This window comes from Bactrocera neohumeralis, chromosome 6 (assembly GCF_024586455.1).
Source record: "Bactrocera neohumeralis isolate Rockhampton chromosome 6, APGP_CSIRO_Bneo_wtdbg2-racon-allhic-juicebox.fasta_v2, whole genome shotgun sequence".
Lineage (NCBI taxonomy): Eukaryota > Metazoa > Arthropoda > Insecta > Diptera > Tephritidae > Bactrocera > Bactrocera neohumeralis.
In genome coordinates, this window is record NC_065923.1 from 39491450 (window position 1) to 39563538 (window position 72089).

At 33.9% G+C, this 72089-nt stretch overlaps 2 long non-coding RNA genes across 4 annotated transcripts; one reads left to right on the forward strand and one right to left on the reverse strand.

Annotated features, from left to right (window-relative positions):
- The first annotated feature begins 8862 nt into the window (after positions 1–8862).
- LOC126763594 (uncharacterized) lies at positions 8863–19090 on the forward strand. 3 transcript variants are annotated; one of them, XR_007667633.1, is made up of 2 exons: positions 8863–9141; positions 18756–19090. It is a non-coding gene; the product is annotated as an uncharacterized LOC126763594 (long non-coding RNA). The 3 variants fall into 3 exon arrangements; XR_007667634.1 differs by having other exon boundaries at positions 8863–9087; XR_007667632.1 differs by having other exon boundaries at positions 8863–8959.
- Positions 19091–25197: 6107 nt separating this feature from the next.
- On the reverse strand, positions 25198–27417 carry LOC126763595 (uncharacterized). Its single transcript, XR_007667635.1, has 5 exons — positions 26961–27417; positions 26836–26902; positions 26568–26755; positions 26358–26501; positions 25198–26300 (listed from the first exon to the last, which is right to left on the reverse strand). It is a non-coding gene; the product is annotated as an uncharacterized LOC126763595 (long non-coding RNA).
- Positions 27418–72089: the final 44672 nt, after the last annotated feature.

Below are 72089 nucleotides of genomic sequence, written 5' to 3' on the forward strand. Positions count from 1 at the left end.
CAGTCATTAGAAGCTTCATGCAATTAAATTTCGTTAAAATAACGGACTCACAAACGTTTTCAGAACGGTTTAGTTGGCGAACTATTTACTGTATTGCGATTTATCTTTTAGTATGTATGTTTTGTGTTGTGGATAAATACTGAAAATAAACTTTTAAGTTTCAGCACCAAATATATTGGTTGCAGTATAAAAGAACATGTGAGTTGCTTCTGAGATACAGGTACCTATGATAAACTTTAGCTCTTCGGTGTATTTGACTTTGTACTTAATAACTACCGCAAAAATTACAGAAAATAAACGTGGGTATGCATGGAACTTATCAAGCTCGACTTTAATTTCTAACAAAAGCGGTAAAAATCATTATATATCACCTGCCAACTATAAATAGTAACATTATAATGAAATGAGGTACTAATGGTGCACAATTCCAGTTTAAAACTCTAGTGAGTGAAATTTTGATTTCCGTCGCCGTAAATTTAACAGCAGGTACTTTTAAGTTAGTATTAAGTGACCTTCACTGTGAAACTAAAATCTCAGTAAAATCATTTTATGAAGCAGTTTATTGCTTTATCACATCAATTATTTTGAAAAATGACGAAAATGATTAAATAACAATTAAACTCTTTCGGAAATTTAGGAGTGCAACAAGAGATTTATGCATAAAAACATTAAAGCTCGCACTATGACCAAATGATGAAGAAGTTTCCTCTTTTAATGTGGAGAAACAGCCTATTCACAAAAATGAACGATGATTTTAATTAGAATGAACGAGAAAGCTTTTAAAGACCGCCCAATACAAAAAGGTATCAGGCATTTTCACTAAAGCAACCTCAGAAAGCACGCAATTTTAAAGAACGTCTGAAAGGAAGAAAAAGAAATAGCTAAAGGTTTTCTTGAAGCTTAAGAACTTAACGTTATTTTTTTTGCTTTGTGTTCTCAAATATTTAAATATTTTAAATATTTGTTAATACTTTGTTAATATTATATAATAACCTGACTTATTATTTCTTTAAGAACTTTTATAATTACTTAAAACTAAATTTCTTTTATTAGGTTGTCTGCTGATTAGATAAGGTCAAAATTGATAACATGAAAAAATCAAATGAGTGTAACACAGTTTGATATTAATATCGGAATTCTGCTTGTCACGATTGTCTCATGTCTCCAATTGTCACAATCGTAATTTAGTGGCTCATGTCACTCATGTCTCACATTTTGGTATGAGACCCCTGACTAACAGAGTCACTAACTTACGATTGTGATAATTAGAGACATGAAGAATACCGATATATAGTAAGTATTAATGTTATTAATGAGCCAATTTTTCATTTTTCTCATCATTAATCTGTTATAAAGTGACACAGTGTCTAATAACTGTGAGTAAAATACTTTTCGTAGATGCGAAATTTTCAGATCGATATCTCAAAAACTGAGGAAATACTTCGCTTGTATTCAGACGAACATCGCTTGATCGAATCAGCTCGTCGCGCTGCATATGCTCGTATTTATACTTTATAGAGTCTCCGAAAATTCGTGTTGGATGTTCCAACATTGCGGCGAACTTAATATATGTAGCATTAAGGGTGTTGATATGGACACCACGTGATTATTAATTGGTCTCGGTATATATATTCTCGAATTTTACTTATCCCACAACTTAAAGAGTGTCTTATTCTAAAGATTAACAACATTCGTTTACTGCATCCTTCTAAACTTCGAAGAAAAAGTTATATTTTTTATTTACATAGACATTGAATATTAATTTTTTTGAAGCGATTTCCGCATTTATTGTTTTCGATGTGCATTTATGTCACGAGAGGAAACACAGAACGGTTGTTCATAGCTATATTTGCCTCACTCTCCCTTTTGGTTAACGCAAAAGACAAGAACAATTTATGCATAAATATGCGTTAGTTCCTTTCTTCTCCTCTTGCTTCGGAATGTATTTCACCCTTTTCCAAAGGTTCAACACTCAGCCCTCGAAGGAATAATTTATTAGCGTAAGCGCCTTTGTGGCTATTTGAAATTATTTGTTGACCTATTTTACTATTGGCTGATTTTCTATGCACTTCTTCTTCTTCTTACTGTTTGCAAAGGCTATGAATTTAGGTTAAGCATCATTTGTGAACCAATTATAGGCATTGATCGTTTGACTTCGTCGTTCCGGAATTGGCTGAACATTTCGGTATCGGTAATTAAGGTGAGTGGGTGATTGGCCTTCCGCATCTGGTATTGCCTTTATGAAGGCAGGAACGGCAAGGCAAGGAAATAACTCGAAATATTTCAGCGGTCAATTTTATAATATAAATTAGCCTCTTCTTGATACATAACAGCAAATTTGATATAATCAACAGCATAATATTTCATCAAACATTATCTTAGATTTTAATAAAAATCCTTATTATTTCCCAAACGAGCTTGTGAAAACCTTTCTAAGAAGGAATGAAGTCATCTATACATATTTCTTTTAAAGATATTCTTTCGTCTAAAATTGAAAAATACATTTGGTTAGTATTAACTTATACCGCTCACCTTTTAATTAACTTTGTATGGAGGTCTTTAGGCGGTTGCCAGGCAATGTTAAATGGCTACTCATTCACCATTTCCCCCCAAAAGATTAAGTAAACTTTTCCAAAGTTTGAAAGCAGAGAGCAGCCCGCTGCAGTCGTCACAGTTAACTCACATCATCAACAAAACTGGTCAAGAGCGATGTAAATACATTTTTTTATGATAAAATAAATACACGTGACCAGGTACTAACATTGGAGCAATACGATAATGCTATGCAGAATCGTTTAGGAACAGAAGTTAGGGACTAAAGCATAAAAATATTAAATAGTTAAAAAGAAACACGATGGTAATAAATATATCGTGTGCGTAAATTAACATGCAAATATTACTTGTACCCTGATTTTGTTATAGATTTTTTAGTATGAAAAGTCATTTGCCTAAAAATACAGCTCAGCTTTGAGTTCGTTCTCTAATCGTTGTTTAATAGTTGTTTTACCACCGTCAAGGTAGTCGATGAAAATTTACTGTGCTCAGTGTGATTTCCAAAAATACTGGTTAAAACTTGAATGACCATCTTTATGTTTTTGGGGCCTTGGAAAAGTCGAACGACTCTCACGGGGCAGCAACCACTATGTGTACAGCCGACTGGATTCAGTTGTGTAAATATTATTCATTCATTATGTCACGAATCAGGGCAGAAACTTTGTAAAAAGATTATTTTTCTTTCTCTTAAACTTCACTTTATTCCATTGTAAGCAAACATAATAGAAGCTTGCCACACCAGACTCATACACGTAATAGGTACGCTATGCAATGAAAATTATTAATATTTATTCAAATTATTTCGACACTTTTTTACTGTTTTATAAGTAACTAGCTGACCCCGCAAGCGTTGTCCTGCGTGAAATTATGCGTTTTGAAATGAAAAGAAAGTTGAATTTATATTGTGTTGAAAATCATTTAATTGCGATATTTCTACATTTTTTTCAATGTATCGCTGCTTGATAAACAACATTTTTTGGTTTCTGTTCTGATGCGTAAATGTACAGAGAAGATGGTTTTCCAACTCGTGAACATGCCACGTATTTCTGACCTTGTGAAAAACATAGCATTTCCCGATTTATGCCACACTCTTCTGGCGACTATCCTTGTGTCCTGTTGAGAGTCATCGCAAATGCAATTTTCCCTGAAAACTGAATACGTTTGAACCGAAATGGTTATCCCCTTGTATTTTATAATTGCGTCATAATCCGTCAGGTTCCATTACACAGTTTCGGCGCATGAAGATTGTGAAACATAATAACGACCGATCCTACTTTGAAACCAAGCCTCTCCAAAGAATTTAGAAATTAAACTGGATAATTCACGGCTTCGTTTTCATGGTCAGTACGATAGATCGATTTGTATGAGCGCAAACCTCCGGGAATTTAACTTTGAATCTTCCAGTTTAAGTCATTAACATCGGTATTTTAAGCAGCTAAAATTGCTCGTGCACTCAATTAATCACAGTTACGATAATTTGGCCAATGTTCGGATAAACATTCGTGATGAGTTCATCTTTCGTTGAAGTGAATTGACAATTAATTGATATCAAACCACTAGAAGTATCAACCGATATTTGCCCATTTCCTATTCTTAGCGAATACAATGTAAAATGTCATCGGCAACATCATTTTTTTTTTACGTATCCCGTAATTGACGCTAATTTGAAGGCTGATATGTCAAAATGATCTTCGCGAAAAGCATGCGAGCTTTAGTGGCATGTGAAGTAGCTATCAAATTGCCCATCGTTTGTTTCCAGTGATTATCATGTTGCAGCAATTGCAATTGCTGGCATGCTTCTCAAACAGTTGCACACACTTAACCATCACAATACGCAGTAAACCGCGAGACGCACAACAGTCGGAAACCTTTCATGAATTCCAAAAGTAAATATCCCAAAAATTGCTTTATTGCAGTTCACTTATCGACCGATTTGATACCTGTTAATCTGATCTCGTTCAAGGCCTATAATCGCCACGTTGCTTTCTTTGGTAACGTATTAGCCAACGTATTTGATCGATTTCAGCAAACTGCAATACTTAACATTGACATGAGTTTTGAATGTGAATTAGGCAACAGTGGCGAATATGGTACTATCCATATGTTGTCAACTTCGATATTCACGCCTCTAAATTGAATGCTAAATGTTTTGCTTTTGTCGTCTTGTGAGCGACGCCGATAGAGTGAATCATCCATCATCAGTTCACGTCGATAATGTTTCATGCATTTATTGTCAGACATACAAACCGAAGTGGGCTTGTGGTGTCCGCAAGATCCATGGACCATATTGGTTTTCATTAGTTGGTATTAAACTGGATCTTTCTCTGGATCAGGAATTTCCGCAGAAATGATTTCGTCAATTTGATCTGGTGTAAGCACCATCCACCATCCAAAAAAGAATGTTCGCGTGCAGCAAACCTCTTTTTGCAACTCAACAGAGTACATCCAGCATCTAACAGCACCATATACATATACCATAGGTTGCTTCAGGATAAAGTCCATCAAACATCGTAAGTGTTGTTTGAAAAGTCATGCTGTGACACCGTGACGATCGCTTTGCTGTTTGACCGCGATCCATAATTCCATACGTATGTCATCACAACCTGGGAGTACTCGTTCATGTGTCTTGGGCTGCCATATGTTGATGGCAAAAAGAACGCCGATCGATATTAGCGCGACCTCTTCGTGGCTTCCTAAAAAATTTCAATCTGTACTTGATCATTTTGTGTGAAACACACAAAAAGTTTTCACTGCATAATTTTCAATAATTTTTCTTTTGAATAGCCGAAATAAAAAAGCAAGCGACAGTAAATGAATGATTCAAATCAAAATAATGAAAAACAAAACAAACGAAAACTGAAAGAAATTTCTATGGAAAAATTACTTTTTTGAATAGTCCAATTTTCCGACTTTTCCTAATAAAAAGAATAAGGTATTTTTATTTCTAAAACTTTCCCGATCCACAACGAGCAACCTCTGAAAATTTCCTCAAGATTGGTGCAGCCGTTCTCTTAGCGTTACCAACAAACAAATATTCATTCGTTTGTATGGGAAAAACAAATGGGCTATTTTTAGGGGTTTTCCGGCAATTATTCCAATTTTCCTCGCCGCAAGAACCATCTTTGAACTTCAATGAACATTTAAAGAAAAGAATTGGCAAAATTGGTCGAGGAGTTGTTGAGTTATGCGCTTAGCAACACATTTTGCGATTCATTTTTATATACGTACATATGTATGTATAAGATGTATGAAAACAATTGCTGTTATATATCGTCACCTGAAATGCAAAATAACGTATCATCAAAAAATTCGAAATTGAATGTCTTATTGATTACGCTTCACTACTTCAAACTACATACATAATATTACATATATTGAACATGTTCTGGTTCTCCGATCAAATATAAACTAGTTTTAACCAATATTAAAATTTTGTTTCACTCATGTTCCATTTTATTTCGTGTTTCATTCATGCCACTGTAAATTTCCGAAAATGTTGTTACGTTATTTTGCATTTCAGGTGACGATATGTATATTAAACTTAAAATATCATACACACTCTCAACAATCAAATTGTCATAAATAATCTCCATCCAATTATCGTTGAACAAATATGATCGTCTTTATTATGAAGCAAGCAAGTATGACCTTTTATTCAAGAGCTATTTGATATAACTAACATTTGCAAACACCTACACAAGATGATCCAAATATCTCCCGATGGCCACCATTCTCAGACAAAACAATATATATGTATTATCCACCTCGACTTATTTTATCATATTAACAGTTCGGCTGCTAAATTTGGTAAAAATGTGGGTAGAATGGTGTTTTTTAAATTTCACGCTTTTATTGAGTTGATAATGGAAAGCGACTGGTCTCATCAGTGCCAGGAATTCAAATATAGATGTCATGAAAATACTCGAAAGAGATAATTTTCGAAAAATAAACACCAAAGAAATTTCTTTCGAACGATAATAAATATTTGCCATTTAATTTGAAGTTTCTGTGTTTTTTCTTTAAAAAAGTAGGGTACCTCGAAAAGGATCACCCTAAACCTTACTTTTATATTGAAAGCATGAAATCTCTCAAGCCACCACTTTAAAACGCCTGTTGATTAGGTTCGAATCGTTTACACGAATCATTCAGCAATTAAAGTGTTCACAGCTGACAGCGACCATTAAAAGCATGGAATCAAGGGAAACATCAAATATAATTGGAATTTCGCGTGGCTTGTCAAAAAGCACAGTTAAAAGGGAAACCTATTATGATGGACAGCCTTGAAAAATTTGTCACCGTTTGCACAAATTGAAGAGGTAAACAAGAAGTGCAACAATAAATGAATAACGGTCCCTTCACACACTGTGATCAAATCGTAAAAAGATGGCAATAAGTCCTAAAAATCGATATTTATTTTACGGCTTGCGAAGAGATAAATACAATAGAAATAATTGCAATTCGACAGAAAATTGCTTACATGAAAGTGCATTGTTCAATTTCTCATTTTTTTTATTAAATCAACCTGCATCTTATATTGGTCTCTATCTACTCTTAACAATTGGCGGAATCGGTGTTGTCAAAATATTATTGCGCCGAATGTCTGACTTAGGTATTGTGCTGTAAACTTCTCAACGACATTCCATAACAACAGATATTTGCTAGCCAATTCTCCATCCACTGCGTCATAATCACTTTCGATTTCTAGAAGAAAGTTGTTATTAACTGAAATTCCACTTAAAAAAATGTCTTACCTTCAATGTCCATAATTTCTTGAGGAACTTCATCAATTAAAGCGTCAGCTAATTTTTCCTAAAACTTTTTTGGGCATGTTTTCCAATTTATGCGAACATTTTGTTTAAAAATAATGTTTTTCTCACCGATCAGCTGTGGTTGCAAAGAAACCATAGAAAAAGACGTTCATTGTTGATGGTAAATATTGTCAATTGCGTAATTTTGCAAACTTAGATGCACAAGACTCTGAATTGCCCTATTGTTCTACAATAATGCGAAAACTACGTAGCGATAAAGCGCGCAACTGCTTGTGCCCGCCTCTTGATTCGACTATTCAAGCAATGAGATTAGTTGCTTCGTATAGAGTTTTAAATTCGATGTGATAAAATTGTGAATATTTTGAAGTGTAATGGCTTGATTGGAATCATTCGAGATGAAGGATAATCCTGGAAGTATGTACACTGTTTGCAAGCGCTAACATTAATTGCAAGAGCTCTTTTGATGTTCAAAATTGCAATATAAATATTGCTACTTTTTAATATAACAGAAGAATAATTTCAATCATAATAAGGAGTTACAAAAAACCTCCGCTTGAATCCAATTTATACCAAAATATATTTGCGAATGTGTAGTTACATATGTATGTATATGTATATGTTACAATTAAATTCCGACATTTTCCAAAGGCTGATCTAATTTCATTTTTGTCACAACGCGTCAAACAATGCTGATAAAAAATAACATAACAGCTTTACACGATTCACTCGTGATCTGTCGAAAACAGGCTTTTGAAAAAATTACTACTACTTGGATCACCCGTTATTAGATAAGTGAGAGCTAAATGAAGTATTGATCCCATTTTCGACACTCATATGTATATAACATTGTCAGGGAAAGATTATCCCTGAATTTCTCACACATTGACCGAAATTTGTTGTAAAAGGTCAACTATAAGTACTGGGGTCATAATATTCAGTACATAGTGGCGTTTTTCTTATTTGGAAAGTTTTTTTTGCGATATGGTAGCACACTCTACAGACATTATTCATGCAAAGTTTTGTCGCGTTATGTGAATTGTACCGACAGAGACTCACCCGAATTTCGACTCGTATATGCATATGTATGTAATTATAACCTCCTAAATCTTTATCGCTTTAGTTGGGTGAAACTATTATACTCTGTAGCCACATATTGCAAGAGTATTATGAAACTATGTACATATATACGTAGAGATAGAGTAACATTTTAGAGGTATTAAACTCTAAGTTTGTATTTTTAACTTGATTTTTCTGTTTTGTAGTAAGAAGGCACTGGCATTACTATTTCCACGAATTCACGTTTTCTTTTGGATGTTAAAATCATCGTGGGAAACTTAACATAGCCTGTTCAGGGTATAAAAACAAGCGTGGAGAAACAATGCATGGAGTTGCGTGCTGAATTTACATTTTCTCTGTTAACTACAAGAGTAAGAGAGTTCCTAGAGAGAACTTCAATGCAATATACTGTTATAATAAATTTCGTGAGTCCTGTTGCTCGTGCAAGTTTGTCTTTTCACGAAACATTTCACTCTCGACAGTTGTGGTGAAAAGAACATTGCGCGCGTAGAATAAGAAAAACTTATTATAAAGATAATAACGGAAAACACAAACAAGGAGATGTGACCTAGTGTTTGAATGTGAGCATGTATATGCTAAGGAGTGTTGTATTAATTTTGTGGGTATATGCATGATACAATGGAATGCCAAAAGATGATCTACAGATGTATGTATGTGGTATACACAAACCTGCCGTCGAGTGTCTAGTGTGAATGAATAGTTTCTCTTTTGCATCTAATAAGGTGTTAATTTAATTGTTAAAGTAAGAAAATATTGCTAAAATACGAGAACATGGCATGCAGATCTTTTGTAAAGGAAATAAAAAATATTTTACTAACTGGTTGAACGTCAAAAATATATTTGATACATACATATAAAACAGACGAACAGTTATTGTTGAATACATATAATGAATTCCTAACCACAAACTGGACGAAAAGTCTTTTCAATAGGACAATTTGCATTTCTGATTGGAGTTTTGAAGTGATTGCTGCAACTTTCTTGGGTTGTTTCCCAAGTGATTTTTTTCCACAAAAAATAAAAATAAATTAAAGCAAGAGGAGATGCCAAAGTTGAGTTATGAATATTTATGACTTGCAAGAACTTAATTTTAAATGCTCAGTGAGGCTCAGACTGTGTTTGCAAATACATACTAGTTTTGATTACCTCAACTGATTTTAAAATTTCTGTCACTTTAACACTTCGCTATTGTAACTATTGAAATATAAATTATATTTTTGAAATTCGAAAATATTGAAATATAAATACTGACTAAATAAAAAACGTCTTGTAATATCATGTAGGCTATGTTTCAATTGGCTTAAGAGCTGCTGGTGAATTTTATGAAAATCGTTTAGTAGTGACCTCTAAGGGCTTTACAATAAAAATCACAAGCGGTACTAAAAAAAATATTTACTAAAGTTATTATATCCTAAACAAGGTATATTAAGTTTGCCACGAAGATTGTAACACCCAGAAGGAAACGTCGGAGACCCTTTAAATTAAGTGGCGGGCTGAGTTGATGTGACCATGTCACGTTCGACGTCTGTATATTCGCGCACTAGTAACTCCTCAGTTTTAATAAATTGGTTTAATTCCTTCTTCATATTAATAAGTTATTTTCTGTGTACATATTTATGTCATTATATTACTATTAGCTTTGCTCTAAAGTTCTCCCAAAAATTTTCACAAATTTATGAAAGTCTTATTTGGAAAATTTTTTTAAAATTCTGAAACGCCCACTCGAGTAACCGCCAAGTCAATGCTTTGGCGCACATAACAGCAGACATGAGTACTTTTGTAGCATTTAGTTGACTATTCATGTTCATTGTTCGCATTTCGAAAAGACCTATTAATTAGAAAAAAAAGGCTCGGTAAGAGCAGCAAAAGCGAGATATAATATTAAAATGTGGTTTGGAATGTGTTTGCAATAATTACAAACATATGTATATACATGTATATTTAAAGTTTAAAGTGTGGCAAGTTGAAAGTATATTTAAGCAAACACATATGAGTTCACATACGTAATCGCTACATCACAAAAACATCACTTTTCAAACCGGGGAAATATAAATAATTGCTTTGCTTATGTTCCACGCTTGAATTAATCATCACACGATTTAAATGTCAATGTACCGCATTTTTGTGTACTCTGGGTATATACTGTATGAAGCAGTATTCTACATATGCCAGTTATAACTGGAACAACAAGGCTCTGCTGTTGACGTGCAGCATTAGGTTAGAATACGGTGTATAATTCACTCCTGCAGAGGTCTCTGCTTTCAAACAAAATATGAGTACATACATATGTAAGTATGTATGTATATGAAGGCATTAGCATAATTTGTTTATCCTCCGCAAGCCAATTAATATTTTTATAATTTACTTAAGCGTTGGTGTTTGTGATACTGGCTCTTTTCATGCCGGTATGTTAAACAAAGCACGGCACTTCTTAAAAGTTTATATAAGACACCCTAACTTCCATATGGACATATAAGTATTTGGGTAAAAATTTAATGGACTCCTAATTTGCAACGACTTTTTCTTTCCATTACTGCAGAATAGATATATTTGCTGTCATTCATAAAACTGGGTGTGTTATACGTAAATTTATATAGTATCTTTGTTAAATCTTACTCTACTCTCACTCCTGTAACCTTTCATGTTAGATTTTTGGATTAGAAAATTTTCTGCATCGTGCTGAAGGTCCGATTTCGACATACGAGTATTTGTCCACTTTTTGTAGTTGTTACAAATACCAGCTGAACCGGTATGAAGTGAGCGTTAACGGGGCATCTCGACAGGATAAAATCTATGTCTTACTAGTTGTCAAATCTATTGCTATTGCCATTGCCAAATCTGTATGTGGGCATTTGTTATCATAACATAATCATTTGCGCAAAGGTGTAGGGGAAGTAGGTTCGAGCTGATGTAGCGCATGCTTTGAGATCTTGAAAAATTTATTTTATCATTTGCGAAATGCCGTCGGATAGGTAGCTGATGTAGCGCAAGTTTTGAGCTCCTGAACTCCTTAAATTTTTTATGTGGAAAACAAAAAAAGGATAAAGATCCTTTTTTTTACAAATGCATTTCTGGGAAAAATAAGAATTCATATTTTTGGACTACTATATAATAATTGTGGCATAAATTTTATATACCAATTAAAATAATAAATTTAAAATGAGCAATGATATTTTGATTTTTGCTAGTATAAGTTTGTTAAATTTAAGATTTCGCTTATTCCCAACCCAATTTGCATAATTTTTCTGTAAATTAACAATATTAAACTAAATATTAATTTTTTGAAAATATGTTGCATCTTCTTTCATAGAAATGAAAACTGCGCTGTCAAACTGCTGAAGTGACATCTTATAGCTTACGATATATGGCATACTAATTACTTTGCCATATATTGTAAACTATAAGCAATGTGGAGTCTCCACAGGCAATAGGCACGGCAATACAGTTAGTAAGACATATATTTTATCCTGTCGAGATGCCCCGTAAGATACAAACGTGTTTTTAGTGAAGATTTGTGGTGAACCAGCCGTAATTTGTTTTCATGTTTGGTTGGCATAACATTTGCCACGCTTGTGAAATCTTGCTTCAAAGACACGAAAAAAATCAGTTTTACATCAACTTGTCACTGGCGATGAAAAATAAATTTATTTTATGAATCCTGAACGGAGAAAATCATGGGTTAATCCGTAAAATCATCAATGGGTCACGCATTGACTGAGCAGCACTTCGATTCCTACACAAAAGTCGAAAATGGGTGTATATTTGGTTTGTTTAAAAAAAAAGACGAACAGTTCTATTGGCATGGCATCCACATATCCAGAGATTCAGTCAAAATATGTAAAAAGCAATGGCCAATTCAAAATTCAATAAAAACTTATTTTGTACCTGTACCTGGAATAGCTACAGTCGACCGCCATCATAATTACATTATTTATAATAACAAATTTAAATTATATGCATACATACGCTCGTTTAAAAAGGTGCAGTTTTCTGTCAACGGCAAACATAATTAGCTTTTGATGTATTCTTATTTTACTATGCTATACGAGCTAATATAATTATCTTAGTATATCATTACAGCCTACGGGATCGGTTTACATATTACAAGATAAGAGTACATACAACAACGGAGAGAAAGAGTTCAGTTTAAAGAAAGTCTTGAAAGGAAAAATTCTATTTTAGCAAATGAGCAAAAACAAATTCCCTATATTGTCAAAAATGTGCTCAATAATGAACAAAATGCCTAAATAAAATTACTCAATCCATATATAAGAAATAAATTCGCAAAAAATGCTGTTTTTTACTTTAAAAACCTTACCTCCCTAAATGTTCATACAATTTAATTACTTTAATTTAAAGTTCCCTCAACGTTCTAAACATTTAAGAAAAATTTAAGTAAAACATTTTTTTTTACAAAATACACTTCTTCACTCAATGCACTTGTTAAAAATTAACTTAATCCTAATACTAATGTCTAGTATATTTCCGTTAACTGATTTTCGTTGCGAAAAAATATTGTTTCACACACACACAACACAAACACAAATATATCAAGAAACATGCTCTTGCGATCTTCTTGAATTGCCATCCTTGGCGTATACGTAATATTTTATTAAATCAACAAGAACCTTGCCCAAGAAGATCACTTAAATTACAGGTTTGTACCATATTGCACGCTTTTAACTACAAATCCTTTTATTTTAAGATTGCATTTCATAGCTCGAGTTTTACATCAACACTACTCACCTTTTAAGAAATATCAACCTGAAAACTTAAACGCAAACTTAATTTATTCAATAAAATTTCGCTAATATTTAAAAGAAATAACTTTACGTTTATAAAAGACCACAATGGATGTAATTTACTTATTGAATCAGTTACTTACCGATTTCTATTACTACCGAAGTACATTTTACGTCGGAAAGATAATAACAAACGCCCGTTGACGGTCATATTAGAGTAATTAGGCAAATATACTCACTTTATGACCGCTTTATTTCGGTGATTGCGTTATTGTCATTTTAGCCAATTCGCGGAACCTATTAACTTTCACCTTATTAGTTGAAGCTTTTCATTTCTATTCTCCTGTTTGCTATGATATTACAAATTAGGTTAGTTCACAATTTTAACGAGTTAAAAGACACTGGAACCTAGCTAAATGCCTTCGAAATAGTCGCTCGTAATCTGTAGACAACAATATAAGTTGAAGGAATGAGAAAATTTTCTTTATTCAATAATTTAACATGAGCTGCTACTACTTGAACAAAATTAACTTTCTGAAACTGCACGTAAAGCAACTAAACCTGTGCTTGCCTCTATTTGAGTAAACGTATTATGTAAATAATTGTACCACTGAAGACTGGCGAGGTCCGGATCCATTTGATCTAGATCATATTAATGTATTGAGAAAGCATTAGCTTCGGCTGCACCGAAGCTTTAATAACCTTAAGAGGGGAATTTCTTATAGTATATAGATAGGGTAAAAAAAAATGTTTGTCATAGTTTATATGACAGCTATCTGTTATATTAGTTCCCTTTAAACAATTTTTTTGGAGAAATTACCGTTGGCTTAAACAAATTTCAGAAAGATATCTCGTCAAATAAAAAATGTTGCGTGATGATCCAAGACTTTTATTTGATTGTTCAGTTATATGCTATAGTGTTTTGGTATCAGTGATTCCGCTTAGCTGTTTTTTGGAGACGACAACGTGTGCAAATTTTCTGACCAAATTTTCAAAAAATTGATATTAGCACACTTACCACACAGACTGACAGACGAACACACAGACGGGCATGGCTAAATTGATTCAGCTCATCATGACAATCATTTCTATATGTATTTTAAAGGGTCGCCAATGATTTCTTCTGGTCGTAACTAACTTCGTGACAAACTTAATATACACTGTTTAGGGTATATAAACGGATATAAATCTTTAAAAAGGACGAAAAGGGTAAAAATGGAGATAAAGTTTTACAAATTTAGCACTTTATATGCGATGAAAGAGAGTTTAAATGCAAGAACTCTGATTTGTACGAACTGTTTGTTGACTTTGTGATTGTTTATTGGATTATAAAATATTTGTATTGGTTTTCTAACCAAAATAATTTCAAATTACAGTGCGAGGTCGATATTTAAAACGGGGTTTTGCGTGTATGTAAAGCTTAGTGTGCGATGCATTATATACAAATTTACTATAAAAAGTTGTTAGTTAGTTGAATATAAATTGCGCTCAATTGCCAATGACGTAGTACATATATACAAATTACAATTATTACATTTGCACTTCTTCTGTCACATATGTTATGAATATGCAAAGCATGAAATTGAGTACTGTGAGAGGCTTAAGGCAACGAGAAAATAGTTGTGATGAAATAATACATTATATAAAAGATAGATATATAGAATATATATAAGTATATATAGGGTTGATTTACAGGAACCCAAAAAATAAGCTGGAAAACGAATCACTCTGAAGAACTTTGTCTATGGGTCTAAAACCGATTTCGAGGCAGTGAATTTTAAGGCGACGTTTATCTCTTAGGGATAATAAAATTTTTTTATCAGTTTCTGAGATATCCGAATGAAATTTAATATACAACTGGATTTCTATAATCTATTGATCATTTGTCGGAATCGGTCAGATCGAACAACTAGAACATGTATTTTGCTTTTAATTAAAAAACTAAGAGCTTGTAATTTTGTAGAATATGTATATGTACGTATATTGGCACGTATTTTAAAATGACAATGAAAATAAAACAAATCGGACAACTATAACATATGTTAGATGAAGAAATTAAAGTAATGCCAATGAATTATCCATACACCTCACGTACTTCCTCAATCTACCCGCAGGCAATATGTAAATCCACCACAGACTAGTTGATGCAACTGGTAGTCAAATGCTTACACAAGCAGCTGTTCTTTTGTTTGAGTAATTTATCACTTCAGCTCCCATTTTTTCACTTTCGCTTTGGCTTTGCGAAATCATTTCCGTCACGTGTCGCTGCTATTTCTGTTCACAGTTGGCCATTTTGTCGCACCTAGCACTGTGACAGGGAAAATACAAATTACATTTATTCGCCACTCTTAAAGCGGAGTATTTAGCTTGCCTTATGCCTATACAAGTTATAACTTAATATATGAATATATTTTAGAAATAGTACGCGTATGACTTGATACTCTGTGAAGGCTGGTATTGCAATTGAGCGAAATCGGGCCATTGCGAAGCCCAAGAATTGCCGTTGAGGGAAAAATTTTCAAATGTTATAATTAGACCATAAAGTAAGAAAAAACGGTATTGATCCCCAATTTTAATAACATAATGATATCCGGTACTCTAATAGATCATCTCAATATCAATGTTCGCTCTTTTGGTGGAGTTTGGAGCCAGTGTATGTAACAATAAAACTAAATGAGGCTATGTATAATATGTATGATGGGTATAATTTTAATTCATTCAGTACACCTATTGAGTCGGTTAAAAATTCACATCGTCTATGTAGGTAAGATCAGATAAAGGGCATAAGAATAAAGGCGAATCTAATAAGCATATTATATCTAAATACTGCAATACTGAAATTACAGAAATTTTAGTTTCATTCATTAAGTTAGTGGCTAGAAATTTTAATATGTGTCCATCAAAAGCTTACACTCTATTGAAGCTGCCTTTATTTGGTTTTTGTCGATTAATGGTTTCAAGTTTTGAAGACTAAATTAACTAATTAATAAGTTAGCGAATTAATAACATTTCTGAAAAAATTACATATATAATTCTGTGCATTTTTAGTTAAATTTAAGTCGAAACTTTATATCCGTGCATTACTCTCACGTAGTCAAAAGTTATTACAGTAAACTATGCTAACGTTATTAAATAATTACAAGTTCTAAATTAAATAGGACAAAAAAGTAGAAATGTGATTAAAACACAGAGCAAATAATTACGTGGGTTTGTCTATGTTAATGCAGTTTATTTAGATACAAAAAATATCATTATGCAAACGTTCGCCTGTTTTTGTTGCATTTATGTTCAAATATATATGTATGTCATTAAATAATAAATAAGTGTTTACGAAGGAACCAGCATAACAATTATTGTGTACAAAAGGAGCATATAGAAATAATTTTCATAATTAAAAAAATTAGTTAAAATTACATTTAGTAATACTCGTATATAGACTATAGAGACCTGCACTTGACCACCGTAGTGTAGTTTGCATATTACCTTTAGCTATACTCGTATAAGCATGAGTATCGATGCGCTCCTCCTGCAAGGAAATTTGGATGCAGATTGCCACGCGCTCTAGAAGCAGATGCTCTGTTGCGAGGTCTATCATCTGTTTGAAGCTCTTGATATTTTACCCCACCGGTAGCAAGTATTTCGTGATCTCTTTCTCTCTTTCTGCACTTACTTATTACCAAAACAATTTCCTTATGCGTACGTGACTGGGAGTGGCTGCTGCAAGCAAGCTTATCAGCCATTTCATTCCTAATTATACCTTTGTGTCGTAGCGCCCAATTTAAGTGGACTCGGTTAAAGCTATATAAGTGGTTAAGACGTTCTACAATTGTAACAATTGACTTAATTTGATAGAACGTTGAGTGCCACTTGACTATCGCTGAATATCAAAACGCTCATTCTGGTAGTTTGTTGGTTGACCATATCACACTTATTATATCTATTGCAAAAACTTCTGTGTGAAAAATTCTCGGAAAACTGACCATGGGCACTGAGACCTTGGTGCCTGCAATGCCTAAATCAATGCCTCTGTGATTTTCGATCCCTCTGTGTACTAGTGAATAGTATTTTCTCTGAGTAATAAGTAAAGTATGTAGTCGGTTCATCTTATTTTACAAATCTGGATGATTCAAAATTTCGTAGGAAAATTTTTCCTTTTGGTAATGCTGTCCATTGGGAAGAGGGCTAGTGGGATTTGCTTAACAAATGCCGTTAGGTGCAGAGTGATTTCTTTAGAAGTTTGATCGATCACAATGTAGAGCGGTGAGAGTTCTATAACAACTCCTAGCGATACTGTCAGGCACGTATACATTGCGCCAATGGCATATACACGTCATACTCTGAATTTCGAACTTAATTCACTATTTATTATATTTTCCATAACTTTAAGCAAGAAGGGTCAGATACTAATTAGCTTAACTGAATTTGCCATCCTACCCGACTCGAAAATTTTCGGCAGCTATCTCTCATCAGTCCAAAAATATGGGATACTAGTAAGTCCCCTCCCTGTTGAAGAAATGCATAGGAAATACCATCCATTCCAGGCGCATTGTGTTTATTGAAAGTATCCCGCGCGCATCGGATTAAGTTAGTAGTGAATCAGTTTTTTGCAACAACCCAATTCGAGTGGGTTACCATATGCGTAGCCACTGGTGGAGTATGGTCGAGAAAGTATCCCAGTTAGTATTCCTAGGGATAGAGAATTTACAGTGCAAGCCTAATGATCTTGTAATCTGATAAATAGGGCATTCTTGATACCATCCACTGTGAGATCAGTTCTTTCACAAGTTCGTTACTTAGGGTAATTCGAAGATCCTTCTTTCTCGTGGTCATTACGAAATATGAGGTATACCATATCGTTTTCTACACTTAGTTTGCTACTCAAAAGAAACCCGAAAGGAGACTGCATTATAATTAGTGTTGCCCTATTCCGTATGGTGGTCATGATTCCCTTCCAGCAGTGTGATACTTATCCTCCAAGACCAGTAGAATCATAATTAACTGTGCACATTTTCAAAATGACAGAAATAAATAACAATTTCATAAACAAGCATATGTATATGATTCTTAACTTTATCATGTCATCAACGATAACAAGACCACTTTTAAAAGATAGGCCTCTAAATTTATAGCCTTGCCAATAAATTAGGGAAATGCCCACGCCAAGTATATAAAATCATAATATAGTGATGACAAGCGGCATAGAGTAAATGTTGCACAAAATAAGCCTTTTAAAACAATGAAATCGCTTCAAGCAATGGGAATAGTAAAATATTTTGGTACTAGCTAAATATAGAGCATCCCTAATCAAAACTAATTATTTGACGGCAGATATTAGAAGAATTTAAAGTTACAAATGCACTTCAATAGGCCTTGGCTTGTACTGTAATTATCAATTTCAAAGATTACGGAACAAACGCGAAAATGGCTTATTTCAAATCTAAAATTTGTATATGTAGACCTACTTCACAACTATTCATGATAATTATTAAATCCTCTATTCCAACCAAAATGTTGAAATGTCGTATATCAACTAAATTATTATCATTTCATTTCATATTATATACACACATAGCCTTTCTACTTAAAGTATATGAATAAATTGTATTTTTTTCAGACAACTTCAGTTTCAACAGGTGACTAAATACGTGACCGGTAATTTATGATTTTGTCTGCATTCGAAGATCCACTGCTATAGGACTTGAGAAGTTTCGGAGTTGTAAAAGTGCGTCGTCAGTAAAGCACTATTTTGGAAAACCTGAACCTGTCAATGGACATACATACTATATTTGAAGATTTTATTCAACAAAAATATTGTTCTCTGAAGTAAATAAAAAGTAAATAAGAAATGGGTGCAATTCTATATTCTTCAGCTTAGTTATGATATAATTTTCTGAAAAATGAAGGAAATAAACAAGGAAGTGAATAAATATTGATTGTAGTGGTATAGTTTATGCATTTATTGCTGAAACATTTTGATCCAACGAAGTAACAGTGAGGGTTTGATTAAATATTAAAAGATCTATTATAGTACAAACCTTAGCTCCTAAGTTATAAATTTTTAGATAGACCAAGCGTTGGGCATCTCTCCGACGTTGGTGGCGAATTTTGCGAAAAGATTTGGTTGGGTGTGGCTTATAAGCCGGCAGCGTCATTCAGCCGTACTTGCTCCGTGATGATCGAGACCGGCACGTTACAGTAAGTATGAATCGCTACCGCCAATGATAACCAAATATTTTTGGCCCGAATTAAATGACATGGACTTGGACAATAAGTGGTTCCAACAAGATGGCGCCACAAGCCACACAGCGAATGTCATGATTTATTGAAAACCAAGTTTGGTGAACGTGTTATCTCACTCTATTTCCTGTAGGGCTGCGTCCAGTCTATGGTCTATGCCAACAAATCAGCGACAATTGGTGATCTTCGTACGAATATCGAATGTAAATTTGCAGCAATAACGTCCAATTTATGCTTGACAACCGTTGATAATTGGATTCAGCGTTCTGCAAGTGTGCCTGTGGTGGTCATGCAAGAGAAACCGAGTTCCATACATAATGGCATCGAATGTACCAAGAACAAAAAATTTCATTGATAATTCGTAACAGTGACATGCTTTTATTAGCACACATACTCGTGTGCGAATACTATAAGGAATAACTAAAGATGTATTACTTCACTTAACTTTCAGCGTGATGGTTATCTTTAAATGGCTAGTATGAAAAGGTATATGAATAACTTGAAGGAATTAATATAATAAATATGTGTATACAATATACATACTTCCCATAATCACATAACGACAATTTCGCATTTCTGGTTGATTCTAATCGCGGGCGTCAATTAAATTCCTTTCTGTTGAGATGCACGTCTTCGTATTTACATGTTTATAAGTGTGTGTTTTGATAAAGTGTTTGTAGTACTCGTAAGGATTAACAGATAATGTATCAACTACTTGAGTGGATTTACTTCATTAACGGATTCCGAATATATTTGTACACAAGCTTCAGTCTTATGTTCATGTTTATATTCATTTATTTAGCAATCAGGGATTTAATAAGAAGAAATTACATAGCAATCACATTTGCATAATTGAAGCCATTTATACTTGAGTAAATGCTTTACTGCTTCTCTTTCGTCATTTATTTACGTTAGTTAAAGAAAGAGCAGGTTTGGTCCCGGCAATGGTAATTAACATGGGAGAAATAGAAATGGCAGAGGCTTTTTATGAATTCTAGTTTCTTGCGAATGGCACACAGCCTTAATCCATTATACACACATGTAATGGAAATTTAACTATGGAAGTTTCACAACTGAAATCAATGTAATTATATTCAAAAACTAAGGAAAGGCTAACGCAATCGAACTTTTTTCACTCTCTCTTCTCTATATTTTCAAAGTCAAAAGTCCGTTACATATCTTCAAATGTTGTCTCTACATTAACAAATGGAAATATTAATATACCGAACTTATTATATCCTCACAATTTTCAGCGAACATGTAATATTATATTTTCAGGTGTTGGAAAAGCTGTTAAGGATTATTAGGTATATGTGGGCTTGGAAAGTATTGAACGCACGCTATTCATGCACGATAATCAATCATAGGTACTGAGTTCTAAACTTTCGTGGTCCGATTTAAACTAATTGTATACTTGAGAGGACACAATTCAGACGTAATTTTTTTTTATTTTATTCTGAGATCAGCACTGGTGCTTGAATTATATACTGTGAAATTGTGTTATCTGGAAAGCTAGGCGTAGTTGCAGTTTGATTGCACCCATTTTCACAATATGACATAAGAGGAAAACTATAAACAAAACTTGTTTCAAATTGCTAGAGTGGTTAAAGAGATATAGGATTTCACTTAAAAATGAGCGACGCCACGCCCTTTGCTCACATTTGTTAGCAGATCCTATGAAACCAGCAAGTTGAACCATGGCTGTGTAATTTAATGCACATATATACCATTATTTGATTAGCATATAAACTTTCTATCGCAATCCAAACGGTAATTGCAAAATATTTCTAACTTCCAAAGTCACTGATCAACAAGCTAAGGCTAGGCATTTTAATTTATGCATCAGTACTTTTTGTTATAAAAGCGATAATAAACAGACTTGCTAATAAATAAAAAATTCAAACTTTGGGTTGTTTTCATTAGAATATTATTTTCACTGCTAATGGAGCGATATGTTTTGGAAGTGTGGTAAGTTTTTTCGGAATGGTGGATTAAAAATGCACCAGATTGTTTTCCTGTGTCTCACACCTTTTCGGAAAGCATTATTAATGCCAATGAATTCAACGTTGACATTTATCGAACTTTTAGTCTTTTGAAAAAAATTAAATTGACTAAGAACCTAACATACAAATGATAAATTCGATTATTGTAATTAACAACGTTGCTCATACGCACTGCCTATTAATAGCGACTCGTAATAATCCTAATCATTTAGTTGATCAATTATTATGATAACTTATAAGGATTTCATCTTAAATGAATAATACAAGATAAATTATTGATAAGCACAAAATCGCTTTTCAAACATAGCCACAAAACTAAATATCTTGTGACAACAAGGTTCAGTGGAAGCAACTGCTTCGTATTAAAGAAAGAAAAAGTATAGTAAGCCATACAAAATCACTTTTTATTTTTTATATTTTGTTATGACAGCAAAAAGTTAATGGGAGGCTTAGTTCGTTACAAACTCATCACTACCTAAGTACGTCTGAAGGGGATGTTTTCAACAAGGAGTCACAAATAACAGCTTGCTGCGACATAAGCTAAAGTCAAAATTGCTCTTTGTGTGTGTTTCTATTTGGTTCATCTATTTTGTTGGGCAATGAAAATCGAGATAATTAAAAAATGCCTTACATTATTTGTTATTAAATTTTTTTTGAAATCGATGTCAACCTGATCAAGTTCATCTATTATATACATGTGTGCCCCTGAACAGCCATAGAAGTGCGGGTAATGATCACAGCAAATGTCATTCTTTCAACGAATATGTTGAAAAAATACAATATGTATATATTTTCAGACTTATTTTCTTCACAGCTTTATTAAACTTGAAAAGTTTTTATTTTCCAACTTTCTGTAATTACTCCAACTGATGTGAGGGTACAGAGCCAACTCACGTAACGCTTATGGAAAAGGCCGCACACGCTTTTACCAAATGATAAACATTGACAGTTGACATATTAAGTTGTGAGTTTAAGACAACTGCCAAGGTAAGTCTTAGTAAAGACCAGTGAAAACAGAATCGACAGCACGAAAAGGAGCTGCCTTTATGCCGCGATGTTTGGATTTGATATCCCCGCAAAACTAAAACGGCTCTGTAAACTGACGTTGAGCAACACCAAAAGCTCCGTCAGGATCGGGAAGGACCTCTCCGAGCCTTTCGATACCAAACGAGGTTTCAGACAAGGCGACTCCCTATCGTGCGCCTTCTTCAACCTGCTTTTTAAGAAAATAATTCGAGCTGCAGAACTAAACAGAGAAGGTACTATCTTCTATAAGAGTGTACAGCTGCTGGCGTATGCCGATGATATTGATATCATTGGCCTCAACACTCGCGCCGTTAGTTCTGCTTTCTTCAGAATGGATAAGGCAGTGAAGCAAATGGGTCTGATGGTGGACGAGGGCAAAGACGAAATATCTCCTGTCATCAAACAAACAGTCGTCGCACTCGCGACTAGGCTCCCACGTCACTGTTGACAGTCATAACTTTGAAGTTCTAGATAACTTCGTCTATCTTGGAACCAGCATTAACACCAACAACAACGTCAGCCTCGAAATTCAACGCAGAATATATCTTGCCAACAGGTGCTACTTCGGACTAAGTAGACAATTGTGTGTTGGTCACAGCGAATATCGCGTTCAATGGAACGATGAGCTATATGAGATATACGACGACATAGACATATTTCAGCGAATTATTAGACAGCGGCTACGCTGGGTCATGTCGTTCAAATGGATGAAAATACTCCAGCACTGAAAGTATTCGACGCAGTGCTCGCCGGGAAAAGCAGAGGAAGAAGAAAACCTCCACTCAGTTGGAATGTCCAAGTGGAGAAGGACCTGGCTTCGCTTAGAATCTCCAATTGGCGCCACATTGTGGAAAGAAGAAACGATTGGCGCGTTGTTGTTAACTCGGCTATAACTGCGTAAGCGGTGTCTGCGCCAGTAAAGAAGAATAAATATTGTTATACGATTTTATTTGAAATTTTCTCCGAAAACATTTTTCGCTTTTTATGTGGTTTTGAAGAAAGCATTGCTATTTTTGTTAGCAGATGATGCTTACATATGTCGTGTATGTCCTTAACATTTACACGCATGTTACCACTTTTATTGAAATCACTCCCAGCGCTTGGCATTTGTGTTGAGTTCCATTTCCTTCATTACAATATTTCGTAGGCACCTGTCGATATGTCGTGGCAATAACATTTGCTAATACTATTTCAACATTTACATCTCTTCCAAACCTATTCGAATGATTTTGGTGGATATTTTGTGTATGCAACGCGTTCTTGCTCGAGTCGTTCCGATTAAACTGAATTATTTTTTTCAAAAAAAGTGCCGTAAACAAGTCATAAGATAAAACAAACTCTTTTTTCACTTAAGCATGAGATCACATCAGTTTTGAGCATTAAGGGCTTAACGCAGTTTACCTATGTAGCATGAAAATTCACTTGACGCGTGCTTAAATACATACACGTACTTAATATCGAATATCTTGTATCATAATTATTTTATTAAATATTTACCATTTGAAACCGTAGATGTCAAAGTACCAAAATTTACCCTTATCTCCATGAGGACAGTTTGTTGTAGGTGTTTGTGTTCTGTCTACAGCTCTATCATATATATATGACTGGCCTATTACTTTTCTGCCTGAATGCAAATTGCAAATATCAACATCATAAGTCATAAGTCTACAGGTCAAGATAAGCAAATACATCTATTCATAAGTAGGTAATTTTGACGTTACTAAGTAAGTAAATACGTACATAAATATGTATAGTATATCTGCGTTGAAATCGTATAATAGCAATGCGAAACGGACTGGCAAATAAAGAAATTTTATGAATAATAATGGTGATTCGAAGTTCTAGTACTACAGCAACAGGTAATATATAATGAGGGTTTTCACAAGTATCATAAAGTTACAAGTAAATGTGTAAACTCATTTTTGTATGAAATTTTCTGTAAAAAATTTCTTAACCTTCATTTGTTTTTACAATCGATAGTACCGATACATTTCTAAAATCTTGATTTTTTGCTTTACGACGGGTTGTAGAGTACCCCAAATATATTTCAACAATAACAATTTGTTCTTTGATTTGGGAGTTTTGGATTTCTCATAAAAACATTAATTTTTTGTTAAGAGGGTGATTTATATTGGAAGTCATCTAAACGGATTTGAAGCCATCGGCCCTTCTGGAAGCATTATAAGATATAAAATCAATATTTATTAGCCTCAATGAATTAAATTTGATGACCTAGATATGTTGCTCATACGCACTGACAACTTCTATCACCAGATTATCAACTGGAGTAGTCAGTGTAAGATGTTAGTTTACTATTATTATAGTATTTTATTATTTTTCTCGTATATGTGACAATTACTGATAAACTGCTAAATAACACTAGACATTAAAGAGCTTTTAATACAAACCACACATAGCTGAACTAATAGAGTTATATCCCTTAACACCATTCATTAGGACCAGTAGAGCACTCTTATTCTCGCACTATTCAAAAGAACAAAACAAAATAGTAATTCGAGCGAAAAGCCTTTATTTTTAAAATTTGTTATGACAGTGAAAATTTGAAAAGTTGAGCTCAGGCTCAATTTTTTGCCTACGCAGTTAAGCGCCCGCAGTGCAGGTGGTGAAGCCATAAGCTGGTGTAGTTTTCAAAAGAGAATTACAAATAAGAACTCGTAGGTGGAATAAGCTCAAAGAATTTTAAATTTATAATATTTAACGTGGCCAACATCAGAAAAGGCAAAATAATTGAGGACCACCTTAAAATAGAAAGAGTTAGCAAGTCCGTTAATAAGCTGTTAGAAATTTTTTGTTTTTAAGCTTTGATATTTCTTTAACCTTCGTTGATATCAACGTCAACTTAGCACGTGCATCTAAAATAATTCTTTAGAAAGAAAGTTCTCTGAGCGTCATTCCTTTGGGAGTGACCAGAAACTATTTTTTTTTCAACTTTCAATAATGTGAAAAGCATATGTTCGACTACAGTCTAAATTTCTAATAAATTAATTAAGTAGCTGTTATTTTCATCTGCGAATCACAACTTAATTCCCCAGCCAATATGAAGCCTATAAGTATTTCGTGTAAATCAGCACGTCAATTCATGTGGTGTCAGAAAGTAACTAGTCGAGTCACGCGACATATAGAAAAAAGGCGGCACGCAATTGAATTAAGTGGTAAACGTTGACAATAAGTTGTACAATTAGGCAACTGCAAAAGAAAGAGGCTAATATACGTACCCATACAAAACATGAAAATCGTTGGCACCAAAAATTTAGTAGCTCGATATGATTGGGTTGGTCACTGGGTGTTAAATAGTAACAGAATGTGTTATATCTTATATTATCGAAACTTTCAGCAGTGTTCAACAGACTTCTTTCTTTAGAATGGTCTTTAATTTCCGGGGTACCACTAAGGTGGGCAGGCGACCATCACTTGTAAAAAATTATAGTTTATTCTCATTTTAAAGGCATGTCATATATATGTATAGGTTCCCACATTTACTGAGATATTTGTTCAAATTATGTATTGAGCTCCCAGTCTTAGCGCTGCTCTTTCATTGCCGAAAATGTTGCGGGACTGCAAACCAAATTACGCACAAATTGAGTTGGCCCACCAGTGAGCTTAATGCCTTCCTATTTTTGTTAACTATGGTAGAAATAACCTTAGATATAGTAGAATTGGTAAGATACCTAATTTTTTTCCATTCCAGCTGCACAATGTATCTTAAGTTGAACCACTGGAAGCTTTGAAATGTATCCTACCTCATCCGGCTGAGGGCTGGGCATTCGTACATATAATATTCTAGCGTCCGCGTTTGGTCTGCATTCCGTCGAATCCAATTTTCCAATTTTGTGAATGTGCGGTCTTTCGAGTAGGTACCCTGTGATGATGTCCTACGATAATATTAAGTTTTCTTTTGCCTAGAAGTAGACGTTTTTATATCTGCCTACCTGCAACACTACCACAAAGTAATTTTGTAATATATCCAAGACCTGAGGTGTTCTTCTAGAGTGTCTTGCAGCGGATTTTAGATTTTAGTCCTTGAATTCACGATTTTTTTTCCAATGCAACGCTAAGCATTTAGTCCATATATTCTATAAAGCCGGCATAAAAATTCAAACAGTGCTAATTTTGAAAAAATTTTATAAAAGTTTTTCTACCTAACCAGGAAGTTGACGAATTATTAATTCTCGATAATAATGAGAGTTTACTTATTTTAATGTATTTGGTTTAGTTATTTCAGCGCAATATAAATAGAATTTCGCGTAGCCGTTTAAATCCATGTTAATATGCTAGAAGAGTTTACAGGATAAGCTGTCACAAGCAAGAGTATTATATGTAGTATAACCTGTTATTTGAAAAATTACAAGGATAAGTTTGTTAATTGAAAATGTGGTAACAGTAATGGAAGTGCCACAGTAACATTACCAGTGTTTGAGTAAGCCTGATTGTTATACTAAGAACTAATGTCTACTAGCATTCAAATGACATTTCACTGTAAAAATCGGTTTCAGTTAAAAGTTATTCAAGCAGAAAAACTACTAAACACTTACTATTTTATTAGCTTAGTCCAGATGGGTCACGAAAACGTTATGAAATTTAAAGCAAAATAACATTTTAGAAGGCTCTCCGACTTAATTAATGCTTAAGTCAATTTCTGCACTTAAATCGATTTCTCTACTTCTATTTCAGCGTCTTGGAGCTTGCACTTAGTGAGGCTTGTTAGCGAAAGCAACGACATATGCTTTGCCACGAATAGCACAGCCCACCTTGGAAATGGCTGTAACTTGTTACTCGTTTTTTATTTCATTAATCTAATATCACAGTAGCTGGAAGATAAACTGTAATGAAGAGTAGCTGCTACCAACTAACCATTGCCTCGCGAGAGCCGGCGATTAGTCGCGACAACAAACGGCAGCAGCCATATTTTATTGCATCGATCGTTACTCTTTCTTATATAATTAATACTAAACACTTTGCGACGTAAACTTTGTTAGTAAATACGTTGCTATTCACTAAGTCTAAGAGCCTTACTGCAACAATTCGTTTACCATTGTTGATTTATCGATTAAACTAACTTATCTGATGCAAGTGATTATTTTAGTATTCCATGCCAAATCGACTTTTGAACGATCTTTAGATTTTGTGAAACTCATCCATTTTTTTTCACTCTTTAAAAACATTTTTAGAATTTTTTTAAAAATTTTTGTCCGACGGATGAAAAAAACATTTTTCAAAAATGCTTTTTTATTTTCAAAAACTATAGAAAAATTTTTGTTTTTGAATGAACTTTTCGAAAAAATACACGAAAAAAGTTTAACACGATCAATTATATAAAATAATCGGTTTTTTTTTTTAAGTAAAATCGTCATTTTGAAAGTTCGCCTGTTCCTCAACAAAAACTTGTATTAATTTGGCAACTATGCTAATCCCGGAGTGGGCCGATTTTTTTATATAGTTTTTTTATTTTTTTCATTTTTGACAAATTTTGAAAAAATTCTCAAAAATGTTTTTCAAAGGGTAGAAATGGATATAGTTTCACAAAATCTAAAGGGGTGGGGAAAAGTGGTCGATTTGGTATGAATACCCTATATATTATATATATGGCTAATGTTTGTCATGCCAACCGATAACATCTCGGTGAGGTTCAGTACACGTTTTCTTTGCACTCTGAGAACGTTGATATTGCAGTCCCTTAAGGTCTTCATAGAAATCGGTAACGAAATTGGACATTGGGCATGAAACCTGCCATCTCTACTTGAAATCCTTGGGATATTGGATACATTTCTCACACAAATCATGAATTTTCAATCCAACAGATACATATATACTTGTATAACTAATTTCGGGATTTTCGAACACCTGGCTGTCTTTTCTGCATATGATTGTTTGTGAGGAGCCTTGTTGAAAGCTTAGGAGGATTTGATTAGTCTGTGGCAATTTAACTCCATTTTGTTTCATTTTGAAAGCAATGTCAAAATTTTAGATACTGCAACCACATTCACACATCCAGCACTTGTAAGTTATTTTAAGAAGACCTTTACGCAAAGTTTTATCCGTACAACTTCAGACATACTCATTTATAATACCAATGACATTTATTAAGCAAAAATTTTATCAATATAACTTAAAGTATATTTATGTATAGTAGAAAAAAAATCTGAAGTTTTTCAGCATTTCTTTAAAAGTTACACCCAGCTAAAATTGCACATCAAATGTCCTGAGCATTCATATTATTGACACACTCTGTGTTACTCATACAACATGCTGTACTATATGAACATTTAGTGCTTAATTTTAACGATGTATAGCTTTTAAAAAAATTTTTGAAAAAAAATATGCAGACTGTTTTGTAGAGCGAAAAGTCTTGGATTAAAATAAGTAACACATTTTTTAAGTTGTAAATTTATTTTCTTGGATAGAAATACTAAATTGCAAAAGATCAAGAGTTCCCATACAAAAAATGTGGGGAAAACTATAATTTATAGGTTTATTCACACTTTTCTTTTGATGAGTCTAGTTTCGTAAACTTATACCCAAATCCTACAACTTTCCCGTACTCTAGAGGCGTTCATAACATTTGTACGTGACGTTGAAATCTCTATAGCCTTGATTACGGCAATCTGTGTGTAATCAGTTAATCGTAGAAGAAAGAATTATTATACAAAAAAGGTGTTTAGTTAGTGTCGGCGCAATAATTTACATACTATATACAAGGTCCGTCGCAAAAGAAACAGGACTGTTAAAAAAAAACAACAAAAAATTAATATTTTTCAAAAGTTATATTTTTTTAATCAAAGTGGTTTCCTTGTGCTTCGATACAGCGTTTAGCCCGGTCAATTAGCATTTCAAATTAGTGTTTAAGGTCATAATTCGAAATGCTCTTGAGAATATCGGTCGTCGCCTTTTGGATAGCTGAAATGTCCTGAAACCAGTGTCCTTTCATGGGCAAATGAAGTTTTCCAAATAGGTAAAAATCACAGGGTACCAAATCAGGTGAGTAGGGTGAGTGATTAATGGTTAATATGGAGTTTTTTCGTCAAAAAATCAGTGACAAGCGTCGACCGATGACACGGCGCATTATCGTGCAACAGGCACCAGGACCCTGCCTCACGGTATTGTGGTCGAGCGCAATGAATGCGTGACAAAAGACAGCATTAATCGTTTGGGCAGGTGGGACGAACTCTCAGTGTACAATACCCTCGGAATCGTAAAAACAAATCAGCATTGTCTTTATTTTTGACTTCTGAAGACGACCGACTTCTGATCATCACAGAGGTCCTCACGACTTTCTTGGAATCGCATAAACTGTTCACCATAAACTTTTTTCATCACTTGAAATGTTTCAGTAAACGTTTTCCCAAGTTTAAAACAAACTTTAATATTTGCTCATTGCATTTTACGACCGATGACCAAAAGCTGCTGTCACTTTTTGATCGATAACATCGATTCTAGTTATCCAATTGTCTTAAATTTTTACGAAATGTCAACAAGAGATCAAACTTTTTATTTCATATACCCACCAATAGGTGGCGCCACCAGAAACAGTTATATTTAAAAAGTTCTGCTTCTTTTGCGACAGACCTTGTATTTACAAGTCGTGGAGAAATTTTATTACTTAGAGACGTAAACATCATCGCTATGCCCCTCGGTATATTTGAAAAACTAGTGGAAAAGCCAATAAAAAAATTTGAGGCTGACCAATAAATCACTTCAAATGAATGAAGCCAAAGTAATAAAAAATCATATATTTTTACAATTTTACTGGGTATTTTTATATAGACCAATATAAACAGCACTCCGTAAAATTTAAAGCATTTCAATATCATTAAGAAGTCAATGGACAGACTCAAGGCTTTGTTTTTGTATACCAACTGGGTGCTGTAAAACCAAAGTGATAGCTTCACAGGATTAAACATGCGTAACCACATTTTTAATTAAAACCCACTTTGTCATGGTAATTATTTTACATAAAATTGAATTTTACTGGTTTTGGTACATACCTAGACATAGTAATTTTTTAATAAAGCAGGAAGGTAAACAAATCGACAAAGTATACAAGGGCCAAAGTAAGTGCGAAATGACAGCCACAACTACTGCAGGTGCCAACAGAATTTTATTCTGCATATTACATTTGGGTGCAAGTACGTAAGTAATAAGGTATGTAGTATGTAGCTGAGAAATAATTGCATTGAATTCGTCAAAGCCATTGTCGTTTTATCGAGCAGTGGCTGTTGATTACACTTTTACTTTTACAACCGTTAAACAAATGGAGACTGCAAGATGAATTTAATATTTTTACAAAATATCCGAACCGAAGTTGCGCATATTTACAAGAAATTATGGAGAAGAGAAGTGAATGCAAAGTAATTGCAATATCACGTTTGGAGCGGATGCAGTTATTCTTAAACGGACGGAGAACAAAAACACCGCAAATATTATTACCTATATATGTACGGTACGAATATTGACGAAATTTATATTTTATCTACATAGCTACAAGTAAATGGATGTACTTGTGAGTGCCACCCTCTCAAAAATATTAAACTATATACATAGTTCATTTGTAACTTATTTAAAAAATTATCTGGTTTATTGCAGATGCCTTAGGTTAAAATTTTTTCGTACTCATAAAGTCGAAAAGGAAAAAAAACCAATTGACAAAGAAATACTCACAGATCTAAAATTGTGTCAATCCATCTTTGGCATAAGCCACCTCAGTGATAACAAATTTATTGCAGCGTATTTGAGAAACTCGGATTTAACTGAATTCATTGAGAAAAGGCAATGACGATCAATAAGACGAAGTAACAGAATTAAGGTTAAATATACTTTTTTCAGCGAGCTCATGATACTACTGTAAATTATTTTAAAAACTGACTAAATACCTGTCCTGTGAGAGATATATAAGCAGGTGAAAAGTTCTAAATAAATAAGTTCTATTCAAATTATTCATAATTATATACATAATAAACCAGAAATATCTTACTGAAACTTGGAACTTTGGCAAAAAAGTCGGAGAAAGAGTTCAAAAGTGGGTTCGTTAATCGGACCACTGCCTCGCCCACAAAACGCTAATAAACGAAAACCTATGAAGTGCCATAAAAAAGCACTCAATAATGGTTTAGAACAGTAATTTGGCACAGGAGTTTGCTAAATATTTTGAAAAAATGGGCGTAGTCTCGCCCTGTAATAAAATTAATTTACATATCCCCTAAACCAATTATGGTACATTATTAAATAACAACCTAGACAATGTAAAAAAAGGAGCCGGGTCAAAACGATGGACGTAGTACCACTCATATTTGGATCAAAATCCATATCTCAGGACCTTCTCGACCGATATCGACTAAATTTGGTATGTAATGTTACCTTGACATTGCTATGTTCTAGTAAAAAATCAAAACTCGGAGAACATTCTTTTCCAAAATTATGTCAAAAATGGTTTGAATCGGATTATTTATTTATTTTGTACCACATATTTAATAAAAATATTTTCGAGTGTCCAATTGACTTTATACTGCATACGATGGGTGAAAATTTGCCCTAATACTCATATATTTATAAACCTCTGCATCTGAAGGTACTTCCTGCGCTGTTGCAAAAATATAAAATGTTCGGTTACACCCCAACACAATCCTTCCTTCTTCTTCTTCGTTACTGGCGTAGACACTGCTTATGCGGTTATAGCCGAGTTAACAACAGCTCGCCAGTGGTTTCTTCTTTTCGCTATTTGGCGCTAATTCAAGATACCTATGTCAAGGTCGTCGTATATGTCGTGCAGCTCATCGTTTTATCAACTGCTGTATTCGACGTTGCCGGGATACCAAATTCAAACATAGAACATAGTGAATATCTAAGAAGGTTCTCACAGATAAGGTTCTTAGCACACTTAAATTCCAATTGTCGGTCAATCATCTGTCCCAATATAATCCATCTGGTTTCGAACTTTTCGATCCAGAGACAACCAAGGAGCTTGATTGCTTTTCTTTTGCTGGAGTCTAGTACTACAGACAACCATATTTCGGGTCCCTGTGAAGTCGATCAACCTCAACACATTTGGAGCGGTTTCGCCATGGAGGATGAATTTTCCAACTGTTGTAACCTTCCTTACTTGCTTTTTATATTGTTTTTGTATTAAAATTTTGTTTAAATATTTATTCGAAAGTAAACCCTGCATTTGAAAAACAATTTCTTTGCTTCTATGCTAATTTCTAAATGACTACCTTTCTCAAAAAAATTTTTACATAAGTTTTTTCATTGCTGATTTTGTTTTTATTAACATCTATAAATATGAGCTTATTTAGCGCTTTTACATAGTTACCAAGAATTATTGGAATTTTCTAGCTTTCATTTATTTTTTGAAAAATAAGTTCACAGCAAAAAAAAAAACATTGTTAACTTTAGGTTAACACAAATGGCAACTATTAATAAAACATCAACCAATACAAACAAATAATTTGTCATGTTAATAAGCATATTTACATTTATTGTTTTTCTTAGCTGGCTCGCTGTGTACACTAAGGAAAAAAAGAGATACTGCCAAAAATGTGTACATATTTACAAATAAAGTAGAATATCGAATGCTTCAATATACTCGTGTCAAATAATTTCTCTGGAATACTTTTTACTACTGCAAATTTGATCACAAGCCACCGGGAAGTGTATTACCATATGATGTGATGGATTAAGACGCAGAGTTTAACCCGCGACTGACAGTGAAGTCGGTTTTTTTTTGTAGATCTCGTGAACTAGAGATCCTTTTCGACTGGCTGTTGAAGTTATCTGATATTGGGTTTGCATAGTTCTAGCCCGCCTTTCAACTACATATCACCCTGTGCAAAAACTCTGGAAAGTCAAAATAAGTATAAATGTTTACTTCTATGCACTTTATTAACTTAAGCGGCATAAAGTACCGTAGTAACTTGAGCGCTACCCACAAGCGTAAAGCCATCAAATACCATTATTAAGCCAGAAAACCAACACTTGAGTACCTGAAAAGGTGACTTCTAACATTTACTTGATTTACTTTTCCAGCAAAGGCATGAATTACTTGCAACCATTGCCATTTAAGCTTTTAAGCTCATAGTCTTTTAACGCAATGACAATGCCATGATCATACACACTCAATGTATATACTTACATATATCCGCACACTGAAGAGTGTAAATATTTATAGACACCCAAACATGTAGAGCATGGAAGCTGTGGGCTCGGCTAAATTCTTGCCAAAGCACATGGAATGAAGAGACAACTTCATTGTATTACTTTGAATGTTCCGAAAATTTTATGGTTTTCCAATGTCAATTTCAGTATTAGCAAAGTAAAAGTAAGTTTGAGTGTAGCTGAACATTTTACACTCTTTCAACTTATGTGGCTGATAGGCGATGAAGTACATTTATGTGCTAATTGGTAGTATTCCGTATATGAGACAAATTTTGTGAAATATCACACACATTGACTGACATCGATAGTTGAAAGAAAAGCTGAAAGTTGAAAATCATAGTACGCATACATGGGGACTGAGGGAAGATCTGGACTATATTATATCCAGTATTATAAACACACCCAATTTTGCTAATATATCTTACGAATTGTTCGATATAATTTGTACAAAGCCAACCGGAACTTTAAAATTCTTATTAATTTTCTTATATAAGATATATTTCAATTTTGGTATCACGACTTATTTTTACATGAAAATTTCTGAATTTCTTTATGATAACGCGCATATTAAGCGATACATAATCATACGGTATAAAGTCAACTGAAAATTTAAAAATCCTTTTAGACCTTGAGCATGAATCCACACAATTTTATTTATTAAAGGCACGAGGACGTAGTGTTTTAAAAACTTTATCCAGCCTGATTTCAACTCTTCTCATCACAACTCGATCTCAATTAGTTTTAGGTGTTACGCACAATCCTTGGGAGAATAAAATCTTTTATACTCTGTAGCAACATGTTGCGTGAGTACAAAAATTATATATATATTATATATCTTATACAAAAATTATACGGCTTGCAAAAAGTCACAGAAAAGACGCAAGTATTTCAGCACGAAGACAAAAGGCTTTCGAATGATATTTCATCGGAAACTTTAAGTAATTAGTTAAGATTATAGGCTTCTAACAGTAGCTTCAAACTAAGGTTTATATAAACTCATTATATATTTAAGTAGGAGATCAGACTTTTCCGTTTTATGTTTTAATAATAATCAATTTTCTCTTAATTACAATATTTGATGGATAGAAAAAGATTTATATATGTAGATTTTAAATTTTAATGAAATATTGATGAATATTTTATGCTTGTATATGAATTCTTTTAAAATTTCCTGAATGAATTAAAATAGATTATAACAATTTATAACAAAAATTAAAATATTTGTCAACAAAAGTTCAACTCTCTTGGAAACAATAGGTATTATAAAGAAAGGTTGGAAATTACCGTTACCAAAAGTTGAACCTACAACATAACAGCTGGTGCCTGGGAAGTATTGCTGCAATCAAAAAGTATATAGTATATATGTTTGCCAAGTGATAGCAGTTGTTCAACTGTGGTAGGACTTTGTCCCTCGCAATTCGATAAAATTCGAATAACAATATACAGACGATTATTGCCCCATTTCAATAACATAACTTTAACTATTAATGTAAAACAAATTATAGTGAATAAAATATATATACAAGTATATAAATGATCAGCGGGACGAGCTGAGTCGCTTTAGTAATGTCCGTCTCTCTGTCTTTTTATGTATATGCGAACTAAGCCCTCGGTTCCTGATATATCGATTTGAAATATTTCACATTTCCTTTTCGCCTATAGCTGCCATACAAACTGACTGATCCAACTCAAGTCTTTGTTTGGAAAAATGTTTAAATTTTGACAGAATATTTATCCTAAATTTGGACATATATATAATAATAATAATAATAATAATAATAATAATTAATAATTAAATGTTATTATTATTATTATTATAATTATTATTATTATTACTTATTATTTATTATAATTAGGGCTATCGGTTATCGTCGTATATCTCATACAGCTCATTGTTCCATCGACTGCAGTATTCACTGTTATCAATGCGTAAAGTACCACCCGTAGGACATCTCTCTCGAAAACTACTTACGTCGCCTCATAAGATGTTGTCATCGCCTCTGCACCATATAGGAGGACCTGGATGATGAATGACTACTTAGTCCGAAGTGGCATCTTTGAGCAAGAGTTATTCTGCATTGGATATCGAGGCAGACATTGTTGTTGCTGTTAATACTAGTTGAGATTTAATTACTCAAATATTATTCCTTTGCTTTGTTTATATGGAATTTTATATTCTTTAATGTTTGTTTTACTAAACTCTCAAAATCGACATGCTTACAATTAATTCACTTATAAGCGTAGTAAAATTATCATCGCTTACGGCTGATATATTTTGTACGTTTCTGTCTCTTGTGGTAATTAGCGTTAACAAAACTCAAATGACCGCCATCATCTGACATATCTAAACGACACTTTTTAGACTTGTTAAGTGCAACCTGTGCCTGATACACAAGCGAATTATAACAAGGCGGTATCGAACATACATAGCTCAAACTAAAATATGACAAAAAGGATGACAAAATAGAGAGTGTGTTGAATAGAAGATGATAAAACGATGATAAAAATCGCGAATTGGGAGAATATGTGAAAAGGAGCTACGCCCAAACTTTGCTATAATAGTGACGTTCCTATAAAAAAATTTAATTTTCGCTTTTACTTGTTAAAAATCTTTGAAAAGTTGTTGCGTAAAGAGCTATCAACGGCGAAATCATCGTACATATATATATGTTTATATGTTATTTGGTACATAGCTAAATCCATAACAGTGGTTATGGTACGAAGCAGTAACAAAAGAAGAATTGTAAATTAAATTTCATCCGTTGTACAATTCTTGATTACTGAAATATGTAGAAGGCTCTCTTGCCAAACAATTACTAACAGTTTGACTGCGTTATTAATGGAAAAACTCACATTTTTATTTTTCTAATAAGCTGCCAACAAGTGCAATTACGCTTGAAAAACAGAGAAAGTGGATTAAGCGTGGAAATTGACTTAAACAGTAATTACATCGTAGTAACTGTAAAAATAAAGTAATAGTAATAGAATACAAAACATCGGCAGTTCGAGGATATTGGATTGGCAAAAGATCAATGATTTTGTGACTAAGTTTACCGGTATTTTTATCGGTTGAATAACGCTATGTTAAAGGGTTACAAATCATTTTTTTTGCTTATTTAATCCTACAGCATTTGATAAAGTATTTCATTGTTTTTAATTTTCAACATCAGTAATCGTTTTTGAGATACAGCTTTAAAAAGTTACGCGCTTGAGGTTAGCTATATAGTTACTTACAGCGCAAGCGTCTAAACTACTCAACCGTTCTTAATAATATTTTACATACATAGGTTTTCGAAATATAATTAACAAGGTCTTTATGGTCTTAACTAAAACGCGTATTTTTTCCTATTTACTTTGTATGATCCTGTTTAGTCTTATTGCTATATTTTAGTTCACGTCAGCTGAAATTATATTAAATATATCTTCAAATGAGCGATATGTATGTGATATCAACTCAACCGAAGAGGCTAAATTTAATAATGTGGAAAACGTCAACCAGAGGATTGAAATTATATATATTAGTAATATGAGATTTGGTGAGTTATAGACCAATTCTAATCCAGCACTAAACCATACAATTTATAAGAAACCTCGTCCATTTATCTTCATTGGAAGCTGATTGCGTGGGCATGGATAAGCTATGATTGAAAACGTATTTTCAAGCATTTTTTTAAGTCATGCACCTACCAACGACTTATTCTTAATAAGGTTTGTTAGAAAAACGAAAATCATTACAAAAAGTATCTGGAAGTTGCGGGTAGAATCGACCCGATTTTATCCACTAGGTTTTATCATGCCGCATACTAAAAAAATGTTCCCTCGACTCTTCATAATTAGGTACCTCCCATACCACCACCAATCACATGGAGTATAGATGTTAAAAAATCTTGATATTAGTTATATGGGGACTAGGTCAAACTTTTGCCAAATCAATATATTTTAAAAAGAATAATATATTGTTAGGTATAGGTAAAACACGGTCTGTAATTGGTATTGATCAAATATTGACCGATATATACTATAAGTCATCCTGAAGTTCGAAAATCGTTGTATTAGATATATGGGAGCTAAGGGAAATATTGACCCGATTCAACCTATTTATAACACATAGATATACTGTCGTCAGGAAAGTATTATTCTTGAGTTTCACTTACATATCTCACACAGTGACCCATATTTGCTGTAAAAACCAACCGTCTTACGAATGGGCAGACAGTCACCCGGATTTGAATTCGTCTTCTCATTCTGATCAATTATATACACATATATAACTCTTTATCTAACTCCATTAGTTTTAGGCGACACAAAAAATGTTGCATGTTGCAAGAGTGTAGAAACAAGAAATCGCGTTAAATTCCAGGAAATCTTGCATCTTCTTTTTCATGAAGATATCTCGTCAAATGAAAAAGTAATCCACACAAGCACTTGATTTCGCCCGGTGAGTATGTATGACAGCTATATGCTATAATGATCCGATATCGGCGGTTCAGACAAATTAGCATTCTTCTTGAGAAGAAAAAGACGCTGCAAAATTTCAGATCGATATCTCCGAGTGCCTAGCTCGCGTACAAATAGACAGACGGAAATAGGAAAATGAACTCATGACGACCTCAAAGCCTGATTTGACAACTAATATATATTTTTTATAGTGTCTCCGACTTTTCGTTCTGGATGTCACAAGCTTCGTGGAAAACTTAATATAACCTGGTGAAGACATATAAAAAATATAAGAGTTTAATCTTATTTCCCAAATGTAATTTATATATACATACATATATCGGTGTATTTTATACCAAACACGGGCATGCACCTATAAAAACTTATGGGAAATATTTCGTGAACTAAAGTGTAATGTAACTTTACTAAAATATGTGTCTATCGGCATGTGAAGAATCCTCAAAACTATAATAAAAGTATTTCGCACGATTTGGTATCAATGGTTGAAGAATTATTATTATATCAAGAGTTCAAGAGTTCATTCTAATCTAAATATTGACAAAAGTAAATCAATTTTATTTAATTAATCAATAATCGAGAGCGAACTGAGATAAATGAAGCATTAAATCACTCTTAAATAATCACAAAAGGAAGAGAAGTGCATCACCTAATTTAAGGTATTTAGTATGAGAATGTTCATATGTATCAGTGTTTGGTATTAATTACATGAAAGATTGATGCAATAAAACCTGGCTGCAGCCGTCTGTGGTCGCCATTAATCTCGGAGCTCGGCACACAATGCTTAGTTGGTTGCTTCGGTTATTGTAATTGTAATTTATGTTCCCGCTACTTTCGCGCCTTAGATTAATAAACTACAAATACACAAAATTACAACCGTTTCCAAGTGGGTTCTCGAAGGCGAATTCCTTGATCTGTTAACAAGTGATACTAAATATAAACGTCAAGCATATGCAACGGAAGAGTGAAATGAGAACTGAAAATTGTATATAAACGCAGAAATTGACCTAAACATAGTTATGGTAAATCTGTGGGCCTGCAAGAATAAAGTGTTTTGTTGAAGAGTCGTATTGCTTCAGCGTTCCACCTGGATTGAAGTAGTAAGTGAATAGTAATCGTAAGGCAAAGTTAGGTAGTTGTTGCTGGAATAAAGGTATGTTAAAACTAATTCCTACATTTAAGCTTTATTCTGATGCTAATGGTCATTAACACTTAGTCCAACAGCCGCCATATTAGAACACTGGCAATGAGGCAGGCTCTTACAAGTGACATCTTAGCTGTGACACATCAATTATTATTACCAAATTTTCATTTAACAAACTTGCCTTATTTGCATTTAATATGCCGAACTCTCCCATACTATCATAGAGTTGACTACTTTTTATTCCTTTTAGCATTTTAACACACAAAGTTTGGTGTCCTGTGATAATTATATTAGCATAAAATTGTTTGTTTATGCTAGCAAATTTAACTCTCACCCACACCCGCGCGTCTAAGTGCTAAATGTCATGACTTAGGTACGTCCTAAGGTTAACGTCCTAGTAAAATATATATATTTTTTTACGAAATGGTAAGGAAAGATTTATTTCAATTGGGGATAACAACTTCTATACAAGATTTCGAAAAGCACCGCTTTCAAATGTAGAATGAATGAGGACAGGTGCAGGAAGCTTAGGGTTCCTGACATGTTTGGCTTATATTTGAGTTATTGTTATTGTTTACATTTAGTTTTAAATATTCCTTCAAATATGATGCTTATTTGTACACTCGATTAAATTTTTCACACAAAAAATTTATAAACATATTGTCCCATATTGGCTTAGAATAGACCCAGTGCCTTAATGAATCAAGCTGATCTAATGAGTTTAAGAAGTTACAATATTTAGTCTGAGTTTAAAATATAATTCCGCTCATCATTCATGATGCTATAATGTGAACGAGAACTTTTTGAAACTCACAATAACCCTTTCCTTTCTAAAAACCTTAAGCTCCTAAGTAAATAAACCTTTTCCTCATAATCATCCTGCTAAATTTTCACTGTGCGTCACATGACTTGGCTACTACTCTCTGACACTTTTGATAGTGTCCGGCGTTTCAAGTAAAAACTTTCTTATTCTGACGAATTCAAATGTAATAGAATGTGGTTGTGAATAAGTTCTTTGCAAAAATCTTCCAGAGTTTTTTCTTCAAAAGAGTAGGGAAACTCGAAAAGGATCACCCTATACAACATTACATTACTTTGCGGAAATAATAATATCTATTTAGGCCCTCGTACTTTCCCTAATAAAAGAGATGGAAATAAATATAAATGCCACAATCACCATAATATATTTAATGTAATTTTTTTACCGCTTCAGCAAAATAAGAAGTTCCCGTCGTTTATATACATAAATGCACAGTTAATTTCCCTATATATATGTATATAGTGTAGTATTGACCCGATTTTATTAATTTTTGGTACGCCAACACACTATTACCAGGAATATATGCTCTCTGACTTGAATTTCCGATTCAGTATCAACCAATTTTGAGAGACAGGCATACCATAATCAGAAGAAGCTTCACTCCAAATTTCAGTAACATGTTTCACAGATGGACTCATATTTTCTACAAAAATTTAACTATTGGCATTCGGACTCAAATGTTCGGTATCTCCGAGCTTTGCAATTTTTTGGATTTGAAAATAGAATAATGCATTGAGAAGAAAGACATTATTCTAATTTGTAAACTAACTATAAACGAAATATAAACGAAACAGCAACAGTGATGCAATTAAGGGAGGCATTCACCTTCTGTTATCGCCAAAAGTTTGCGGTTCTCTGAAGACATTGGTTAGCCGGTTGCATGCTGCTCTTAACGGTTTGCTATAATTGCTATAATGTTCCCGCTTTACAGCTTTTGACTAATGAGCTTATTTACATTGATGTCAAAGAATTTCATTCCGAAAGTAACGACGACGATAGAAAAATGGATTTAATTGCTACCAGTCTGCTGGATGCTTGCCTAGAAATTGCGAATGTATACTTGAGCTAACAGCACGAACAGAGTTCAGGATAAATTCAATTAAATTACCAGCAGACATGAAGTACTTGTATTAAGTACCAGAGTTTCAAGGTGTCAGCGGTCTACTTGAATTGGTCTAACTAATTAAAGGTGAAAAAAAAACTGAGGATGTGCTTTAGCATGATACAAAACTACTTAAAACTTGTTCTTAACATTATTTTTGTTCCGTAGACAGTAGCCTTAGTCAAATACGGAGGCTGCTATAAATATTTCTGGCCTAGGCAACACTTAGTGTTGCCAGGTGCAATCTGACATTTCCATTGGAAAGTTTGACATTTTTTAGCATAGCATCACTCAGAACGTTTCGTCATTTAATAGTGAATTGTTTTATTTACAGGGAATTAAAAAATTCATCTCGGCCAAAAAATGGAATTAACTCGTGAATATTTTCGTGCGATCATTTTTCACAACTTTCGACGTAGATTATCACGACAAGAGTGCATCGATGAAGTAAAATCTTTATATGGCTATGAAGCACCATCCTATAGCACTATGAAAACTGGTACAACGAATTCAATCGTGGCCGACGCTCGCTCAAAGACGAATTCCGTGAAGGTCGTCCAAAAACAGCCGTTGTGCCAGAAAACATCGATGCCGTACGTGAACTGATAATGCAAGACCGTCATGTAACATACCTTTAGATAGAGGCATGCCTATGCATTTCTCCCACCAGCATACATTCGATATTGCATGAACACCTGGCCGTAAAAAAGGTTTGTTCTCGTTGGATCCCGCACAATTTGATAATCGCTCAAAAAAAGGCTGGTGTGGATTGGTGTAAAGAAATGCTGAAAAAATACGATCGCGGTGCTTCAAAAGACGTTTATAAGATCGTCACAGGTGACGAATCATGGATCTATGCGTATGAGCCCGAAACAAAACAACAATCGAACGTGTGGGTCTTCCAAGACGAGCCAAATCCAACGAAAGTTGTTCGTGGAAGAAGCACTTCGAAGCAAATGGCCTCCTGTTTCTTTGGCAAAACTGGTCATGTGGCGACTGTTCCACTTGAGCAACGAAGGACGGTCAATTCTGAGTGGTACACCACCATTTGTTTGCCTGAAGTCTTCGGAGAAATTCGAAAAACGAACAAGAGAAGACGAATCATTGTGCACCATGACAATGCGAGCTTTCACACATCGGCTCAAACCAGCGCCTTTTTGACCGGCCAAAACGTCGAATTGATGGGTCATCCGCCAAACAACCCTGACTTGGCACCCAATGACTTCTTTTTATTCCCACTCATCAAGAAAATAATGCGTGGTCAATGATGTTCGTCGCCAGAAGATGCTGTTGAAGCATTCAAAAACCGTTTTTTTTAGGTGTCTCAATCGGAGTGGAAAAAGTGCTTCGAAAATTGGTTTGAGCGTATGCAAAAGTGTATAAATCTTGATGGAGAATATTTTGAAAATAAATAAAACCATTTTCGTTGATAAATATTCCTATTTTCATTATTAGGCCAGAAATATATATAGCAGCCTCTTACTTACGTTGAAATAAGTACAAATACCAGAGACATTATTACATGGGCTTTCAAGCAGTAAATTTTCAAGGTCACGAAAGTTTAATTATTGCATTTTAAATTTAGTAGGTTTCATTTAGCAACAAGTAAGGAAGAATTAAGCATAAAATGCTTTCTTCAATGAGTAATTTAATATGCTATCCTTTTTGTTTTTATACTCTTGCAACATGTTGCTACAGAGTAAAATAGTTATAGGGTTATATACCATATATATAAATGATCAAGATGACGAGAAAAGTTAAAATCCGGGTCGCTGTCTGTCTATTCGTCAGGGCAACTTGTAACTTGAGCAAAAATTAAGATATCTTATTGAAACTTGGTAAGCAGGTTCAATGGCAAAAACGTAAGGCGGAATAGCTGTTAGTTCAATGCTTTACACAAGTTAAATAAGCCACTGATTTCTTAATAAAACTTTTTTATGCAATCTTGTGCTTTATGACTTTCTCCATCTTTGAATATTGGCATTGGAACAATGACTGGCTTTGTTAGTTGGTGAAGAGTAAAGCCACAAAATTTTCTGAGTTTTCAAAGCATTCAAACGTCCTTTTTTGTGTGCGCAATTGTTTTATTTGAGCGTCCATAAAAATTTTCATCCTATGGTATGCAGAGATATGTTTAGTAAGTATATGTATATTGAAAGTGTTTGATCATGGCTTTATGGTTGCTTTGGATGACTACGAGCTTAAAAGTTTAAATGACAATATTTGTTCCTAAATCATTGTGTGCTGTCGCGTTAACTGCAAATCAGGTGAAAAGCTACCTATTTTCTGGCATTGCGGTTTGATTTTCAAGTAAATCTTGGTATTTGAGCTACAATGTATCAGCATTTGCAAGTATTACTCAAGTCGCTACTGTACTTCATATAGAATCTGACATTAAAGTACATAGGGAATGTGAAGTGTGTGCTATATTTAATAAGATTGAAACTGGTTTATGAATTTGGGAATCAAATTATATTTTGTTTTAAGGAAAAACAAATTTTAAAGTTTGTTTATATGGGAAGAATATTTTTTTTCTTTTTTTAAATAATCAAAGTGTTAGAATATTACTATTCGTTAATCGACAATTCGGTAAGGAGAATTTTCTGCCAAGAGAAAATTCAGTACATTAAAGAAATATTAGTTTTTTATAAAAGTGTACAAGTGTCTATACCAGCTGAGTTTCAGCATGAGTATAATGAGTAGACATTCGCATAGACCGTTCATCCTACATTTAGTAGGGACGATTTTATAGCAGAACATGTTGTAAGTGAATCCCAGCAGATCTGATTGCCCAAAACTTTTAGTGAGGTAGAGAGAAGGGTATGTTTCAATATATTTAATATGAATATTTATGAAAGTTTAACAGCTTCTGCGCCTCTTTTTATAATCTAACCCGACGCGAAGTTGAATAAGCCACTAAGAATAAACTTGAATTGTTTAATGCAGAAAATTCAAGCTTTTAATGATTTTCATTACACTACCCGCAAGGAAAATACTAGTCTGAAAGTTCTAATGTTTAGTTATTTATCTTAAAAACATTAGAAATAATATAATAAATATTAAATTTGAAAGTAAGATTTTACACATCTGCGTTATGCCATTTCTTTTACAGCTAGCTTGTTTCAAGTTGACAGTGCGTATAAGTAACATATTTTTTAAATTCCTATAACTGTTCGGTTGAGAAGGTTAGACATATATGAATACATATTTGTTCAAATCATATGAATAATATCGAAACAATTTACTTAGACAGTAGGCGCGAATTTTTATAATCAGATCAATAGTAGAACACGTAAAGAAGGACTAAGTTCGTGTGTAGCCGAACATTTCACATTCTTGCAACGCTCTTTAAATTTTATTAAGATAACAAAATATTGGCCCATATATGTGGTAAAAAGTCACCCGACAGTTCGAAAATCTTTGTATTACGTATATGGGGGCTAAGGAAAGTATTGACCCGATTCAAGCTAAGGATTCTCTCCAAATTTTAATGAGATATATTCTCACACATTGACCGATTTGCGGCAAAAAGTCAACTATAGATACTGGAGCCCAAATATTCGGTATCTAGTTGTGTGAACAGTTTCGGGCCGGTTTGGAAAGTTTCGAGAGAGAAGATGACATACTTCAAAGGCACTATTCATGCAAAGTTTTATCTCGTTATGTTAATTTTTTCATGATTTGGGCATTTCTGTACTTTCTACGCGTGTTATCGTTAATAATACTCATTCGGCTCGCATATGATGCCAGTAAGTTGTGACCAGTGACTAGGCCAACAACTGTCCTGCAGTCCTTTCGGGACCGTGTGAGTAAAAAGCATGCGTGTTTTTCTTCCATCCCCTGGCACATAATTTTAACGATCCTGTATGCCCCTCAGGTATTCCATCTCAGCCTAATGCGTCTGTCAACCCTTTCAATGTGTATAGTTTTTAGCTACTTGCGTGTTTACTTAACTGATTTGGTAGCTAAGCGGATACGCTTTGGCAATCTCATCGGCTATTATATTTTCCAAATATATGCAGTTCCTTTCCTTTCTTTGACGCAATGAGACGTGAGATTATTATTTTGATTGCCAGTCGCTTATCGTCATATATATTGTATCGTACCGTAATAGCTAACTCAGCAGCTTTTTTGATCGAAATATAAGTAGGATTCCGGCAGCTTGAAGGATCACCTGAGTTCTAGACCCGCGTATTAGATCCCATCTGCCATTTTTGTAGGGTAGCTCAACAAATACTTTACTGTCTTACTTTTAAATTTTTGAAATTCTATAATCATAAAATCGATTAGTTTAAAATAATGAGAAACAAAATAAATGTATAATCTTCTGTTTGTAAAGCCTAAATAAATAAAGATTAGGTACTATGCTGATTACTTTATTGCTTAATTTTGTAATCTTTACTTATATGAATATGTTTTTTAAAAATTTACTTTGCGGTACTTTCAAAATAGATATATACATATATATATGTATATATATATTGGAAGTCGAAAAAGTATTTTTGCGTATTCTGTCGATAGACGTCGTTGCAGAAAGGTGAGATTTTAGGCTTTTTTTTAACAAAATGAAAAAATTACGGAAAAAAGTTACAGCTGTTCAAAAATGTGTAAAAACATTTGTTTATTTACATATTTATTAGTATAAATATAAAAAAAGATAAGTTGAAGTTTGATCAGAAATACGGAAAGAGTTTTTAGACTACCAAATATTTCTACAACATTTATATTTCTACATACATTAACCAGGGGGTAAAGAAATTGACATTATTTATATTACTTCCACTGCTTATCCTTGTTGGACACCTCTTCTTTTCACACCTTCGCAGGCAATCGCTAATGTTACTGTGGACATGTGCATCATTGCGGCAGATGTCTGGAGAATTATGGCTACAAGTCGAACGAAACTGAAGGCGACTCTCAAGGAGTGGGAGTTATTTTAATATGCAAATAAAGCAGTTAAGTGGTTGTGAAACTATAAATATTCAGGAAGTATCACACAGATGCTGCGATGCATATTCCACAGATATTTCTATTCATTAATACCCGACAGTCAACCGTAAACAATCTCTTAAATATAATATTATCAAAAAATAGTACGACTTTGTTTATAATTTTAAAATTCTTCATTTATTCTTCAAAATCTATGTCGTCTCCCTCAAAGTAATCCCCCATGGCCCCAATACACTTATGCCAACTTTTTTTCCAATCTTCGAATCAGTTGTTAAAGTCAGGAAGTCCGGAATAACCTCCAATGCGCGTAGCGCTTCACGTTTAATGTCTTCGAGTGACTAAGAACTGTTTCTCCGGAGCAGTCGTTTGAGTTTGCCGAATAAGCAAACGAGTGTTGAGCCCCACCTATATTATTTTATATAGCATATTCAAAGCTTTTATGATACTTATAATAAAGAAGAGTTGAAATCTTAATATGAGACCTTCATTAAAAATTCGAAAAAATATTATAGTAATACACGAAAAGTAGATAAATTGAAGGATCTTTCACAAAGCAAGAATCGTGTTAATAATAAAATGTTCTTATTTCGCGTTAGCAAATTATTAAATAAAATTTTAATTTGCTTAAGTTCATAATTCAATGGCCACAACTGTAGTTGAACTGTAAATGTGAAATAGTGCTAGCATGCGACAAGTATGACCAGCTGTCAACAAAAATATCAGATATGTGCATACCTACGTGACGAAATGGAAACATTTTTGTAAAAAAACATAAAAAGTGGAAAAAGGAAACTGAAGAGAAAAAGAATTCAAACAAAAGCGCAACTGACTGACTGTTGGAACAGCTGTTGTGTGAAACATTTGCATAAAACTCGATTGTGCTCATAACGTGAGCTTCATGACAAATATGGAAGCTTCAGTAGCATTCCACAGTTTTCTTCAAAGCGAGCACAAATTGTAATAACTCAAAAAATTTTAAATATCTAAAACTATAAAAATACAAGAACTTATAACCAAATTTGTGTACTCAGAACCATGAGTACTACTATAAAATGTATGTTATGCATGTATAACATATATATATTATACATATACATATATATATATAATAAGTTTATACATTATATAGAAAAATTTAAATAAATGCATTGTCGCAGTCTGCCAAAGACATAGTTTGAGGTTTTGGACTTTGAAAATTTAAATCTAGGAATTTTATAGTTTTTTTTAACATCATCAAGACTTAATTGAATAGCTGAAAGAAGTCTCGTCGCCCTTAACATGCATTAATCGACAATTAAAATGCTTGTCCTAGTTTTTCTAATTTTCATTACGAAGTGTATATCAACTGCCTGCAAAACAGGACACAGAAAAAAAACTTTGTGGAAAATTTATTGTTCCGTTTTTTTTCCTAAAAACATATGTAAATATTAATAAAGGCAAAGACGGCGTGCTCTCGAAACAAATCATGCTGTACAGATCACTTTAAAATTCCAAGTATAATAAAATTCAAGAAATGTTTAATAATAATTTTGAAATTGTAATCAAAAATGCAAAACGCACTAATGAAAGGGAAGTGGTGCATCTATTTCTAACAGAAGTTACATCCATGCTGCTAATTATTATGATATGTAATGCCGTAATATTATTGGGCTGCGAAACTGAAGTTAAGAATTGAGAAAGAAATGCTTTACTGATTAAAGACGATAATAATCAAATTCCAATAATACAAGTATAGTATGTGAGGAACAAAAAAGCCAACCACACTGACGAAAATCATTATATCAAATATTAACGGGTTTTGATTCATTTTATTATTATACCCTGAACAGGGTATATTAAGTTTGTCACGATGTTTGTAACACCCAGAAAGAAGCGTCGGAGACCCTATAAAGTGTATATATAAATGATCAGTATGTTGAGCTGAGTCGATGTCCGTCTGTCTGTCTGTCCGTCCGTCCGTCCGTCTGTATATATACGAACTAGTCCCTCAGTTTTTAAGATATCGTTTTGAAATTTTGCAAACGTCATTTTCTCTTCAAGAAGCTGCTCATTTGTCGGAACGGCTGATATCGGACCACTGAACCATATAAACTGAACGATCGGAATCAAGTTCTTGTATGGAAAACTTTCACATTTGACAATGTATCTTCACCATTTGATATAGATTATTTTCTAAGCAACAATGTAATCTATTGTTCAGTCGGGACATATAGCTGCCAACTGAAGAGTTCTTGTACAAACACATACGAAAATGCAGCAATGTGAATGTCATATATATTAGCACCTGTGAAGGGATAATTCGGTGTAGCCGAAGTTAAGCGTTTTTTCTTGTTTTTAATATCAAATCGCAGGGTTTAGTAGAAGTCCTAACCTGATTCGAATCACTTTGTGTATATTTGGATCATTGATGATATTCATTGTCATATATATCTGTGGTTTGAATTATAGCTTTTACTTGGATTACGAGTAGCAACACACTTTTCTTTGTGTTTTGGTTGAACCCGGGCTGATACAGGGTTCATCAGAAATGTCTGGTGGGCTACTGTCGCAACTGTGCCCATTAAAACAATAGTAGACCTCAAATTTCGTTCCCCACGTCATAATTTTGTGGGTGTGGTAAGTGTAATTTGAGAAGTCTCTTTCTTTACGCTGGTCGAGTTTGAATATGGCCCCTCAAGTGAGTGCAGAGACCATCGCTGAGAGATAACCTTTGGACCATTCAAGGCGACTAGCTTCCGGCGGAAGGAAAACGGTTCTGAATTTAGACTCTTTTAATAACGAAATTTTCTAACAAATTTAGCGAGGAGAAGACAAAATCGGGAGGTGAAGAGGGGTCGGACCCATATAGATGAAACGGTCACTCGTAAAGACTAGTAAAGGTGCCGGTGCAACTTATCTATCTACCTACCACGTCAAAGCAGTTCAAAATTCAAAGTCATGTTGACAGTTTTCTTCGATTATCGAGGTTTGGTGCTCTCCGAATTTGCTAAACGCGAAAATATTCGTAAAAAGAGGCCGGAATAATTCTTCGAGAAATCGTTTTAAGCGCTTCAAAGGCTATTCGGAAAATTTACTTTAACAACTGTTTAGAGGATTAGGAAAAACTTTGGCAAAAGTTTACTGGAGCCAAGAAGAATTACTTTGAGCAGACGACATAGTTTTAAGAAAATAATATGAAATTTAAAATTATAACACTCTGACCAACTTATTATCAGTCTACTAAAATCGTCAACGGGCATGACCGTTAACTTTTGGGTGAAATTTCATACGTTTCGAATAGTTACCAATGAAGGCATCGGAAAAATTATTAACAGTAGTGCCAATATGTGACCCCGAGACCTATGACTGATTTGATTTTTTCCATTTTCAAAACATAACAAGGATTATATTGTACACCACATTTTCCTATTCTACTCGTGTTGTTGGGAAAGAGAATCAAACTTGTAAAATTCTTTGCTGCGAAACCTTTTTTCACGACTTTAATTGATGCTGTTTTTAATCTTTACAGTTTCTCCTTTACGGCACTTGTTTGAGAGATTTGGATTTCACCATTTAAATAGGTCATTGCTAACTAGCAATTAAATAACATATTGATTAAAATGTCAAGTAATTGACAAGATTTGAGGAAAGAAACAGGTTTGAATAACCGATTTACCGGAGTTTGAGTTTCGAATTAAATGAAATGTCTTGCATTCATATAGTACACCACGTCGTATGAGCAACACAGAATGTATGAACCACTTGTATGAATATCTACATAGGTCTTTTGATGTTGAGAAAAATGTTACAAACAATCTTACATACAGGTAAAAGGATGCACAAAACACGGTATCATTAGCTGCGATATATTTAGATCTCAATTAGTAAACATTCCTTTTTTGTGGTTTCCTTAAATGTGTCTGAAATCTGTAACGCCATTTTGTGAAAATTTTACGGCAGATAACAATAATATTTGGGCTGACCTCTAAGTGATGTGAAAAAGTGTCAGGTGGTCCGAAAATATGAAATTCAGTAACAAAGATGACCGCCTCATTGTTATACCTTAATTTAATCGAAGTGATTTACAGTGAAGTGTTTCTATTACAAATCTTTAAATATTGGATTTAAAAGTTTCTTCAGCATGAGCTCGACTAAGCACAATATGTATAGGTGTATAGGTGTGTGGTCACTAAACTACTGTTTTACCAAAAACAGTTTACTGTTCCACGCCATGTTAAACAAGTATTTATAATTATATTTAGGATGTTAGGCGTTGCTTGTGACAGGCATAAAAACCTAATTTGCTTGCTAAAAATTTGCCTTTACTTGCCCTAAGCAATAAAGCTTTTTGAAATATTTTTGTGATGTGAATAAAGTGCTGAGCCAATTTAAATAGAAATTAAGTAACTTACTTTGCCCTTTTGACCTCTTGCGAACAGGACCCTTCAGAACGTTACACTGTGCAATAGAGGGAACAAAATTTAATTATTTTCTGTTCTTTTGCAAAAAAGCATAATACTATGCTGAAACTTCCCGTATATAAATGTCGCTATTCATCTGCAATTCACATACTGAATTAACTCCGAGGACAGTCACCTTAATGTGGTGAAACACACACACAAACATCGCATGATGATTTTTTTGCGGTGATGATGAAGCTCCTCGCTGACACTTTTCGTGCAGTAAATCGTTAAATATTTTTGCAACAAAAGGTAGCAAATTACCATTGCGGTCACTTGTGGAAACCTTTCGCTTTTATGGGAATCAGCAGGAGTATTAAAAATACCGCAGGTGTTTTTACGTGCATGCAACACTTCAACAACTTTATTGTCTCATTTGTGTTCTTTCGTTTGCATGCAACCTATATTTGTATACAGTTGATTCCGTAAAGTTTCCTAGGTTATTAAAGAAGAATAATTGAACACTCAAAAGTGCATACTATATGTTAAGGAAATATTGGTGATCTAAAATATTGTCATGTGATTCGTTGTTCATTAAATTAAATATTACAATAGATACAACCGTCATTTCAAAGCCTTGGCATCAATTCTTGTAGAAAACAATACCATCTGGAGTCATAGGCGTCAGAGGTCTCATATGTACCGATTACATCGGTTTATAAGAAAAAAATCAGAATATATATACGTTGTAGATATATATATATAATGCTCTGTCGCATACTGCATTGATTCTTCGTACGCTTTTTGCCTAAATTTCAACCAATATCAAGGAGCAACCATCGCATTCACATTAGCCCCGTGTGACTTCTGCATATTCAGTAAACTCAAACGACCGCTCCGTGGAAACCGTTTTTAGTTATCTGAAGACCCTAAACGTGAACGTTGCGCGCATTGAAGGCCTTTCCGGAAATTGATTTTAACTCTTGTGTCGAGGATTGAAAAGAACGTTGGCGCAAGTGTATAGTATTGGGGCCAAGAGCAATTACTTTGAAGTGGACGACATATATTTTTAAGAATAAATCAGTAATTTTAAAATTAGGGGTATTCAGACCAAACTTTGTTAATCCAGTAGTTCGGTAGTTGATACTTCGTTAATACACTTAACTGTGAACATACTTTTTACTGTACATCAGTAGTGGGAGTAAATTTTGTTTCTAAACAGCTGATTCAATTATATTAATCACTTACTTTTGAAAAATATGTCAACAAATAATTTGTAGTAGACAGCAAATGTATTTTTCCGCAATGAATTAAGTTAACTTTCGAGGCAACAACGCAAACAAAACAGCTGAATGATATTACCAAGTAACGAAAAAACTATCATGCGTGCCAGTCTGGTACGTCGTTACTCGGTAAAAAGATAACCTGTTAATTTTACAGAATGAAACCCACGTGAACTACCGAACGACGACTAACGAATTAACAAAGCTGGTCTGAATACCCCTATTGTGAACAAAGTCGTACTATTATTTGCTCATAGTATTATCAACATAATTTTTAAAATGAGGAAGATATACCATATATAGTAAGTTCAATAAGTCCAATTGTTGATTAACTAAAAATCGTGCACTTTTATGAGTTAATCACCCTTAAAGTCCTACAACTGCAAACATCACATTAACTTTTAAGATTTGAGGTTTGCTGCCTACCGAGCTCTTTCTCTCTCTCAATAATTCTGAAAACATCCAGTAAAATATTCACAGCATTGCGTTGAAAAGGGTTAAGGTTTTGTTTGTCTCTATGAAAAAGAGAATGACTGAAACCGCGTTTCGTTTAAATGTGAAAACGTTTGAAAAATCTTTAGGAAGTTTTTAGTAAACAACTTTTGAAAGTTCTTACATCCTAGACTTTCTTTGGTGTCGAAATGAATTGTTTTTCAGCAATAACGCACCGAATATTCTCTTATATTCTCTTCCAATCATCTCGGACTTATCTGCTTAGACAAGCGGCTTTACAACTCGATTTTAAGGGTCACGCTCATGAAGGAATGGTAGTTCAAAGGTAGTTAGGCCATTAGGAGGTCCATTATGAAATTTCAAACCAAAGAGAGTATAAATCACGAAACAGCTCTTAAAAATACCAAAGTCTAGCTTCTATTTCGCCCTTTTAAGTTGGTTCTTTCACTTAATAGCACTTGTTAGCAAATCGGCAGCAAAGCAAGAATTTTATAACAGCCCAGCTTTCAAACGGATACATCCGTAGCTGCATCAAAAACTGCAAATACTGCAAACCATTAAGAGCAGCATGCAATCAACTTACAATTGCCTCCCGAGTATCGGAGTAACCCTTTTTAATGGCATCAATCCTTTTTGCTTCGTTCATAATTAATACTAAATACAACGGGCGTTATCCAATCCGATATTTCATGCTATTAGGATATTAAGCAAAGTATGTAATGAAGGACTAATAATAAAATAATTTCATATATATATCAACTTTTACAACAAAACTGTTCAAGAACCTAGGTAGTGAATACGTGGACCCAGTGCTTATAGTTGAATTTTTACAAAATGTATGTGTGAAATATATAGTAAATTGAAGTTCAGAGAGAATCCTTTCCTAATAGTAGAATGATGTATGTATATGAAAAAAATGAGAAAACGTGTTTTTCTTATAACGGTGCACCTTTGTGCTTAGATTGAATAAAAGCGGATGAAAACTCATTCTAGATCCCACATAACTAACAAGCCTTATGTACCTGAAGGTAATTTCCTGCCTTTAATCCTTGCAAGTTGCAAAAGTATAAAATGTTCGGTTATACCTGAACTTAACTCTTTCTTACTTGCTTAAATGATAACGACATTAAAGGAAATAAATTAGACCAATAAATTCGGTTGATTATTAAGAAATAAATATTTTACTTTTACCAACAAATTGATGAGTGTATTTCTTTTTCTTAAAAAAACCGACATTGTTAGAGTAAAACAATGAAGTTTTCCAAGCAATTCCGCGTATAAACACCCTTTTGTGCGTGGAAGTGAACTTACTCGAGCCCTCAAGCTGCAGGTTGTAGTTGAACATATACACATGATTATGACTTCACACTCTGCGGATATGTATCTACACATACGTACATATGTATAGTGAGTGTATGTATATGACTTTGTGGTTGCTTGAGTGGACTATGAACTTAAAAGTTTACATCCCGATATTTGTTCATAATCCTGGGACCTGGGGTTGCATGGTAATTCGGCGTTACGTGAGAGGGCACTTATTTTCCGGCATCACTTTTGATTCGTTCTAGCTTTCGTGCTGGTATTTTATACATGCTGCTTAGCACTTGTGGGTAGCACTCGGGTTGCTTGGGTATTTAAGTTGGTTAAAACATTAAAATCAAATTTGAGAATGAGAAGTTTTTGTTTTATTTGGTTGAAATAGTTTTATGTATCTAGAAAAATATTGATTGTTAGTTAAGAAAGAAAAGGCGTTAGCTTCGATTGCACTGAGCCATAATACCTTCCACAAATACAAAAGTTTCCAATTGTTCAATTTATATGGCAGCTATATACTAAAGCGGTCCGATATCGACAATTCCGACAAATGAGTAGCTTCTTGTTGAGAGAAGAGCAGTTGCAAAATTTTAGATCGAAGTCTGAGGGACTGAGGGACGGACGAACGGGCAAAATACGCTCTCTCAGTTTCATTAAAATATCTCACATATTGACCCATATTTGTAGTGTTAAGGCCTCCCGACAATCTTCATATTAGGTATATGTGGGCTCAGATCAATTCTTCTGATTCAACACATCTTTACAAGAGGATATATTGTTATCAAAGAAACATTTTGCCCGAGTTTCTATACTATAACTCACAGATTGACCACCAATTCCGGCAAAAAGTCATTCATACGCACCGTGGTCCACATATGTGCCACCTGTTATCGTCCGATTTCGAAAATTTTTGAACGTGAGATGAAAAACTTAGAGGGTGCTGTTTATGAAAAGTTGTATCTGGGTTTCAAATTATAAGGGAAGTAGGAGTGGTTTTAGTCAAATTTCGTCTATTTTCACACTTTAATGCAGGAATGTCGGGATTATGTTATTTGGTTGAAACCGGTTTAGTGGGTCTTCAGATATGAATTTTCACCTTAAAGTGGGCTGTGCTAAGCCCATTGTCCAAATTTGACCCCGGTAGTTATGTATGTCTTTCGCAGAACATTTATCTCAAAAACTCGTAACGCTGATTCATCAGATATTGTCATCGTCCATGCTTTTGCACCATATAGCAGGACGGGAATAATGAGTGACTTATAGAGTTTGGTCTTTGTTCGTCGAGATAGAACTTTATTTCTCAATACTCGGTAGCACCTGAGATATTTCGTCTTTCCCTCGATCACTACCAGACCCAGTTCCTTTCCTTCCTTTTCCAACCGGGGTAAAGCATAATTAATCGCGCAGTTGTTATGGCCAATGATATCGATGTCACTGGCGTGCACCAACAGTTGTAGACTCATGTGGAAGATTGTACCTTCTTTATTTTAGATCTGCAGCTCGATTTTTTTCCAGGAGTAGGTTGAAGAAGTCGCACTATAGAGAGTTGTGGTTGTGTGTGTCGATTCTATTTTCACGGGTCTTTACCAAGATTTGGCGTATGGTGAATATCTTCCACACTAGAAATGTCCGATCAGTTTTTTGCTGGTGGGCTTTAATCTTTCACACTGTAAAATTGTCTTTCCACAATTATTTATAAATGAGCACACCAAGGCATGAAACTAAAAGAAATGACACATTACTTTACATAAATTTATACACATGTGCGTGTAATCGGCAGCCAAAGCTCGTGGATATTGAGAAACCTTTGACACATTCGATGTCTTTATTTTACCGCTATGATTACATACTCACATATATTTGCAGGTAAATACATTTTGTGAAAGGAAATTGTATCGCCACGCGTGGCAGCTACTGCTGTCGGTCCACCTCTCGTGTTCATACTTTCAGTAGAATCAGCCAACGTGATGAAATTCAATTTTATTTAAATTTATTATCATGACAAAGTGGACTTTAATTAAAAATATAATTCATTTTGTTTTACAGTGGGAACGAAGGCTTTGAAGTTTTAATGCTGGTAACGATTATAAGATGAAACATTAAAACATCATAAAATAAGTGAGATCAGATATTTTTAATAGTCAAAAATTTAGTATAATCATTTATCTCCTTATATTGGCGAAACTTCGCTGGCTACGAATTGAAGGAAAAATATTACCTGATAAAGGACACACAGTGGGAGCTCCAATGTCGTAAGTGAAAAAAATATTTGGAGAACTTCCACAATTAATATTTTCAATTCAATACACAAATTGTAAACAAAACTCACTGGGCAAAGACATTTTGTTGGATAGTCGAAAAAAACTCTTCGTATTCCTAATCAAACTTCAACTTATTTTATTTTTGTTGTAATAATAAATAAATAAACAAATATACAAATATGTACCATTTTGGTAGACCACTTTCTGCCATTTTTCTGCTATAGACATTACTCCATCACTGCAAAACTTTTATCAGAGTAAATCGAAATTTCGAAATTTCCAGAATGAAAGCCAGCGAACCATTGTTGTGCTACACGAACTGATACAGTATAGTCTAAGTAAACTTCACAAATTTCTTCGGTGGCTTGCGTGGCTTTTATAAAAAAAAATTTCAAAATATGGCGAATTCACTCATTTTTAAAAAGTTTTTTTAGTTAAATGAAGCTTAAGATCTTACCCTTCCAACACTATATGGTATGACACAATGTGATTGTTAGTACTGGAGATATACGACTTCAACGACATCTATTGACAAAATAAGAAAAGACTTTTTTCACTACCCAAAATATAACAGATCAATTGAAAAGTTTCTGGTCTAACATATATATAGCGCTACTGTAATTAAATTCAAATGATTTTTAGATAGCCTAACCTTCAAACGGTGGCCGTCGGATTGTTATTGTGAAAAAACAATAATAAAGAGTTTCGCCTGTTGATAAAATATTAGTTTTTGAAGTGGAAAAATACAGTTAAAGAAAAGACATTACTTGATTACGAGTTTCCGGGCACTTCCCCAGGAAAATCAACCATCAAGGATTGGTATGATAAGTTTAGACTTAGTGAAATGAGCACCGCAGACGTTGAATGCAATGGACGGCGGAATAATCTCTTTCAAAAACTTCAAATAAGATCACAAGTCAGATAGAAGTAAAGTGAAGTTGTGCGAGGTAGTAGGCACTGCCAACTGAACGTGTATCATTCACGCGTATTTGGATAAAAAAAGAGTCTGTGCAGGGTGGATGCCGCTCGAGATCGCTTTTGACCAAAAATAACGACGATTTGTTGATTCAGAACAGTGCTTGGAAAAGTTTAAGCGTAATAATCCCCAATTCTTGCTTCTATATGTCACTATGTAAGGGAAAAAACGCCGCATTTGTAGAAAAAGAAACTGATGTTTTACCAGGACAATGCACCGTGTCTCAAGTCAGTAAAAACTTTAGTAAAAATCAATGTATTGGGCTTTGAATTGCTTGCGTATCCACAGTATTCTTCAGAACTTGTGCCCACTGACTATATTCTGCTCTCAGATCTCAAAAGAATCCTCTCTGGGTCGAAATTTTCGTCGAATGAAGAGGTGGTCACCGATTTGAAGCAAAAATGGCATCGATCGGTAATTTGTAGGGTCGCTAGAATCAGTTTATAACCCTGGAAAGGAACTATATTGAGAAAAAGAACAAATTTTGTTAAAAAATGTGTTTACTATTTTAGACCGGGGACTTTTCATTTGACCTGTTATACAAGGTACTTTCCAAAGTAAACAGGACTTTTTGAATCTAGCGTCCCTTGGTGGCGCCAACTATATGTCCACTGGTGCGTTAAAACCTGTTATGTTTATCGATTGTCCAGTCATGACATTTCATCGATTGGAAGTGAAGTTATTGCGTTTCAAGTGTCAGTATGTTTGTGTTATCGGTGCGAAAATGAGCTTCGAACAAAGAGCCAACTTTAAATTTTGTTTTAAAATTGGAAAACTTTTACCGAAACGTTTTAATTGATGAAACAATTTTATGGCGATGACTGCCTATCCCGTAGCAGAGTGCACGAGCGGTTTCAACGTTTTCAAAGTGGTCGTGAGGACATAAGTGACGATCAACATGTGGGCCAATCAAAATCTGTGATCACCGGAAATTCCATCGGAACTGTTCGTGAATTCATCAAAAATCAGCCGAAATCATCTTTGAAATTCATGGAAATGAAATTAAAGATCTCCAAAACATCGATCTATCGCATTTTGATCGAACACTTGGGCTTACGAAAAGTGTGTGTGTTTGTTCCACACAAATTGACTGACGTCCAAAAATTGTTCAGAATCCAACATTCGATCGACGCTTGTGAACAATTATTTGGCAAAAAATCACATTTTAACCACATGATATGGCACCGAGCGACTTCTTCCTTTTCGGGAAAATGCATTTGCCCATGAAAGGAAAGCGTTATGCAGACGTAGAGGTCATTCAAAAGGCTTGCACCGGCATACTGGCGGCCATACCGGCCAACGAGCTAAAACACTTGTTCGACATGCTTTTGGACCGTGCAAAAAGCTGTATTGTAGCAGAAGGAGACTATTTTGAATAAAGTTCATTGATTTTGCCGAAAAAACCATTTGTTCTGTGTTTTTTTAAGTCCTGTTTACTTTGGAACGCACGTTGTATGTATTAAAGCGAAGAGTATATATTCTGGTTAGGCTAGGGTATGATGTCGATCCTAAGGCAGCTTAGAAAGCCGGTTCGTTATGGCAATTAATACTACTTTATTTTAGATAAAAGAACCTTAGCAATCGACAAAGCGCTTTGAGCCTCTCACAAAGTCTTTGTTAAGACGGGAAACGTCAATTTCGGAAGTTTTCTGCTACCGAGATGTTTTAATCTCCATCGGGAAAATGCAGGAAAATGGAGCAGAAAATGCCTGCACGTTTCCATCCCATCCTCCTGTTTCCATCCCATGTTCCGATGTTTTCAAGAATGCAATCGAAAGAGCAACCAATTTCGATGTGACCTTTTTCGGCCCTTTCTTAAACATTCTATGTTACTCCGTTGCTGGTTTTTTAGTTTGCTCTAGTCATATTCCGATTTCATTTTTAATTTCTTTTCTATTGCATTTTTACATTTTTTTTATTTTCGCTTTTCTTGGCCGTCTCCTTTCAATTTACTCAGTTCGTTTGGGATTGTGGTTAGTTGCTTGTTATAACTGTTTATTTTCGAAAGTCTTTAAGTACACTTCACGAGCACATCCTCTTATTATTGCCCTTATATATTTTCAACGACTACACGAGTGGCAACCGGTTATAAGTTGCCTGTATATTGCAAGAGGTAAATGGTGGGCAAAAGTAAATTCAAAATATTTGTTATAATTTTTTATTCGGAAATCTTTTCCATGCACTGGAAATATTAAATTCCATTTTTTATTATATACTATGCATATACATATATATTTTATTATTACGCAAATAGTTATCAAACAATTGATAATGATTGCCTAGCTATCATCGTCCAAACTTGTAGTATTTTGGAAAGTTAAATAACGTAAGTACAAATAATTTGGGATTTGTTAAGTAAAAATTTATGAATATTATGGCTGCTAGCCATTAATAAAAATAAGAAAATATGTATGCGGCTACAGCGTGACGGGTTGGGTCTGTAAAAAATCTTACTATTCATACAATATTATTCATTGCAGTTTGTAGCTGGTGTAGGAAAATTATGCGTACAATTTATTTTAATAATAATATAATATGTATTTGAAAAAATATACAACTAATAATAAACCCAACATTATATGTTACAAATACACCAGATTAAGGAATTTTTATTATTTTCTAACGAAAACAGCCTTTCATCGTAAAATTTAAAATCTGAAATTATTGAAACCTCAGATTCGCTCATTGAATCGGTTTCTTCGCAACCGTCATTTTTGATTTTTCTGAAGAGAGGCAGAAACTAAGTCTGGCGAATACGGTGGTTGTGGTACAATATTGGTTGAAAATTTGTCAAAAATCCCTCTCAGAATCAATGCAGTATGCGACGGTGCTTTAGCGTGGTGCTAAAGCCAAGAGTTATGGGCCCATAATTCCGGCCTCGTTTTGCGAAAAGCTGTGTGCAAGCGTCGCATAGCACTCAAATAGTATTTCTTGTTGACAGTTGGCCGATCGGATGGAATTTGAGGTACACCACAACTCGATAAACGAAGAAAAATATCAACATAACCTTGCTTTTTACCTGCTTTGACATGTTTTTTTCGTCTGCGTCTGTTTCAAGCATAGATCGAAGACTCATCGCCAGTCATAATACATTAATACAATAAGACAATGCTGTTTTTCGAAAAAGTTTAATGATTTTGGAACCAATCGTGCTTTCACTCTCTTATGCCGGCCATAGACCACACAAGTAAACTGCACAAGTCTAGCACTGCACAGTGCATTTGTGCAGTGTATGGGGGTGTTTGTGCTACTTGTGCAGTGAACTGAACAATATCAAAACGATTTTGATATTTTTACACAATTCTGAATACTGCGCAGTGAATTTGCGTAGTATATGGCGAAATTAGCTCAGTTTTGTTTCAGTTTTTGTGAAGTTAACATCAAACCAAAAAAGGAAACAACGCATTTATTTTAATTATGAGTGATGACAAACAGTTTTGGACCGAGTTCCTTGAACTTTATAAAGAATCACCTTCATTATGGCGAATAAAAAGCAAAGAATATAGCAACAGAATATTAAAAGCTGAAGCATACGAAAAACTAGTTTTAAAATTAAAAGAAAAATATCTCGACGCAAACAGAGATATGGTGGTTAAAAAAATTAATACATATAGGACAACATACAGAAAAGAATTCAAGAAAGTGCAAAGAAGCGAAAAGTCTGGACCTGGATTTGAGGATATTTAACATTATTCTTCTATAATATTCTAAATTTTCTCGAGGAATTCTAATTCTTTCAATATTTTCTGCTGCTCTAACTTGTCTCTTTTTAAAAACCATTGTTTACTCCACACACTTCTTTTCTTTTTTTCTCGTTTTTTTTTATCGCTATAGCGATTAATATTATCGCGCAATATTTACACATGTTGTCTGTTTCGCTTTCAACATTAAAATAAAAACTTGCACAGTTGGCTTGTATAGTGCGAGTCGCAGTTTTTTTTTGCACAGGCTAGACTTGTGCAGTTTACTTGTGTGGTCTATGACCGGCATTAAGCCCATATAAGCTTTCAAAATGGTTTTCACTAATACTTCCGATATTTCAATGATGGCAGTAAGATCTCTGACTGGTACTCGTCGATTCTCAAGCACCAACTCCTTTATTTTGTTTACGTGTTGATCGTCAGTTAATGTTGATGGTTGTCCTGGACATGATTCGTCGTCAACGTGTGATTTCGTACACAAAATTTAATAGAACTTCTATGATCTGCTAGCTGTTAGCAAGGCTAATATTGCCGCAACTATAGGCTTTTAAAGCGTTACTGTCCAGGCTAAAGATTTTGAAGGACGCAACTTGTCATTGTTGAAATGATGAAGATGACTTCTGAATTCACTACCCAGCATCAAAACGGACAGGGGTCTCTAACAGTCTAAGTGGGGCTATTAGTGATCTCACGTGTAATTTTGTGAAGGTTATGACTAAAATTGTAGTAAAGAAAAGAGAGAGTGGTTTCACCAGGAGTAAAGAGTGATTTCACAGAATCGTGGAGGAAATTACAATAATGTATTCATATCGAAAAATTCACAGAATTCACAAAAGACCCCATATATTTGTATATATTTGTCTGAAGAAAGAACAGTATGACGTGAGTAGATTGTTCTTTAAAATCTGAGTATAATTAAATATAAATATTTAACGTGAATTAAAATCGATACAAGTAATTTCCGAATACAACATCAAATGGCCTCCACGACAGGAACAAATTTGCTGAACACAATGTTCAAGTACGTTTCTACTAAATCTAGACATACGTCATGAATAATACATTCAATATTGAGGCAATATAATTATATATAATAAGAGAGATTGGTTTATTGCTAAAGACCGAAGACTTCAAATAAACCCACAAGAAATAGTCTAATGATGATAAGTCACAACTTCTTGGAGGCCATTCATTGTCACAATTTCTTAAAATAATCGAATCTCCAAACTTTTCTTGCAATAATTCGGTTGTTGCTGTACGAGTATGACAGAAGGTCTCGTCTTCTTAAGGCCAGATATTGTCAAGGTCAACTTCTTCCAATTGCGGCATAACCAGTTGATTATCATCGATCTCTACATTGACAGTAACAGTGTCACCAGCTTCTTTTCGATAGAAGTATGGATCGATGATTCCAAGGGACGAAAATCCACACCAAACTGTCACTATAGCTGAATGTAATGGTTGTTCATGAATAATTAGTGAATTTCCTTTGGACCATGAATCGACAATTTGGTTTATTTATCGCTCCACACAGAAAAAAGTGAGCCTCATGATTTTCTTAAAAAAAGTTATCATTTCCAAATTGTCCTAATCAATGCACGACGTTTTCAAATGGCTTCAGTTCTTGAGTGAGCACAATTTTATATGGATTCAAGCCAAAAAATTATTCACCAATTCACCAATGTTAAATATGGCATAAAAATGCCCAATAACACGCTGTTAAAGGCTCGAAAACTAAATATTCAACAACCCAAGAAAAATAACGATTAGCCCACTTTTGTATCCTTTCGGCTATAAAAAGTACAACGGGTTGTACGAACATTGCAAATATGTAGTCTCTTCATTTATTAAGCCATTCATCCTCTAAGCACTTTTCGTAACTTTCGTATGGATATTCAATCGCGTGTTTATGAATATAAGTGCGCGTATTAATACCACAATATTTTTATTTTATTCGTTTGATTTTCACATTTTGAAAAGGAATCAACATTTTTTAGATCCTAATTTTTGCATCACAAGACGGTGCATCCAGTCATCCAGAAAACACAGACAGTTCATTTGTTCACCTTTTTCAGCTTCGCAATGCATTTGAAATAACAATATTTTGGTCACTGAACTAAGTATATTCCTGCGTACATATTTATGGATATATATTTGCTTTAATACGAATTCAATTCATGAGAATATATGCGAGTGCATATACTAATGAGTCCCCCTTTCGCCTTTAAATAGTGAAAAGGTCCGCAGAGACTTATATCGAACGAACATTTAACTTGACAATGTGGTTTTTGATGATTTTCATAATTTTAGATAATATAAAGTAAAAGCAAGTAAGGAAGGAAATTTAATACTTTTGCAACTTGCAAGAATCAAAGTCAGAGAAATACTTTAAGGTGTAAAACCAATCATATATCATAAAGTCAGCCGTATGTTCGAAAATCCTGATATTAGTTATTTAAGGGTAATGCCAAGTTTTCGCTCAAATTTGTCTATTTTGAGCACAGAGATACACAGTCATAACCACTATCGCTAATTTTTGTTGAGATAGTGCACATATTTGACAATATATGCGGTACAAAGTTACCCGGAAGATCGAAAATCGTTATATTAAATACAAATATATGGGGGCTAAGGGACGTATTGGTTCATTTCAACTCATTTCTTACACACAGACATACCATTATAAGAAAAGGGTTATTACTTTCAGTTACATGTCTCACACATTGACCTACATATTCGATCAAAAGTCAACTGTAGGTACCGGGGTCTAAATATTCGGTACCTAGTGGATTGAACAGTTTTTATTGGATTTCAACAAATTTTGGTCATAAGGTCCGATGTCATCCATTTTCGCAATGTGACATACAAATGTCAGAAGAATGTCACTCACCAAATTTTGCCTAAATCGGTTTGTCAGGTCATAAGATATGCGATATCACTAAAACAGGACGGTGCCACGCCAATTGTCCAATTTTCACACCAGATCCCATAAGGCTCTCTTTTACCATCTTGGGGTAAAATTGGTAAAACTGAATGTCTCTGGCGTATTTAGTTATTGATTTACCGCGCTTTTAGTAGCTTTTAACAGTACCGTTATTCGAGGAGTGAGCGAGGTTGTCCTTTGACCTTATACATTTTCACACTGTCAATAAAAGTTCTTATAAGATTTGTACTTAACGAATTTGTTTCTTATTCTATCTTAAGTGGTTTAGAAGATTTTCAAAAAATTTTTCCACATGTGTCCCTTGCTACTGCAATCTTCTGTAACAAATTATAGCTTTATACAAGGTGCGTTCCAAAGTAAACAGGACCGCCAGTATGCCAGTGCAAGCCTTTTGAATGGCCTCTACGTCTTCATAACGCTTTCCTTTCGTGGGCAAATGCATTTTTCCGAAAAGGAAGAAGTCGCACGGTGCCATATGAGATGAATACGGGGAGCGATAAATCGATATTTTGGTGATGTTCAATTCAATTTTGAATTTCAATGATTATTTCGGTTGATTTTTGATGAACTCACGCACAGTTTCGATGAAATTTCCGGTGATCACGGATTTTGATTGGCCCACATGTTGATCGTCATTTATGTCCTCGAGACCACTTTGAAAACGTTGAAACCACTCATGCACTCTGCTACGGGAAAGGCAATCATCGAAATAAACTTGTTTCATCAATTTAAGCGTTTCGGTACAAGTTTTTCAATTTTAAAACAAAATCGAATATGGACCCTTTGTTCGAAGCTAATTTTCGCACCGATAACACAAACATACTGACACTTAAAACGCAATAACTTCATATACATTGGAATATAAAATGTCATGAAATTCTCACTGGAAAATCGATAAAAATAGCAGATTCTAACGCAGTAGATTCCAATGGGCGCTAGATTCAAAAAAGCCTGTTTACTTTGGAAGGCTTCTTGTATTTAAGGGAAACAAATAAAATAATGGAGTAATAATAAAGTCCCGTCATCCCTTGGACGCATACAAATGTTTACTTTTCAATGAATTGGATTCGAAATTGCTTACATATACAGCTTCATATCTCTCATAATTCCCTAAATATATTTAACATATATATATAGATGTAATATGGGATTTATATCGCTGTGTAACATTTACATAAGTTGAAGTAAAGTAAATCATCAACGATGTGCCTAAGAAAAGAAAACTATGCTAATCTTCTGTGAACTAGGCCAAAAAGGAGAATATTTCTGTCGGATGAAACTCACAATGGCTTTTGATGGATTAACATAAGTTGCGGTTTTTATGTTAATATTCATCTATTTAGGGCAGCCAGAAAAAAAGGGTAGACGTGCGAGCTAACCCGAAGTTTTGTTGAATAACACTCTGACCTGTCTGCAATGGCAATGCTTGTTGCACAAATAAACAAGTTTGTCTGTTTAAATTTGGATACTTGAATGCGACATGTGTTCTTTCGCTTACAGCAAATATTTATTTCTCAATTTCATTTTCTTATTTCTAGTTCGGATTCTATAGTAGGTGCTTCTTATATTGTGACAATCGCAGTGCTTTAGAGCATCTAACGTGTATATGACAGCTTGAGTACATCAAACGCATATCCAGGTTTTAGTATGCAAGGAAGGCCAAAAAGTTACTTGCGAACTTGTGAATAAAACACTGCTTTCCACGTCTGTGAATTTCATGCCCTAAATGTATAATGCAGGGGATGGTGCTCTCCCTTGAACCCTTGGCACAAAATTATTCGGTATTTGGAACTTTCTGCGTAGATTTTGTCATTTTACTTATTAAAAATATAAACATTTTTATAATCTTGCAACATATTGCTAGAGAGTATAATAGTTTTGTTCACTTAACGGTAGTTTGTAACACCTAAAACTAATCGAGATAGATAGAGGGTTATACATATATAAATGATCAGGATGACGAGAAAAGTTGAAAGTGAGTGTCTTTATGTTCGCCCGTCCGTCAGTGCAAGCTTTAACTTGAGTAAAAATTAAGATATTTTAAGGAAACTTCGTACATATGTTTCTTGGCAAAAATTAGAAGACGAGTTCGTATCGAACCACAGCCCTTTACAAACCGACACTAAACAAACACTTAAGAAGTGCCATAATTATACACTTAATTGAGATATACGAGTAGAACTGTAATTTGACACATGAGCTCGAAGCAGCAAAAGGCAATAGTAGCCTGAAATTCTTTGAAGAAAGACGCGCCCTTTAAGGTCTTTAATGTACATATCTCCTAAACCACTTAAGGTACAAAGTCAAAATTCGCTCAGGACAAATCACTTGGGTACCCTAATCATCCCAGACGAAAACTACTTAAACTTTAGAGCATCATTGTCCTCGGTGCTCAATTCGCTTGTTTCCAGCTTAGCAAATTGAGCAAATCGAGCCGAATCGGCATGCAATATTTTTTTAATACATAACCTTATTGATCTTTAAGTTCTAGAAAGATCTGTTTACTTCATTTTTCCATTTTTTCAAATAAAAATCATATTTAGCAGAATTGACTGCTTTATCACTGGACTGGCTTTTCATCATGAAATAAGCGATAACAAAGAAGAGATCAAGGACATTTACATTTTAACATTCCTAATTGGAGACATTTTCCAAACCGGTATATGGAAAAAAACTTTACAGGGGTTAGTTGAGTCTATGCCCGAACAAATAAAATTCGTTTTTAAAAACAAAGGAGGCGAAACGAAATAATAAATAAAGAGATTTTGATTTTTATAAAAACCATATTGGAAATTGAAATATCGCAAACGTTTGGTTTTGGCTTCTATCAAAAATATTTTAAATAAAAATGCATGGGAATTCTTATATAAATCTAGTTTTATGACAAATTTTGTTATAATAGGTACAGTCTTTTGTTTTTAAATAAAATCATATAATCAATCACATATTTCAAGAATGTGTTTTTTTTTTTTTGTGAACTACTGTATTTCAATATTAATAGATTAGATAGAGAGATGTGAGCAAGAATATTTCCAATCCGCTACTACATCTTTGCATGTAAATTTGAGTTAGCATAAAACAGCCATAATATCGGTACATACCAAAACCACCTTCTTTTGAATACCAGGATAGTGGTTGAAATAACTCACTAACAGATTGAATAAACTTTTAGTTGAATGCATTTCTTTTACATTTTTATGTTTGTATATTTTCATTTGTGAAAATAAATGTGGAGAAGATATTTTCGCGTTCGAACTGCAAGCACAAGTAAAAAATACAAACAAATATTTATACAGAGTTCAAATACATTGTCTGGGTAACTCTTGGTGGAATCCAGTGAGCGAGCGATTGCGGGTTGTTAGTGCTGGCAAACGAAATATAATGAAGGTGAGCGAGCACAGGCAGGTGTCTTACAATTCTTTAGATTTTCGACTTATTCAATGATAGAACACTGATGGCATGATTTATCTTTAGAATTAATCCCTGTATAGTCCTATAAAAATATTTGAAAATACTTGAGAAAAAGCTGTACAATCTTTCTTTCTATACGTGAAATGTATCTGTGTTTACATACATACAAATATGTAGTTTTTCTATATTAACTCTGTTATGTAAAATACTCCCAATTATAAAGGATTTTTAGACATACAGTTTGAAGCAAACATAAATAGAAATAAGCGTTTGACATTATGTTCTAGAAATGATTTTCTTTCAAAGCGTTAATCACAACACAGGCCCACTACACGAAATTAATTGATTGTTTCGCAGATTATATGGCATGAAGCGCAGTCTTGTTGGTGCCAAAGGTAGTCCACAATTCAGGCACGAAAACGTTATTAATCAAGGCTCAAAAGCAAACGTTAATTGTAACATTATGGCCGGTTTCATTTTTAAAGAAATATGGATCAACTATTTCCTCTACCTAAAAAGAGAGAAACAGTGAATTTTTGAGAATGTAACGGCATGTCAACAATGGCTTATAAAATCCACTCCAAATACGACAATTTCGTTCAATTAGAAAGTCAAATCTCCGTTAAACGAATTATCCTATCATGTCTCTTTCATCGTGAAATCTCATCAGACACTTGTAAATTTCAATCAAAATTTAATTGCTTGATATCGATGACCAATTCAAATGAGGAAAACAAAATCTCTCACACACTTGCTGCAAACGAGAAGAAGCAACGCTTAAAAATCAATTAAACACTAACGGCAACTCAAGACACCCAAATAAAAACCAATCAAATGCAGGCCGTTTAGTGTAAAAGTAAAAACACGAACTAATTTTTCACACTCTCATCTTAACAGACAAATCAATTTTTTGCATCCTTAACTGAGATCGTCAATTAAACTCATGAAAAAAAGTTTCACAAAAAGTTTCACAAAAAAAGTTACACTTTTGATTGGTTTTCCCAGCGTGAAAAATAACAGAATTGGAAAAATGAAAGTGAGATAGTCGCAGCTTTTCACACAACGGCATACGAGTATTCACCACGTCAGTTAGTTAGTTCATCTCATGCAGTGCTGTTTAATCCACTACAAAAAAATATTATTGCTTCTTAGAATGAAGGATTACAAAAGAGCGCATATCTATTTTACGGATTCTGATTACAGATGATGGACTTTTTTTATATACACCAGAATGGTTGTTGATTGCTTTTTATTATAACAGTTGCTTGTAACATCTTAAACTAATCGAGATAGATATGAAGTTATATATTCATACATACATATATGCAAATCATCAGCATGACAGTATGAGTTGAAATCCGGTTGAGTGTCTATCGGTGCAAGACGTAAATCTAGTAAATCTTAAGGTATATTGATGAAACTTTGTACAGGTATACCTTGGCACTTCTAAAGCATTGCAAAAACTAGCAAATCAGTAAGAGTTTCTAACGTTGTGCTTTTTCCTTGATAAGTACCGTCTTCCGGAATGTGCTTAATATTGCATTAGCCTTACAAAATACATTCTTCTTCTTCTTCTTAATTGGCGTAGACACCGCTTACGTGATTATAGCCGAGTTAACAACAGCGCGCCAGTCGTTTCTTTTATAAATTATGGGGTATTAAAAATAATGAAAATTTTTGTCAAATTTGGCTGTATACTTTTAGTAAAGAGTGCTTAATAATTTACTGCGTTACTCCATAGCAAATAGTTTAGAGCATAACATCGTTTTGCAAATGACGTCCCTGGTTATCTTTGTCACTTTAACAATGATTTTGATTTTCTCTTCTTCCCAGTACTTAAATTATCTTGGACATGATAAAAGGAATCAGAATGAGTATAGCCAACATCCAATATTTTTTTTACATATCTCGAAATTTGATGTAATAATTTACGGTCCTCTTCTTTAAAATGGGTTGAAGGCACATTGCTTGCCACTATTTATGGAATAATTAAATAAAAAAATTAATGAACTCTTTATATAACATACAATACTATGAATTTGTGTATATTGATGATTGCGAAAAAAAACAAAAGCATAAGCGAATACGGCCAGACAATTGAAGGGTTTAAGGTCACTCATACGCCCGGACAACCACAATTATTGTGTCGACAAATCTATTTGTATACATAAATAACAAGCAATAATGTAGTATATATTGGATGGAAGCATATGCTGGTATAGATTACACATTTTGACTTTTTGTGTGTTTACTGATTTTAATGATACTTTGCTTATCGACATATACAGAAAAGTTGTGTATATGAACAAATTGTAGAAGGGCATACGCAAACTGTCTCGCACTACTGTGCTTGTGGAATCTGGGACCTTCAGTATTTACGGTTAGATTTCGACAATTTTTACCCAATATAGTATAACCTTAAGGTAATATTTGTGTATTTGTGCAAAGATTAAAATCGATGAAGTCATTGGCGTTAGATTTGTACAGTGTAAAGAAAAAAATAAGGGGTGATTGTGCTCTGATTTCACCCATTTTTACTAAGTACCATTAGAATGGAACAAAGCAAAATCAATCGAAGTTCAGATGATAATGGTCAAATATGTCCTGATGTATGTAATTTCATCTAAAAGAGAGGATGCCATGCCCACTATATAATTTTTACAGCGATTCCTTTGAAGCTTTTCATACAGCGTTTTCTGTGTGAATTTTAATGTTTCTGATGTATTAACTTTGAATTTATTATTACAATTTTACAAATAACAGTTATATGAACAAAACTAACATCCTCTGAGGCTACATTTTGCGAGAGTATAAAAATCAATTATTTTCTTAAATTCATAAAATTGTTTTCATCTAACCGCTTCACAGTGTATCGTTTAATACAATCTAGAGGGACAAAAATATTTTAGTTTGAAATTTAATATATGTTGGTAGTGTTGATTAATTATCTTAAGTTTCATTAAAAAAATTTTATATATTTTTAGATTTACGTATAGAAATCAAAAAAATTGTGTAAAAACTATATTTGATTATTTTTTGATCATCAGAACGGATGTACAATAACATTTATTTGAACGTAGAGAAAATTATAATAACAATATTAGGTGTGTTCGTAAAAAGTCCCTTACTAATCATCGCGTTTTCATTGGTTGAAATGCATAGGCATCTGTTTGTAAGTCCATTACATTTCAACTTAAGAGAAACGTGCTGACTAATAAAGGTTTTTTCTACGAACAGACCTAATATTAACAATAACATAAAAATAACAATAACACACAACAACAAAATGTTTAATACTACTACATCATTACTCATTAAATGACTCATCATCACTGTTAGATTCATCTGAATCAGATACTACATAATCTTTATCGTCATGGTCACATGTTACCTGACGTGGTACTTTCGATGGTATTGAAGGCGGGACAATTAAATTTAGAATTCCACCGGTAATTTTTCTGTTCTATTTTTGGGAGCTTCTCTGAGTGAGTTGATTCCAAAACCTTGTTAGTTTCTGATGTAGTAAAATCAGTTGTTTCCTTTGAAAAAATCAGCTTAATTGGGCAACAATAAAGTGTGGACGAAGGCCGCAGACTTCGCCATAAAATATTTTGGCTGGCATCGTCACTCAATCTCAATGGAACAATAGCAAAAACAAACAGATACTCATCAGTAGCATTGCTGTTCTCAAATTTCTGTTTATAAACGCTATAGCAGGAGCTCCCGTCACATCCTCATTTGCTGATTAGTGTGAATGACGAATTTGAAGATATATTTTTGCTTTGAAAACTTCACTTTGCGCTTTAATTAACCGTTTAGCTATTTTATCCAAAATGGCTTGAAGTTTAATTTCGGCGCGCGTTTCTGTTACCAAGATATGCTCATCTGCAGGGTAACACAAATTTTTAGACTTACGTAAACTAAAATAGGATGGAAAAACTTTATGTCCCGCCATCAATGACCATTTTCGCGTCTGTTTATACGAGTAACTTGTGCACTTAGAATCCACATAATAAGCTTGTCAATTGCCTGCCTTTGCATGTAGTATTACCAGACTTATTTTTTTCTGTAGATTTCAATCTTTCTCTAATCGAAGTAGTTATGTTTCTATTACCCTCCAAGCGATTTGCTACTTCAGCGGCTACGGTCAACTCGATGGCACTTCGCGATTCTAGTAAGTCTTCAACCCTTCGTTTTTTCGTTTTAAAAGACGACTCTTCAAAAGTTTTTTTTTGGTCTAACTTGAGGTCGATTGCTTTCAGTTGATGAGATAGGACAGGGATGTTCCATTTGTAGGTGAAATTGTAAATCTGCTCCTGCGATTTTTGTTTAAAACACGTTCAATCATCATATTTGCTTCAGTCCATTTTTTGGAAAATTTTTACGAAACACTCGAAATTTTTAACTTTATATCCTTCTGTGTATCAGGCGTTACATATGTAGCACTAAATTTTGTGAAAACATAATCCACTAACCGGGAATTTTGCTCTATTTTACATGTTCGCCATTCTTCAAATAACTCCATTTTTGAAATAGAGCAAACTCGATCTGGAAAAAAAATAATTAAAAATTATGGGGGAAAGATGTGGTACTTGATCAAAGGTCATTATATAGCTTGGGGTTGCCGTTATACAATATTCAAACATTAGCTTGTATATATGTGGATAAAAAAAGTTGCATACGTTAAAAACTTGAAAATAAAAAGAACACAAACATTTTTATATGAGTTTTCAAAACCCCGTACAACGTATTAGCTAAACGCAAACCAAGTATTAAATTGCATAAAATAAACGTACATACCATCTAAATTAAAGTCCATTTCATCAATATATATTTATATTGTATTTATTATTTAAATTGAAAACATAAAAATGATAACACCGTTTCACTTCCATTAAACTTGTTAACCGTATTAGAATATTTTGCCCAATTCTTACTTAAAATTGTGACATATCAAGTGTTGTTATACGTATAATCAGAGTATTGTCAATTATTTGTTTGTTTACATTGACTTTTGTCCGCCTGCAATGATCCAGGCGAATCACTGTGTGCATCCGTAGGGACTTTAAAATATATGTAGTACACTAGCAAATTGAGCAATATTCACGAGTGCTAAGTAGCAGCTGTCAAATACCAGCATGTAAACCATGCCACAGAATCAGAAAATAAGTGGTCGTCTAACTTGTCGCATATTTAACACGCCAGCACAGACATGGATTACGAACAAACATAACCATTTAAAGCTTTAAGCTCATAGTCTTCTAAAGCAACCGCATAACCATGATCGTACACACTCAATATATATATCCACAGATTTAAGAGG